The sequence below is a fragment of the Solea solea genome, chromosome 17 (assembly GCF_958295425.1).
Source record: "Solea solea chromosome 17, fSolSol10.1, whole genome shotgun sequence".
Lineage (NCBI taxonomy): Eukaryota > Metazoa > Chordata > Actinopteri > Pleuronectiformes > Soleidae > Solea > Solea solea.
The window spans coordinates 22,360,362-22,432,450 of NC_081150.1; the positions used below are offsets into that span (position 1 = coordinate 22,360,362).

The window sequence follows — 72,089 nt, forward strand, 5'->3', positions numbered from 1 at the left end:
TGGAACTCCCGGTGTCGAGCCTGTTGGTCATACCAGGTCTTCTGATGTTTCTGAGCTTCAGACAGGTTGACCTCTGCCTCCTCCTGGTATCTGGCCAACCGCTCCCTTATTTCCAGCACGTACTGCACTACCCCTCTGTCATGTAAGTTGGAAGATGGGGCCTCCCAGTGCTTTCGAAGCAGATCCAATGGCCCCTGGACGTCCCAACCGTACAGCAGTTCAAACGGGGAGAAACCAGTTGATGCCTGGGGAACTTCACGGTAGGCGAAGAGAAGGAAAGGCAACCAGCGGTCCCAATCTTTGCCTGTGTCATCAACAAACTTTTGTAGCATCCTCTTCAACGTCTGGTGAAAACGTTCCACCAGACCATCAGTTTGTGGGTGGTATGGCGTGGTTTTAATGGGTGATATGCCCAGCTGTTTGTAAAATAGCTGTGACAACTTGGAGGTGAAATTAGTCCCTTGATCGGTCAGAATTTCATCTGGGATCCCCACTCTTGAGAAGAGCTGCACTAGTGCTCGCAGTACAGCAGGTGCAGTGATTGTGCGTAGGGGAAAAGCTTCAGGGAACCGGGTAGCATAGTCACACACGACCAAAATGTATTGGTGACCCCCACTGCTTTTCAGCAAAGGCCCCACAATGTCCATGGCGATTCTACGGAATGGAATTGAAATGACAGGAAGTGGCCGCAGAAATGCTCTGTCAGATTTACGGGTAGTGCATGATTTCTGACAGGTGGGGCATGTAGCGCAGTATTTCTGAATATCAGTGTACATGGAGGGCCAGTAAAAACGTGAACTGACGCGCAGATATGTTTTGTGGCGACCAAGATGTCCAGCCCATGGTAGTGAATGTGCAAGGTGCATAATGATGTCTCTACATTGGACAGGCACTACTAGACGCTTGTGATCATTGTCAATTGTGTACAACACCCCCTCATCAACCATAAATTTTTCCCCCACACTGTTTCCATTTGTTACCTTAGCAAAAAGATTTTTTAGAGTGTCATCTCCACTTTGCAACATAGAAATATTGTCAGGTACATCCCACATTGTGCTAGACAACAGGTTTTTGCTATCAGGCACTGCTGATCTTAGCTGTTTTTCGAAGCGTCGTTGACGTCTGGATTTTCTTAGGCCCTTTGTACCACCCTCGAACAAACTATTGTCAAAGTCTGAGAGAGGTTGGGCTTCAGCGGCCTCAGCTTTTGGCTCTGGAGTGCCACCCTCACACAGACTATTGTCAGAGTCGGTGAGCAGTGGGACACCAGTCTTTGCCTGGGCTCGGGTAATTACTGGGCAAGTAACATTCCCCTCAACAACACCACCACCACCATTTTCCTCAGAGTCTGTTTCTACTGGTGTTTCTGTTTCCAGCAGTAAATCCAAAAGAACTGGTAGGTCCCAACCTAGCAGGGCATCCACTGGTAATTTCTCCACCACACCGGCATTTAACATGTAAGGCTGTTCATTAATACTAACAGTCAAATCTGCTGTGGGGTATTTATGTTCATCCCCATGTACACACATAATGTCCACAGTTCTGGTGTAATCACAGCTTGCTAATGGCACAAGATGTTGCCTTATACATGAGGTGAAGCTACCACTGTCCAACAGGGCTGTTACTTGTTGACCATTGATGACAACAGTTTTATACCGTTGGAGTCTTCCTTCCCCAGAAGTCTCCAGTGGAGCCTCCAACCGTGGTGCATAGCAAGCACCGGTGACCTTAGCTTTGCGTATGGGGCACACAGAAGCTTTGTGGCCTGGCTGCTGGCAGTAATAACAAACAAAGCTCTTACCAGCTGCCAGATGTGCTGTGAATTGGTTGGTGTTACCCAGTCCAGAAGGACTCTCCCTCCTGGCGTGTCTGGGTGGTAGTGGCAGGAGTGCTGGTCTGGTCGCTGCACTCTGTCGTGTAGGTGGTCCTCCTCTGCGGGCGTTGAGGTATTGTAGACCCAGCTTGGCCACTGTGAGACCGTCTGCTGGCTCATGCTCCTTCACTCAGGTCCTCACCTCCGATGGTAGCACGCAGAGTAGCTGCTCCAGGATGATAGCCTCGTCAACCTCCTCCTTGGTGCGCTGCTCCGGCCGGATCCAGCGTCGGTACAGACCCTTGAGGCGGTGGTAGGTCTCTGTTGGGTTCTCTCCCGGCGGTACCATCGTCGACCGGAACTGCTGCCGATAGGTCTCCGGGCGATGTCAAACTTGGCTAGCAGTGCAGCCTTCAAGTCATGGTAGTAGTGGGCCCTCTCCTCATCCATGGCTGTGTAGGCCTCCAATGCCTTCCCTGAGAGCAGTGGAACGAGTCTACAGTCCCACTCAGTCTCTGGCCATTGCCACGTTTTGGCTATGCGTTCAAAGTGTAACAAGTAATTTTCAATGTCTTCACCTCTCTGATATGGTGGTATCTTGGGTTCCCCATACAGTCTCCACTCTGGCCTTTGCAGCTCACCTCTGTCGTGTGCATCAGAGAACCGAAGGGAAGGTACCTCTGACGGTGTCTCCAGGTGGCCACGCCGGGGAGCTGGTGTTGGCAGTTGAAGCCTGGGGCTGCTTGCTGTGACTGTACTTGGTGTTGCTGGGACCGGTAGGGATGGAGCAGGTGGTGGTCGCGGTGGAAGAGACATTCTCAGGCCTCGGATCTCTGCCAATAGATCCTCCTCTCTTCTGTCCTGTGCTGCCAGGAAGTGTCTCATCATGGTCAGTAACTCTGGCTCTAGTCCACCTGTTGCTGCTGCTTCGGCTGCAGATGCCGCCCATGCTCCCGCCATTCCCTCATCATCCTCAACGGTATCCCAGGCCGGGTCAGCCTCATCTGCCGATACGTCCTCCTGCTGCTGTCGCCTCTGAGAACGCAGCCCTGTGCGCTGTTTTGGGAGATTACCAAATCTTTTCCGACTAGCCATCCCACTTCTGACACCAAATGTCACGGGGGTTCTGCTGCAACTCCTTAAGAGACCAAAGATGATGGCGTAGTCGACTGATATTGTTTTCTCTCCGTTTATTTGCCCAAAACAAGATGCATAGTGAAAAATATTTACAGGTGAAAATCGCAGAAAAACATGAAATGTCCCAAAGTGATATTTCCAAAAGTAATTCAAAATAGCAGTGAGCAAAAATAGGTGTTACCTCCTTCGTAACACAATATTCTCTACCTGAGTGGGAGGTAGACCACTCTTTAAACATGTCTTCTGCCCCTCCCATCCAAACATCAATTATCCCAAAAACACAATAAATTAACACAAGCATGATTATTATAATAAACAACCCAGATAAAAATAAAGCCAAAATATTTCCCCAAATTAACCGTGCCACAATAAACATTGCCCCCACCTTTAATAAACAAAATTAATAGATAATTAATAGAACTACAAACAATAGTGACGTCACTCTAAGCGTCCCGCCATCGTCATCATTTAAGTGCGCCACTGATGTGAACAATGTTTGGAATGCTGCAGACGCAAACTGAGGATGAGGGGTAAGTAAGTTTGAACCAAGTTAATTGTTAATAGAATGATGATGTAGGAGCGGCAAGTGTACACCCTTGACGGTCTACAAATGTTGCTGGAAACTGGCAAAGCAGTTGTGCAGAGCCGGATTAACGCAAAGGCAAACTAGGCAAGTGCCTAGGGCCCGATTGGCAGGGAGCCCAGACAGAGGGACAATCAAAACCTAAAAATGACATGGTCTGCGTTTCAAGACGATTTACGCTCCTCGTCCTGATGAAGCGACGCTGTCATGGCGTTCTGAGGACAGTCTGCTCCGAGCGACAGTCGCACTGGGGGCAGGCGGGCTGGAGAAGCCGCAGTGAGTGCACATGTCCGTGGTGAGGTCCGGGCGGGGGTTTGCTGTGAACCACCTTCGCCCCGAGCCCTTCCAAGCTGATCTAGAGTCGGTTGCGGCGCACCACCGGCGGAGGAAATTTCATGTCAAACTTATGTGTGACATGATGAAGTCGGCATCAATTCATGGAAAAAACTGTTGAAAAGTTGAAATATGGAGATTAAAGGTTTCTGCCCAACTGTAATCTCCAATACTTATTGACCTAAATGGATTTGTTAAAAGACTATACTTCTTTTTTTTTTAAACAACCTAAAACTGACTAAAACTTTTTTGAGTTTTCGTCGACTAAAATTGGACTAAAACTATAACATATAGAAATGACTGAAACGTGACTAAAACTAATAAACGTTTTAGTCCAAAAGACTAAAACTAAGACTAAATCTAGAATGGCTTCCAAAAACAACACTGCACAGTTCACTATCCAGAGAAACATCCAGACCAGTGGAGAAAACTGCTGAACAGTCCAGACCAGCAGCTGAGCTGCTGAGTGTTGAATACCAGAAAATGGAAGAGAGGTGATGCTTGTCCATGAAAATAAACCTCTTTACCACGACAGCACAGTTTCTCTTACTGCAAACTTTATTGGTCTTTGTATATTTGACTACTTATTAAACTATTCAATTTAATCAACACATTTAATTAAGATTTTCTGCAAAAATGCTTACAACATTTATCTTATTTGCTCTGTTTACATAGCAATGCTGACAATTGGTGATTTACTGGTACTACTGCCTTAACAATGACATTGCATTTAATAGAGCCTTGTAGTAACGTATAAATACGGTAATAAAAATCAAAAAATAGTCTGATAGACTGTTTAATATACGACACATGGCTTATGTTGGCATACAAAGAACCAACTCGTAACCAAAGACTACGCTATGTAAAATGTGAATTAACTTTTATTAGTAACTTTGGTAAGTTTCAGATTTCAATTCATAAATAACATCGATGGAGGGGGCCCCAAGAAATACAGTCTGCCTAGTATAGTCCATTTATTTAATCCGGCTCTGTTTGTATGCGTCTGTCTGTGCGCTCTATCAGCGTGTGTGTGGCGGCGTGTGTGTGTGTGTCCGTCTTTGCGCTCTATCAGCGTGTGTGTGGCGGCGTGTGTGTGTGTGCGTGTGTGTTGGAGTGTGTCCGTCTTTGCGCTCTACTAGCGAGTGTGTGTGCTCATTAGTTACGAGTCGCTCCGTCACAGATGTCAAGAATACATCTCATTTAACAGCCCAACATCAGAGACAGTAGTTGACCGTTGATTTTTATTGTGCCTTAAAATGGAGCAATAATCTGTGATGGAGCAAAAACCTCCTTTAACCACAAACACAAATGTTCTCCACATAACATGGAGTAGAACTAAACAGGTTCATTAAGGAGACAATCCTTTACTAGTCTCCCATAGAACACTACGTCACCATAGTATCACGCAGGCTTGCTGTGATGACTCCGCCCACTTTGAGGAGGCGCTATGAAGTCATTGAAGATTGAATGACTTTATTCCTCCCCCAGGGGGGAAACACACATTCACAACAGCTCAGTTAAGAAATGAGAATAGAATAAAAATAGAATAAAAAAAATAAATAAAAAAAATAAAATAAATAAAATAAAAAAAATAAATAAAAAAAAAAAAAAAAATACAATACAATAGGAAGAAAATTACAAAAATAAAAAGTAAAAAAGATAAAATTACACTCTAATATAGAATAAGTATCAGGGGTAAGTGAGTGGACATTTACGACGAGGAGTTAAATATCCGAACAGCAGTGGGGATGAAGGACTTTCGGTAGCGCTCCGTCCTACACTGAGGGTGCCTGCCGCTGAAGGAGCTGCCAAGCCCCTCCACAGTCAGGTGCAGTGGGTGGAGTGTGTTCTCCATGATGGAGGACAGTCTGTATAACATCCTCCTCTGTCCCACCTCCTCCACCGATTCCAGCGAGCGGCCCAGGACAGAGCCGGCCCTCCTGACCAGCCTGTTCAGTTTCTTTCTGTCCCGGTCCGTGCTGCCCGCTCCCCAGCAAACCACAGCATAGTGGATGGCATAGGCCACCACAGAGTCGTAAAAAGTCCGGAGTAGAGGTCTGCACACTCCGAAGGACCTCAGTCTCCTCAGGAGGTGGAGGCGACTTTGACCCTTGTTGTACAGGGCGTCGATGTGAGTGGTCCAGTTCAGTTTATTATTGAGGTGAACACCCAGGTACTTAAAGTTATCCACCAGCTCAATGTCCGAGCCCTGGATGCTCACCGGTGGGTGTGGTGGGGTCTTTTTCCGGTAGTCGATCACCATCTCCCTCGTCTTTCCGGTGTTCAAGCACAAGAAGTTGCTCTCACACCAGTCCACGAAGTCCTTGATGACCGACCTGTACTCCAGCTCGTCCCCCTCAGACACGCAGCCAACAATGGCTGAGTCATCGGAGAACTTCTGGAGGTGACAGCTGCTGGAGTTGTAGGTGTAGTCTGAGGTGTAGAGGGAGAAGAGGAAGGGTGAGAGAACCGTCCCCTGAGGCGCCCCGATACTGCAGATGGCCACCTCAGACCTGCAGTCCTGCAGCCTCACATACTGTGGCCTGTTGGTGAGGTAGTCGGTGGTCCATGCAGCCAGCTGCGTCCCCACTCCTACGTCCTCCATCTTCCTCCGCAGCAGCGCCGGTCAGATGGTGTTGAAAGCGCTGGAGAAGTCAAAGAACATGACTCTCACAGCACTCCCGGCGACCTCCAGGTGAGTCAGCGCCTGGTGCTGCAGGTAGATGACGGCGTCATCCACACCTCTCCACACATCCCTTGTCCTGCTCTGCCCCATCTGCTCCTCCAGTTTCCTTAGCCTTCCTGATAGCCTGCTTGAGCTCCCGCTGGACTTCTTTCAGCTCCTCTCTGCTGCCTGAAGCAGAGAGGAACACCCTCTTCTTCTTGTTCAGCAGGACTTGAAGTTGAGGGGTCACCCATGGCTTGGTGTTGGCAAAGCACCACACCCTGCGGGTTGGTGCGACGTTCTCCTCACAGAATTTTATGTAATCTGTGAAACAGTCATTGAAGCCGTCGATGTTATCACCATCAGAGAAAGTCTCCCACATTGTTGTCTCGAAGCAGTCTCTCAACCTCTCTTTGGCTTCTTCATTCCACATCATTACAGTTCTTTTCTGTGTGGGCTGCCTCCTCACCACGGGTGTGTATTCAGGTCGCAGACGTATCAGGTTGTGATCAGAGCGGCCGAGTGGGGGGGGGGTGGGGGGGGTGTACGCACCCTTTATATTTGCATATAAGAGGTCCAGCGTCTTGTTCTCCCGGGTGTGGCACTTCACGTACTATGTGAACGTGGGGAAAAAGGGGGAAAGCGAGGCATGGTTGAAATCACCATTTATGAGCAGGAGAGAGTTTGGGTGTTCCGTTTGCAGTGCCGACACTGAGCTGTGCAGTCTCTCACACGCTGCGGCTGCATCGGCTGAGGGAGGGATGTAGACTGTATACACAATCACATGCGAGAACTCCCTCGGGATGTAATACGGGCGGATGCCCACCGCAACAAACTCAATGTCCTTTGTGCAAACTTGTTCTTTGATGGAGACGTGCGCGGGGTTGCACCATCTCTCGTTAATAAACACCGCCACTCCTCCGCCTCTCCTCTTCCCAGCCACATTCCCGCACGTACCATTTTAAACCCCTCCAGGGAAACGACAGAGTCCAGTGTCATCTCCCTCAGCCAGGTCTCCGTGAAGCACAGCAGGCTGCTCTCCCTGAAGTCCCTCTGGTGCCGGGTCAGCGCCGCAAGCTCGTCCGTTTTGTTCACGAGGGAGTGGACGTTTCCCATGATGATGGATGGAATAAAAGGACGGAACCTACGTTTCCTCTCCTGTTTCCTCCGACCTGCTCTGCAGCCCTGTCTCTTCCTCTTTAAAACCGTTGGAATCGTCCACTGAGCGTGTCTGCCGACGGAGTTCCCAAAGGTGCCGAGAAGAGCATTAAACAAAATGCAAAAGTAATAAAAGTGGTCTCATTGTGCGCGTGGTGACAGCAGGATTCGACCATTTTAAGGAAAAAGCGTGAAACACGCCAGAAAAAAATGAGAAAAAATGAGAAAAAGTAAGAAAGAAGGGAGAGCCGTTGTAAGCAGCAGCTACTCGGGCAGCGCCATTTTTTAATGGAAAACAACATGGCTGATACTAAACTGAGTCGATTCGATTAGAGTAAAGTTCAGATCAGAGCAGTTATTGAGAGGGGTCTGGCTGCAGACCTGCACTGTCAGGACCGGAAGTTGATTCGTAGCCTTTCAAAATAAATATATTCTTCGTTCCCAGTTCAACTGGATAAGGTGAAAAAACGCAGGAAAATGTCAAGATAAAAAACAAACAAAATATTATATATGAAAAAAAAGAAAATACAAAACATTATTATTTCTAGGGTTATTCTACAGATAATCAGTGCAAACTAGATGTACAGCTATTATGATCCCCTTAAAACACTATTAGCCTACTCAAAACATGCATTGTTTTATGCCAGTATTTAAATTTAATTTAATTTTATTTGTAAAAAGGACAGCTGTTAGTTAATCTGCACTCCAAATTCATTTTGAAATAATAAATCTCTGTAAATACACCTTTATTTATTTATATGTTTATTTCGGTCATGTCATTCAGATCAATCATCATCACACATCATCTTAGTGTAGTTCACACAACACACATAACCGAAAGGGAAAGCAGGAGAAGCAAAAGCTTATCTAGTCCCGCCCCCATTACCCACAGAATACATATTTTCATCATACAATACATCATTTCATCATACTGGGTTTTTTTTCAGTTTGACAAAACATGTTTCAGCAGCAGGTACCTTAATGTGTGATGGCATAATGCATCTACACTCCAACCTATTGCTGACTGTTCTTTGCTTCTATACCATTATTTATCATTGAAAATGGAGCCCCCTACACTGTTGGAGACATTTACATATTTATTTACTCATTTTTTTTATATAGGCATATCTTATGTGTGTTTGCAATTGTAACACCTCATAATTCATTTAAGAATTGCTTAATATTGTTTGTGCTATGTTCTTACCTTGTGCTGTCGGACTACATGGATTTGCCAATGGAGGGTGTGAGGGTTGATGATTTTAAATGAACTTAGCTTTGTGTATTCAAAGGGAATTACTGAATACCTAGTTACATGAGCCAGATAACCAATAACCTCTGTTACAAGAGAAAACAGTAGACACAAAACACACTTTCAAATGTCTTTTTATTTTATTTTTGATTTTTTGATGATTTTAATGATTAGTGTTTTAAGTGTTATAGCTCACACAAAGAAAACATACCAATCAAATGGTCGATTTTCTTTGTTTTTTTCTTAAAATTCCTGCTCTTTGTATTCACAGTACACCAAGTACCCTCTTTTGTCCATCATCTCTTCACAGAAGAGCCACATATCTTCGATGTGGTAAAACAAAAACTTAAAAGGCTCCAGAATCAATTCTTTGTCCTCCTCATTTGGATCCATGAAACCATGCAAAAAAAACGTCTTAGTTAGGGACCAATGACAAGTAAGTAAGTACACACTATAAATACTGTTTATACTCTCTTTCTGACACACATCAGCAACGTTCTAAAGTGTTCAACTTTTCACTTAACTTTTCATTTTCTGCTATTGATTTGGCTCACATAACTCACATACATTTTGACTTGCAGAGCAGAGAATCTGATTCTAAACTTTTCATTTTTGAAAGTGACTAAAACTGTGAGGTGAGGTGTTCTTCACTGCAACTTACATTCCCCTCATTTTCCTTTTCCCCTTTTCCCAGCCAAACCACAACCTGTCAGACGTTAGTAGCGTTGGCTCATACTTATGAGTACAAACACACAGACAAATACATTATGCTTACCTTTAAATAAAATGCCACCTTTCCTATGTGCCTCTAAGCGGCTCTGCAGCTTGGACAATTTTGTTGGTTTCATTTTTAGGCACAGGGGGCAGTGAAATTGCTTGCAGCATGACGTGCAGCGTTCAACTTTGGGTGTAGTGCCGGTACTTAAGATTGAAATATGCATCTGTAAGAGACAAATAATGTCGTAATAAGTAAAACATAATTATATAAAAACTATATGATATAACTCAGTTTTCTTGGTCTTTGAGTAGGAAAATGGCACATTTAAGTGAGCACTATCGACACGATAACACAATAAAAACTACCCAAAGTCCAAAACCCAATTCTTTCAAATTAATATAACTTTATATAGTCAATATATAGTGTGCAACATAACGTTCTAGTGAATAAAGACTGTTTAGCTGTTTAGCCAACTGCAAAGTTGTTGTCACTTGACTTGAAAAATGCATGCTTTCGCTTTCATTTTGAATACGTGCTTCCGGTATGCTCGCTTTTATTTTGAAAGGCTTCGAATCAACTTCCGGTCCTGACAGCGCAGGAGATCTCACAGTGCAGGACTGCAACGAAGGGTCCTGACAGAGCAGGTCTGCAGCCAGACTGTCCTGGATTTGATCACATTCATCACATTTCCTTCAGATGAGACTTGAGAAAACTTTGGTCTGTGGTTTGTTTCCTGTTCAGCAGCAGAATCACTTCACAGACGTTCAGCAGCTTCATGACGATCATTTCCTGCTTTCACAAGGTAACGAAACTAAACTCATCTCATCACACGTGACTTTGAGTGGACGTGATGTTTTTACTGGGAAGCTCATGAATCTCACGTCACTGACTCTTGTTCAGTGACTGAGGTTTTTACACAGAATGAATTGACCCTGTAGTGACACTGAGAGGCTTAAATGTCTGGTGTAATACTGCAAACTTGTCTTATTATGGGATGTGAACATGTCCTGGTTCCTCTGAACGTGAAGAAGGCCCAACCCTTTTGAAGCAGCTCTGCTGACACAGTATAAATGCTGACATCTGCTGGTTGACATGCGATATTACACACTGGAATCACGTGGATGCTCAGAACCCAAGAGCTGAACTTCTGTATGGTCTTAATTCACTGAGTGATGGTTTGACATCAAACATATTTAAATGTAACATCTATAAACACAAACTCTTGTTAACGACCAGATGTTGTTTGGAGCTCAAACGTCACCTGGTTGTAACAAAAGACTTTTCTACAAGTTCACTGTGTTTGTTTTTGTAGAGAGAGTCGTGTTCCTTTGTCACAGCTAAAGAATCAATCATGGAGTAAAAGTGACAGCTACAGTGAAAAGTGGAATTTCCTGTTCAATAATTCCTAAGATATGAACTCGTTTTCTTTTACTTTGACCTTTGTCTGAAAAGTGGATCCTCTCTCAGCTAACTTGGCTAGTGCTGCTAACTGCAAAACAATCACTTCCCTGTTACAGATCCATCATGTTCTTATGACTTAACTCCGCCTCCTCTGACTCACTCTGTCTCCATCAGCTGTTTAGTTTATTTCACATAGAAACAATATAAAAAAACACATAGATGATAACACATAAAAGTACATGTGACGTGCAGCAGAAACACGGATTGAAAAAGAAATGCAGTGAAAATGAAAAAGTTGATGTTTTTACTGTGAAGCTCATGAATCTCACGTCACTGATTCTGTTGTTCAGTGACTTAAATGTTTGTAAATCACTGGTTTAGAGGACATTTGTGCTTTTGGTTAAATTAAACGTTTATTCTCAATCGTCACAATTAACGACATCTCTTCAAAGTCCAGATGTTTAACATACATATGTATGTATCTATCTATTGGGCAGCTTCTTACCTGACCACCAGAGGGCGGGCTCTTCTGTTTAAACCATGAAATGAACCAGTAACTGAGTGACTGACAGTCCATTATTAGCATAAACCAATGGGCTGTGCCGATTGTTCAGTCAGCCAATGAGGGTCATGTCGGCCAATTCTGTAGTTAAAAAAAGTCTTCTTGCTGACCGGCCCACATTAGGTCAATGTGGTCCACCCATGTTAGCAGAACTTGTAATGAGCGAGTTTTATTCTCCCAGCAGGTGGCGCTCTGCTATGAATCAGATCAAGGACAGTGAAGAGGAAGCTCCGCCCCCTAAAACCACTCTGTGTGAGGAACATGAGGGTCAGAGGTGAGATGAGGATCTCATGGATCATGTGACTCGTCTCCATGTCACAGCTCAGTGTTTTATTTACACATCATGTGTTTGTAGGAGGATCCATCAACAGAGACCAGACTCTGCCAGACCTGGACCTGGACCCAGCTGTGTCTCCATGTCGAGTGACTGGTCCATGGATGAACCTTTGCACTTCAAACAAGAACAGAGGTCAGATGATGGAGGGTGGAGGTCTTCACAGGTCAACAACTCAAATGATCCACCATGTAGCACCAGAGACACCTAATATTTGAGAATTCAGACCCAGACCCATGCAGACCTAAGACATTCTGGACCCAAGTCCCAAACAGACCCGTCCCCATTTAATCTCAGATCTGGACCCATGAAAAAAAGAAATGTTGAATAATTGTGGAACAGTCCTGGCTCACATGCTTGGGTTTGGGTAAAGTGATCTGACTGAAGATGTGGAAGTCTTAAATGTGTTAATCAGTGTAGTGTTTGACACCATCTGGGTCACACTCAACCATTTCTGACACAAACCTGTTTTCCTTGTGTCTCCTGATACTGTAGATCATTAATGAGATCACTCACAGCAGATGTTGTATTACATGTCATGTCCTGTGTTTGTAGGACGATCCATCAACAGGGACCAGACTCTGCCAGTCCTGGACCTGGACCCAGCTGTATGTCCATGAAGAGTGACCAGTCTATAGATTGTCTTATTACCTTCAAGGATGGACAAAAACATGGTGAACTGATGTAAGAATTTCACACATAGTAACACACACTTACATGATCCTCCACCAGGGGGAGCCTGTAAAGTCCAAAACATGTTGAATCCAGAAAAACACTCTTCTTCTCTTTGGTGGACCAGTCTTGTTTTTCTGTCTCCACTAAACGTCTTCAGCCTGTCCTCGTCTCTGAATACGTTTCCAGCAGTAAATCTAGTCAGAGTCCATGATTGGCCAGGGACTCATGGACAAGCCTCTCTGATTGTGTCTTTGAGACTTCACACATAACAAACACTAGAGACTGTCCTTCAGGGACTTTTGTCTTCAACCTGTCAAACTCATGTCATGTGAACTTGGCTGAAGAAGAATCGTAGGTGCAGCACATTGAAAACCTGGTAGAAACAAATGATTGTTTAGTAAATGACACTGAATCTTTTCTCCTCAGAGTTGATCAGCAGAGGACAGAGGTTCTCAGTGGTCAGTCTGTCCAGCAGCATGGAGCAGACCTGGACTCCATATTTAAGGTGTGCAAATGTACAAACATGACACTACTGTTAATACTGAAGCAGAGTCCTGGGGCCTCATGTATAAACCGTGCGTACGCACAAAAAGACGGCGTACGCTTGCTTTCACGCACAGACGGCATGTATAAAAATGTACTTGGCGTGGAAGTTTGCGCATCGCAGCGCAAACTCTCGAGCCGCCGTGAGAATTTGCCGAGAGCTCCGCAAACTCTTGTCAGGTGGAGACGTTGCAATATTAAGCTCTGAAACTTATCACAGTGTTTGAAAATAATATTATTAATGTGTCTACAGTGACAAACATGAATTTTCTGTGACAAACAATACTGATACACCACGTACGTTTGAACATATGTGGATAACATCAGAGAGGACACTGAAGACGAAACTGATCCTGTGAGCGACATGAACTGCTGACATGAACACATGAACACACGTCAGTCTATAATGTTTTAAACTCAAAATAAAGTTACAGACTCATTTGTTGTAAGAAAACGGGACTTGAACGTTGAGTAGAACATTTTCTTTATCCCATTTTAATCCACACGATAACGAAATAACCACCGCTGCGCCTTTCATCGCAAGAGAAAGGCGCAGCATCCACAACACAATCAGTGACAGTAATGAATGGTTACATGGAGTAACTCCGTGAACTCTGTCTGCTTTTTTTGTGCGTAATGTGTGTAGATGATGACGTGTGACACTTATAGATTGTTGAAATAATCTGTAAATTCAGCTCACATGGATCAGTCATGTCTAAACATACATGTTACACCAGAAAAAAACATGTACAGGATCAACTATCAATGCACAGCCAGTTTTTTAAGCATCAATATTAATATGAGAGCAGTCGCTGTGACCCTGACATTTAGTTCCTTTGTGTTTATCACTAATTCTAAAAAAAAACTACCAAAATAATCTATTTTTACAGATTTATACATCATAAATTGACAAGTTGATCGTGCACTTTCCTTCTTTTTCTTTTATTTCCCTCTTTCTTTGCTGCCGCAGTTGTCCTTTTTCTTCAGGACAAAGGCGTTTTAGAGTCATCTGTATATTCATTTGTGGGTGGGCGTGGTGTGTTCCTCATTCATCTCCGCTCAGTTTCACCTTTGATGGGATGTATAAAGAGAAGGTGCGCAGGACTTGGCGTACGCACAGTTTTATAAATCTGAGATTTTCTTTGCGTACGTACTTTATACATTTGTACGCCGTCTTTTAGTATGAAAGCTGCGCACTCTTTTATACATGAGGCTCCTGGTCCTGACAGTCTGGATGCTGCTCTGTGGACCTGCAGGACTTCACTCTGTCACTGATCATCTGAGGTTAAACTTCACATGTTCTGTTCCAGCTGCTGGAGGAGAACATCATCTGCTTTGTGAAGAACGAGCTGAAGAAGATCCACAAGGTTCTGGATACAGATCACACAGAAGTCTCAGAGAGTCAGAGGGAGGATGAGGAGCAGAGGAGCAGCAGAGAGGCCTTTCTGAAGATCACAGAGGACTTCTTAAGGAGGATGAAGCAGGAGAAGCTAGCTGACAGTAAGAGGACATTTAATGTGAAAGGAAGAACATCTTATTTTCTCAATGATCCACTCACTGATTTATTTTCTTGTGTTCTGTCAGAAATCAGAGCTTCAGCTTGTCGACGGGAACTCAAATCAAACCTGAAAAAGAAGTTCCAGTGTTTGTTTGAGGGCGTGGCTAAAGCAGGAAACCCCACCCTTCTGAATGAGATCTTCACAGAGCTTTACATCACAGAGGGAGGGACTGGAGAGGTCAATGAAGAACATGAGGTCAGACAGATTGAAAGAGCTTCCTGGAAACCAGACAGACCAGAAACATCCATCAGACAAGAAGACATCTTTAAAGCCTCAGTTGGAAGAGGCGGACCAATCAGAAGAGTGATGACAAAGGGCGTGGCTGGCATTGGGAAAACAGTGTTAACACAGAAGTTCACTCTGGACTGGGCTGAAGACAAAAGCAACCAGGACGTACAGTTCATGTTTCCCTTCACCTTCAGAGAGCTGAATGTGCTTAAAGAGAAGAAGTTCAGTTTGGTGGAACTCATCCATCACTTCTTCACTGAAACCAAAGAAGCAGGAATCTGCAGGTTTGAAGACTTTAAGGTGGTCTTCATCTTTGATGGTCTGGACGAGTGTCGACTTCGTCTGGACTTCCACAACACTGAGATCCTGACTGACGTCACAGCGTCCACCTCAGTGGACGTGCTGCTGACAAACCTCATCAGGGGGAAACTGCTTCCCTCTGCTCGCCTCTGGATAACCACACGACCTGCAGCAGCCAATCAGATCCCTCCTGACTGTGTGGACATGGTGACAGAGGTCAGAGGGTTCACGGACCCACAGAAGGAGGACTACTTCAGGAAGAGGTTCAGATATGAGGAGAAGGCCAGGAGGATCATCTCCCACATCCAGACATCACGAAGCCTCCACATCATGTGCCACATCCCAGTCTTCTGCTGGATCACTGCAACAGTTCTGGAGAACATGCTGAAAACCAGAGATGGAGGAGAACTGCCCAAGACCCTGACTGAGATGTACATCCACTTCCTGGTGGTTCAGTCCAAAGTGAAGAGGGTCAAATATGATGGAGGAGCTGAGACAGATCCACACTGGAGTCCAGAGAACAGGAAGATGATTCAGTCTCTGGGGAAACTGGCTTTTGAGCAGCTGCAGAAAGGAAACCTGATCTTCTATGAATCAGACCTGAGAGAGTGTGGCATCGATATCACAGCAGCTTCAGTTTACTCAGGAGTCTTCACTCAGATCTTTAAAGAGGAGAGAGGCCTGTACCAGGACAAGGTCTTCTGCTTTGTCCATCTGAGTGTTCACGAGTTTCTGGCTGCTCTTCATGTTCATCTGACCTTCATCACCTCTGGAACAAATCTGTTGTCAGAACCAACAACGAGCCAGTGGTCCATACAACCAAACAAACCTGAACTGAATCATCTGCACCAGAGTGCTGTGGACGAGGCCTTACTGAGTCCAAATGGACACCTGGACTTGTCCCTCCGCTTCATCCTGGGTCTTTCACTGGAGACCAATCAGAAGCTCTTAAGAGGTCTACTGACACAAACAGGAAGTGGTTCACAGACCAATCAGAAAACAGTTGAGTACATCAAGAAGAAGATCAGTAAGAAACTGTCACCAGAGAGAAGCATCAACCTGTTCCACTGTCTGAATGAACTGAACCATCGTTCTCTTGTGGAGGAGATCCAAGAGTCCCTCACATCAGGACGCCTGTCCACAAAGACACTGTCTCCTGCTCAGTGGTCAGCTCTGGTCTTCATCTTACTGTCACCAGGAAAAGATCTGGAAGAGTTTGACCTGAAGAAATACTCTGCTTCAGAGGAGGCTCTTCTGAAGCTGCTGCCGGTGGTCAAAGCCTCCAACAAAGCTCTGTACGTGGATCAGTATATAAATATTAATAAGACATATTCTAAAGAGCACAAGACTAACATGTTTAACCTTTTGTTCATCACTGTTTTCTATCTCAGACTGAGTGGCTGTAAACTCTCAGAGAGAAGCTGTGAAGCTCTGTCCTCAGTCCTCAGCTCTGTGTCCTCTAGTCTGAGACACGTGGACCTGAGTAACAACAACCTGCAGGATCCAGGAGTGAAGCTGCTGTGTGATGGACTGAAGAGTCCTCACTGTTCTCTGGAGACTCTCAGGTTGGTGCTCAGCTGATTTATATGGACAATTCTACTCTGATTATTATTATTATTTTTTTTATATAATTTATTTTTTATTGACATTCAGAAACAGACATTCACATCCGGCAAAACATACATGCATACATCTCACATCTGTTGTCTGCTCTAAATGCCTAGACAAAAAAAAACAAACAATGAAAAAAGGAAAAACACACATTAGCAAATATGTACAAGTTAGATATCCACAGTTCCTCCAGCAGACAGGGGAATTATCATCATAGTGAGACTTCTGAGAAGGTGTAATAAAGTACCTAATCAAGCTTTTCCATCCAAATTCCCTCCACTTCTGTGAGCTGGTACATCTCCATTGATACCTCCAAATTGTTGTCCATTCTTCCTCCGATATATTTATCCCTCCTTCCTTCTCCCATTTTATTTTAATATATGAAGTAGAGTGAGATTTCACATTAGACAGACCCTTATATAAGCATGACACAGTTTTAATAATAGCTTCCGAATCGTAGGCTTTTGTAAATAATTGAATTAGACATGTGTTTATCTTTGTTAGATTTTTCATCTTTGTATTGACGTAATGCCGTAACTGCAGGTATCTATAAAAGTCTTGTTTTTCTAAAACATGTGTCCTTTTAAGCGTTTCAAAACTGAGTAACTTTCCATCTTTAATTACTCTACATAAGGCTGTTATACCGTTAGCTATCCAGTCCTTAAATCTAGAATCCAATTTATTAGGTCTAAAATCCCAATCATAAGCACACCATTTAAGAGCCAAAATATCATTTTCAAGTTTATGTTCTTTTATAATAATTTTCCATACTTTAAGGGTCCACGCCACCCATGGATTATCAATGTTATTTATGTGGGTTTGCAAGTTATTATCAGCTAAAATTGCCTGTATGGGGATGGAGGGCATTTTTTCCTCAATGCTTTTCCATTTTGCCATGTCAAGGGGTAGCTACTTTTGATTTCTCTTGGCAGTAGTTATATGAGAGTATTTGGGTTTTACTCATGTTGATTTTGTACCCAGATAATTGGCCATATTGTTCAAATGCTTGCATCAATTTAGGCAGAGAGTGAGTTGGTTGCGCAAGGTATATCAAAATATCGTCTGCATAACAGGCCAATTTATATTCCGTCCCTTTAATAATGATTCCCCTAATATCTTCTCTTTGTCTGGAAGCTAGTGGTTTCAAATATAATGCGAAGAGTAGTGGTGACCATGCACAGCCCTGTCTGGTGCCCCTTTCTAGGGTAAAACTATTTGACAATATCCATTGACCTTGACCCTGGCGGTAGGTTTGTCATATAGTGCCGGTATGGTTTTAATAATTGTATCGTGGAAGCCAATTCTATGCAACACTCTGTAGAGAAAAATCCAGTTAACCGAATCAAAGGCCTTTTCAGCATCTACGCTCATCAAAATTGCTTCAGTTTGATTTCTTTGTATATGATCCATAATATGTAGTGTCTTTGGTATATTGTCTTGTGTTTGGCGTTGGTGTATGAAACCTGTCTGATCATTATGTATCAGTGTCGGCAGGAATTCTTCTAATCGTTTGGCCATAACAGAAGTAAATAATTTATAGCCCACATTAAGAACAGAGATTGGCCTAAAAGAGCCACACTCCACTTTATCCTTGCCTTCTTTTGGTATGGCTGAAATTATTGCCTCCTTCCAGCTGGGTGGCGTTTGCACATTTTTTAAAGCCCAATTCAGAGTAGGAAGTAAAACAGGTATTAGTTCTTTTTTAAATTCCTTGTACAACTCTGCCGTGTAGCCATCAGATCCTGGTGGCTTTTTGGCATCTTATTTATGTTTTCCTTCTAGTACCTTTAGCTTGTTTTTTAAATCCTCTAACTTTTTATTCCTATTTTTTTTCTTAAATGACGATATTGCTATAATTTTCCCTCTCAGAACAGCCTTCAGAGTATCCCATAACATGGGAGGTGAAACCTCTCCAGTATCATTGAATTCTAAGAAGAGACAAATTTCTGATTTAATTTGTGCCTTAAAAGACAGATCATTCAACAGACTGGAATTCAATTTCCATGTATTATTTTTTGATCGCAGGCCAAAATCAGCGGATAAGTATACTGGTGCATGGTCACTTAGATCTATTGTCCCGATTCCACAAGTATGTATTTTATCTTTATCCTTCCCAAATGTTATGAAATAATCTATTCTTGTATAGAGAGAGTGAGGAGCAGAGTAGTAAGTGTAATCCCTTCTGTTAGGGAAAAAATCTCGCCATATATCAATCAAGCCCACCTCCTCAAATAGTGTGTTTACTTTCTTAAAGAAGGACTTCCTATCCTGGGTTTTTCCACAAGATGAGTCCAACTTTGGCTGCAGATGTATATTTAGATCCCCTCCACAGATCAAGAGGCCTTCTGTTTCAGTTACCATGATATTGGTTATTTTTTGGAAGAAACTAATGTCACTCCCTGGGGGTGCATAGACATTCAGTAAGGTAATTGGATTCCCATCTATCTTACCCCTTACTTAACATAAACGTGCCCTCTTTATCACCCATTTGGAATACTTTTTCAAAATGTAGCTTGTTTGAAATGAGAATAGCAACTCCTCTTCTATGCCCTGATTTGTATGAAGAAAAAAACAGATTTGTAAAGCCCCTTTTCTTTAGCTTTATATGCTCCTTGTCTGTCAAATGGGTCTCTTGTAAATAAACCACATGGGCTTGTTCTGTTCTCACTTTAGATAGGATTTTACTACGTTTAACTGGATTCAACAGCCCATTGACATTAAAGGAAATGAATTTTAATTTGTCACTAGCCGTACTTATTTACTTGTAAGTGTACCAACAAACTTAACAAGATGAACATTGAAAGATCTGCTCCCTGAACAAATAACAACACCAAACATAAGCAAGAAATAGAAAAAAGGATAAACAAAAAGAGTGATCCCAAGGCTGGGGTCTCTAAGAAAAGACCCTGGCCTGAGCTAGATAAAATATCTAGCTGTGAGGGAAAGCCTCTCCCACCTGTGGGCTGAGGGCCCCCACCATGGCGCTCTAAAAAAGAAAAGAAAAGGTCTCTGTTCATTCCACAGAAAATGTGTCCTTATACAGCAACCCTCGCCTGTATATATATTCTCATCATGTGGTGAATATAGCACGTTCTGTTTAGCTTTCCAACTCTTCAAAAATCAGTCAAAGCTTATACTTCTTCTGGAGAGGATGGGGACTGCCTTCTGAAAGCTTGCAGTTTCTCCTTGATACCCTTCTCTCGCTCCTCACCTGTCCCTGATTATTTTTTTAATTACATATGTGAATAGATTTTCTTGAACTCCTCCTCAGAATGAGTGGCTGTAACCTCTCAGAGAGAAGCTGTGAAGCTCTGTCCTCAGTCCTCAGCTCTGTGTCCTCTAGTCTGAGACACGTGGACCTGAGTAACAACGACTTGCAGGATCCAGGAGTGAAGCTGCTGTGTGATGGACTGAAGAGTCCTCACTGTTCTCTGGAGACTCTCAGGTCAGAACTCTGACTCAGACTCTTTGCTTCTTTAGGTTCTTGTTGATGAAGATGTTTTTTCTGAATCACTGAGTTCATCATATCTTCTTAACTCCAGTCTGTCAGGTTGTCTGGTCTCAGAGGAAGGATGTTCTACTCTGACCTCAGCTCTGAACTCCAACCCCTTCCATCTGAGAGAACTGGACCTGAGCTACAATCATCCAGGAGACTCAGGAGAGAAGCTGCTGTCTGCTGGACTGAAGAGTCCTCACTGGAGACTGGACACTCTCAGGTATTCTCCTCTTCCTCCTCCTCCTTCCTCTTCATGTTCATCAGCAGTATTCAAACTTGTCAGCAGGTTCAGGTTGAAGATGTCCTGTTATTATGTTTTCCTCTGTTAGTGAGTATAACCAAACATTAGTGACCATTTTTAAACACCTGTTGTTCTTCTCCGTCTTCTGGCTCCTCCCTTTAGGGGGCGCCACAGCAGATCATCTGCCTGATAGATATTGTTCTTGTTTGACAATAAACTAGAAAACTAGAAACAAACACTAGACTCTGGTGAGAACGAGTGAGTACGAGTGAGTAGTTCAGCCTGAGAAACGACCAGAACCATGAACTTGACAGATCATCTGTACAGAGTAGCAGCATCATGTGAGAAGTCCTGGTACTGGGTACAGAACAGTCCTGGTCCACTTCAAACAGTCTACGGTCAAACTAAAGTAAAGATGTCTTTATTCTGTGGTGTTTGTAGTGAGTTGTGTACGAGATGTTCGTCATCTAACAGCTACAATCAAGTTGTTCTTCATTCTTCATTCAACGGTGAAAACACACCAGTTTTGGAAGCAGCAGTGACAGCGACGAGCCACGAAAGCACTAGAAACTAGGTATCGATTCAAGCAAGCGATCAAACAAGCGATCAAACAACCGTAATTCAAATACAAAGTTTATGGTTTTTAGACCCACAATACTGCGATTTGAAACACTGTAAAAAATACAAATGAAATCCCTCTATTTTATCTATTTTCTTTGTTTACTTGGTTTGTGCTGGGCCAACTTGTTGCTGGTTTACTCGTGGTGGGTTTCAAATGTATGAACAGAAGTTGTCTTCTGTGTTGTCCACGTGGTGGCGCTGTTGAATAAATGCGTAGCCTCCTGAAACTGTGGTCTCTGGTTCTGCAGACACCGGCCGTTTCTCAATATCCATACTTGTGCGTACTTGTGCGTACTTGCGTACTCCGGTACTGTTCAAGTGCTGTTCCAATTCTCAAGTAAGCGAACAGCGAGGACCCGGAAGTATTCTCGCTCCGCCCGTTTTTACCAGGTATGCATCAGAGGTGACTTGAGCGTACTTGGGATGGCCATGTATCCCAGAATACTGAAGTATATGAACTAAGAAGAACACATTAACACAGCTAAAGTTTAATACTTAAATGTATTGATGATTGACATTAATAAGTTAACATGAGACAAGAGGGTCTCTTGGACACATGACAAGTCAGACCATACGTTTTACAATAGGCATCCTGTATAGGACAGGAAACTTGAGGGTCTGTTTTGAATATGGTTAGTTAGGAAATATAGATGTCTCTTGTTTGACTAAATGGTGATATTGTCCAATTTAAAGATCATGGGACAGTATGGTATATCCGGACCCAACTTGTTTTTCAAGTTGTTGCATTATGGAAACAGGAGAAAGGTGGGGGTCGAAACATGTGATGCCTGCAAATAAGAACGCTAGAAAATCTATATAAGGTTAGTTTTGCTTTTCTGAGGCAGAATTGTTCTGAGATTCGGCAAGAACACATTCTCCCGAGCTGCTGCAGAGCTTGGTTCTGACGCCTGACTTGTGACTAAATAAAATCCCTTTGTTCGGTACAAGTCCTGTGTCAGTGGGGTCTTCTCCTGCATCATCAACTCATCACCTATCGTTCATAAGAAGAAGGAAGCCTGACAAAAACGACAAAAACGATAAGCTCCGCCTCTGCGGACGCTCGGCGCTCACTGTGCCCGGCACAGAGCAGCGTGACCTCGGCCTGTCCTGATGAAATGATCCGCTGGCTCAGACGTCGCTGCCTTAGATGCTCGGTGTGATCCATAGATTTGTTGTTGACGTGTTATTTTGTTTTTAATGGAAACGTTTTGACCTGACAGTTTAAAAGTTTGTATATTGTTAATGTTTTTTTTATTTTAACTTTGAATGTTAGATTTATATTAAAGTCGCACGGTCATTGTATCTGTATTTAAATATAATATGTAAATATTAGCTATGTAGAGTAGTATATATTTGTACAAGTCATATATATATATATATATATATACATATATATACTACTCTACAATGCTGTAATATATCTATTTTCCACATTGTATAATTTGTATTGTATATTTTAATAGAAATAAATTAATAAATGAAGTTAAATATTTAAAATGTAAAAATAATAACAACATATTTATGCATTTATTAAAAGTATTTCATATGTTCATTAATCAACACCGTAGGTGGCGCTAATGAGGGTGCAGCACTACAGCGGAACTACAGCAGAACAATACATACATACTTGCATACTTGAGTAATGAGAAACAACCACATACTTGTGTACTCCCGTACTTGGCAAGTATATACTCCCAGCGTACTTCTCAAGTATATACTTCCCAAGTAAGCAAGTACATACTTGCTTACTTGAGTATTGAGAAACAGCCACCGTCTTCTCTTTGAAACACACCTGTCCTTGTAGTTCATCATTGTGTCCACCAGAGTGCGTCATTAAGACAACAGTTTGGACTCATGTTGGACAGAAACTCATTCAGACTGTTTCTTCCTCCAGGATGGACCATGCTGGAGAGCAGAGGTTAAAACCTGGTGTCAGGAAGTGTAAGTATGGATTTACAGGAAATAACAACATATCAGCTGATCATCAATAAACTGCAGCTGTGTCTCGTTGTCTTCATCAGATTCATGTGAACTGGAACTGGACACAAACACAATGAACAGAAAACTCAAACTGTCTGATGACAACAGGAAAGTAAACCTTGTGAGAGAAGATCAGTCGTATCCTGATCATCCAGACAGATTTGAGTTCTGGTTTCAGCTGCTGTGTAGACCTGGTCTGACTGGTCACTGTTACTGGGAGGTCGAGTGGAGAGGAAGAGTTAATATATCACTGAGTTACAGAGGTATCAAGAGGGAAGGCATCGGTTCTGACTGTTGGTTTGGACGTAATGATCAGTCCTGGAGTCTGTTCTGCTCTGATGATCATGGTTACTTTGTCCTTCACTGTGGGACAAAAACACCCATCATGTCCTCTGTCTCTCACAGAGTATCAGTGTATGTGGACTGTCCTGCTGGGACTCTGTCCTTCTACAAGTGTCTCCTCTGACTCACTGATCCACCTCCACACCTTCAGGACCACATTCACTGAACCGGTTTATCCTGGGTTCTGGGTCTGTCGTGGTTCCTCAGTGTCTCTGTGTCCTCTGTAGGACATGAAGAGACAGCAGCTTCAGTGGTGGACGAGGTCAAAGCTCGTCTCAGTCATTCTTTGTTGAAAGCATCAATAAATAAAGACTTAAAAAATCAACATGTCTGTCATTAACTGAGCCGCCGTCCTGCGCTGTGAGCGCCCCCTGCTGCTGAGAACCAGCCTGAAACACACAGGTTCACACACACTGAGATAAAAATAACAAAAAGTCAATGTTTGAAAGTGAAATTAAAAGATACAGAAAGTAAAATCAATAAAAAAAAAAATATAAAATAAAAAGAGTCAAAATAATATAAAATAAAATTCAAGGTTTTCAATCCAATAGAAAACAAAGTAAATAAAGATGTTAAGAGTTTGACTCTTTGTCTGAAGAACATCATCTTCTCACGGACGAGCCTTTCTGTCCCAGCATGCACTGCTTCTCCTCCTCCTCCTCTTCATGCTGCCTGACAACAGCACCCCCTGCTGTGTGTGAGCAGAACAACACTCAGAGTTACACACACACACACACACACATGGAAAATGAAACACACATGAGCAGATTATGCCATGAATGAGGAAGTGTGGTTTCTGCTGTGATGCAGGTGAAACTGAGTGTGCGTGACCTCAGGATGACCTCTGTCCTCCTGCTGCTCTGTGAACGACAGCGAAGAACGTGTCCACAGTGACAGGAAACTCATGACACTCAGAGGGTTTTTGCACTTTCCAAACATCATCAGTGTCTGTGGTTTCTGTTTCTGTGGCTTAATGAAGAATGACATTTTCAACATCAATAAAAACCACATCATATCACTTGAATCTACTTTGTTGTGTTGATGACGAGGTACTGACACCTAATACAATCTATGTCAGATTAAGTCTACGCTCTTTTAGGTCATAGATTAACAGCTCCATCCACTCACTCTCCCACACCAAAGCCCATAGAGAAAACCAGTGATTTTAGCTGCGGGGACACAGGAGCTGCTGGTCCTCTGCTGCCTCGTGTGGTCACTTTGTGTCACTGACGTCAATCTGAACAAAGGATTTTAAACACTGAAGTGACAAAATAAGACATTTGAACTTAGTGATGGAGGCAGCAGTGTGTGTGTGTGTGTGTGTGTGTGTGCGTGTGTGTGTGTGAGTGTGTGTGTGTGTGTGTGTGTGTGTCTGTGTGTGTGTGTGCGTGTCTTGATTGTGTGTTGTTTGACGCGCGTCAGTATGTTAATTACACCTCAGACCCTGAGATCACACATTCCTGTCAGAAGTGTGTTGACATTATATCTGTTTATCTTATCATTACACGAGTTTGAGCTCAATTAAAGGTCTATTTAAATTTCTACTTTTTCTGACTGAAAACTGAAGTTTGTAAACCACTCACTCTCTGCACCAAACTCCAGAGAGAAATGATCGTTGATCCACTGCTGCCTCCTTCACTGAGTTCATATGTGGTATGATAGGACCTCGGTGTATGAAAACCACAGTGACACAAAGTGACCACACGAGGCAGCAGAGAAGCATTTAAAATGGTGGCTCCAGAAAGCAAATCTTTACTCAAGTTCAATTCAATTCAATTGTATTTGTACTGCGCCAAATCATAACATCCATTATCTCAAGGCTCTGTACAAAGACATCATGGAGAAATCTGTGACAGAACCAGACTCACAGACGTGCAGCAGCTGCCTCGACCGGTTGGGGTGAAAGAGGAGAGGAGGGGGAGAGACAAGGGGGGAGAGGTAGAGACCAGGAGCAGATACACAACAACTGTATCACGTTCTAAGTTTATACAGGACACTTAGAGTCAGAGATGTGTGATGATGACATGTTCATAGGACTATGATGTCATTTATAGAAGCAGCAGCAGAGACTGTTGATACAAGTTATACTGATAAGCACTTTTAATGATGGCATCATTATAATAATGCTGATGATCTATTCACACCATATTCATATATATTCATATTCACACCCTGAGTGTGAGAGAGTGCAGTCCAGGTCTACAGCAGCATAACCAAGAGCTGCTCCAGGTTTATCAAAAAGGAAATATTCCTCTATTTAAATATTCATATTTCATTGCTCTTATGACTTCTCATGTGTGACATGTCAGGTGTCAGCCTCGTTTCACAGCTGTTATATTTAGTGTTAGTCCAGTTTAGTTCTAGTTATTTTAATCACAGAACAGGAAGTGCTGCAGGAAACGGCTTGAATTAAAAAACTGAAGAAGAAACCTGTTCTAACGGAAGCATTTTTAATCTGGTCCAAGGATGAGGATGAGGATCTGACGTGAGTCATGGCGTCCGTGTGGGCGCCAGAGGAAATGAAAGACACTTATGGTGGAAGAAAGTATTTAAAAAAACAAAAAACGCAGCATCCAAGACAAGAATGTTTTTTTTTGCATGAAATAACTCAAAAAAAGTTACTTGAGAAAGTTTCTGTATGTTGTTATTAACCGTTTAGGTCGGTATAATACATGATGTATTTGTTTGTGTTTCCATAGCAACAGTACCAAAATGACCAGCCCCAAGTTTGTCCAACAGTGAGATAAAGACGTGAAAATGTTCTGGAGATATCGTAGACTAAAACTGACGTAGCTTTTATCAGGTTTTCACACAGTGTGGCATGTGACAAATGAGTACCATGACACAAACACTGTTATTTCATGTTGTGTCATTATATATGTATATATACATATGTCAGTGAATTGTGATCAACAACATTTTCAGGTTTTTGTGATTTATAAAGACCAAGTAGGGATAGAGTCAGAATTTGCAACTTAGCTTCTGTTATATACGTCTGAAATATCTACATAATAATCATACATGTATATGCTCACTAATCAGGTAACCTGGTAAGAAAAATCACATGTTCATACAACAAAAGTGAGCAAATGTGGTCAGTCTACTTATCATTGTGTTGGATTTATGAAGCAGTAAATGTTCAAGTGAAAAAAAATCATGGGAACACTTTCTGCCTTTCTTGCTTTTAATGAAAAGGCAAACAAGGCCCAGAATGGGCTATGAGCAACACAGATCTGTGCTGCAGGTCATGCAGTACACAAGACATGTTTGTTATGTTACAAACAAACAAACAAACAACATTTACATGACAAATTACACTGTACACCCATAACAGGGATTCCTTTACAATGATTTGAAAAAACAAGACTTTGTGGCCCAACTAGCACTTCCTTCAAGTGCTATCTCTCTAAAAACAGTATCCTCAAAGCGTCATTGTTTGCCACTTGCAGTTTCTGAAGGTTGGCTTTTTTATATTTCAACCACAGATGTGCAGTGTACATAGGTGAACAGTACGCTTTGAACACACCAACAGTGCACCAACCGAATTTACGTACCATTACATTTGCTCGCACATACAACATACGACACTGACGAAAAATGTCCTCGTCATCTTTCAGTTGGTCTGTGATCACATGACCAAGATATTTCACTTCACTGCAGATATTTAGAACCTTGCCTGAGAGTTTAAAGTCAGGAAAAGTCCTATGTCTATCTTCCACGGTTCTGCAAACCATTATCACACTTTTTGACTCGTACTTTATATCATGTTGTTCCCCATACACAGAGCACACATTAAGGAGCTGCTCTATACCAGCTGAGCTAGGACTAAAGATCACACAATCATCAGCATACATAAGATGGTTCATCACTGTACTGCCGACCATACAGCCTGTTTTACATGAGCTGAGATGATTTGATAAATCATTCATGTAGAAATTAAACAGAATAGGAGATAAGATGCTCCCTTGTCTTACTCCGTTACTGATATGAAAGGGAGCAGATAAGCAGTTGTCCCATTTAACTTGCATGGTCTGTTGGGCATACCAATAGGACAGGATTCTGACTATATACTTAGGGACACCTACTGCACCCAATTTTTTAAATAATTTCTCATGATTCACCCTATCAAATGCCTTTGAGGCATCTAAGAAACAAATAAAAACAGATTAGTTTTTTCTCTTATAGTTGCTCAGCAGTTCCTTTAGCACATATACACACATATCTGTACCATGTCTAGGTTTAAACCCAAATTGATTTGCTACTTGATGGCCATTAGTCTGAACCAGGGGTCGCGTTAACCAAATATTTTCCGTCATTGACCGTTTTTTTAAAATGTTGACGGAAAAATCTGAGCGCCATCCGTCTATGTTGATAAAAGAGGTGAAAAAAGAGGGATAGATGCAGATGAAGGACAAACTCAGCCCTTGGCCTCAGCGGAGCGAGGAAGCGGCAGTAAGGAGGTTAGGCAAGTTCAGTGGGAGCGGGAGTTCTCCTGGCTGAGGAGGGAGGATAGAAAAATGTTGTGCGACAAAATAAAGATTCCCATCGGAGAATCTGAGCATAATTTCTGACCTGGACACCGTACTCAATGCATCTCGCTATCCTTGTAGTGCTGACAGCGTGTTAAAGAGCTATGGACAGGAGGCTTTGGAGTGCGTCTGTGAGACTGTGCATTTAGGCCACAGGTTAACTGTTCATATAAGCTGCAGTGTACTTTCTGTAGAATTCTCGGTGCACACGGATGTCATGGCCAAGAAAGGTGGCAAGTTGATCCATTTCATTTCCTTTTAGGTTGAGCACTGTGGACAAAGTTGCGACTTGTTTCCGCAGTCTTGTTGACGTGAGTGCCTCTGGGTTTTTTGCACCACATTGGTTGGCGTAGGTGCGAAGGCAATCAGACCCTCTGTAATGGGAAAGAACACCTGGGCGTGCAAATAAGTACACATTCTCTGCGTGGACTTGACACTCAATTCTGTTTTTTTATAAGCAGATCCATTGCAGCGACCATATCAGATGTAAGAAGCACAGGCACCATTCTTGACCTTTTACCACGAATCTCAACTCTGTCAAAGTGCTTTGCAAGATTCTTTTCCAGCTCAGTAAGGCCCATCATAGTGTCAGGATTCAACCGTGTACGGTTTTGGGATGTGAAAGTCTGCAGCTCCATTTTTGAAACTTCCCCCTGCCTTTTTCTGTTAAAAAGTACTACCTGCGTCAAAGTCACTTTAGCAAGATTACCAAAGCTTGTGCTGTCAGGTTTTTCCTCTAGGTCCTTCATGCATTTTGCACACTCAGTAGCAAGAAACCTGTGCATCAACGTCACATCCTGAGTAAATAGTCAAACCAGTGGTTTATTCCATTTGGCTTGTTGAAGTGTACCCAATGCAGCAACTGAAATGGACTCTGTCCACTTTTTCTCATAGAGAGTGGCAAATTGCTTGGCCAACTCTGCAACTTCATGGCGATTTTCAATGATTGCATTGCACTGCACAATGCCAGCAACTTTGGCCAAACTGTGCCCCAGTTTTAAAGCCAAGGATGGGATTTTGTATGAGTTGCTATCCAACTCATAACCAGCAACAGCTCTGACTGCTTGTATCACATGACGAAAATTACTGGGCATTTCAAGGTCTTCTGTGCACTTCAAAGGTGTTGTAGCTCTAGCTGTTATCAATAACCTTGCCATCTCTCTCATTTTTTGGCGTATGTAGTCATTCCTTCTCTCATGTGGTTTCCTTGCATTGTACAATGACTCGCCAAGGCGAATAATTTCTCCTTCACTCCTTACTACCAAGGAAATCTCATCCTGGTTCATTTCACAGGCAATCTTCCAAACAGCTTCATGAATTTCATGAGGTTTTGGTAAGTCGGGTCGGATCCTCTTCTGCCCAGTGGGAAAGTCTTCAACTGACCTCTGAGGGCACCTTCTTACGTGTCTCCAAAGGCAATCTCCATGACAATATTTGCAATGACTGAAATGATCAAATTGTTTCGCTGATGAAGGTCTTCGACAAGGAACCCATTCTCCAGCACCATCACTTGCCCAGTAGCATTATGGTCAAAGTTTCCTCTCTTCTTAAGACACCTAAACAACTCTCTTCTTTTGTGAGATTTCTTATCAAAAACTGAGAGCCTTTGCAACATCAGGCTGATTACTGTGAACAGATTCAAGGTGTCTTGCCAATTTAGAAATGGGCTTTTTACAATAGAAACAATATTGCTTCTTGTTGTACTTGCTTTTTTGTCCGGATGTTTTAAATGGTGAGACTTTTATATCGCTGTCATTGTTCGGAAACTTCTCCGATGAATCGGCACTGCACCTTCTTACATAGTGAAGAACTATGACTGTTGCTTATCGGTGATGAACTAAAACATCTAGGCTTTTCTGAACCTGTAATCTCTCCACTGTGTGTGTATTAATAGCAAGGGTATCATTCTGAAACCATTACAGTGTGCATAACATGGCTTTTGATGAGCCATTAAAAACAAACAATTACAATAAATATTTTCAATCTAATTTTGTTTTAATGGGTAACTAATGTGTCAGATTACCTGGTCACCTACAGCTTGAGGAGTCTCCAACATGAAGTCTGTCATCATGGACTGAGGGATGTTCAACCTTGAAAACCATTATTAACAATATACAGTTATCAAAATTCATTGAATAGGACAGTAATCACTACTTGCACAACAGTTTTCAGTTTGCAATGTATGATATGAAAGAGACCAAGAAAAGAAGACTTTTGTAAATAAAATATTTTCAGCTAAATTATTTACCCACAGAATAATTCATTCTGCTTGCCAGACACAAAGTCCTAAGCCTCTCTCTCTCAAAGATCTTTATTTTGGCTTCATCATAACGTTTCTCACAATGAGAATGGTGTCGCTTCAGATTTTGCAGACAGAGGCTTCCTCTCAGATGTCCCAATTAAGAATCAGATGTAAAGTAATGAGATTATTAATGTTGTGGACATTTTTACATCAACTGATACAGTAATTATCGTTTTAATGCAGTACTTAATGGTGCAATGGACCAAACTGAGATATCTATTATATTCCAAATAGAAAAAAATACATGTGTAATCACCTGTTCATAGGATGCAGTGGATCTATCGCTGACTTCAGGGTCTGCTGAATTAGTCACAATCTCAACACTTGATGTCTGCAACAAAACACAACAGTACACAGTCAGATATGTTGTGTACTATAACATACATTAGAGCAGAACTTATTATAAAACATAACCACACATGTTTCATGAGGATCTGGACTTATTCTTCCAGACTCTATAGAAACTGTTATCATTGTAAATGATATACTTACCAACAATATGGGGACACTGTAACACACACACACTCTACAGTCAGTGGGTCAAACCATATGAGGACGTCAAACCAAACACACACTCAAGTCTTTCACAGCTAAACAATATGAGGACGTCAAACCAAACACACACTCAAGTCTTTCACAGCTAAACAATATGAGGACGTCAAACCAAACACACACTCAAGTCTTTCACAGCTAAACAATATGAGGACGTCAAACCAAACACACACTCAAGTCTTTCACAGCTAAACAATATGAGGACGTCAAACCAAACACACACTCAAGTCTTTCGCAGCTAAACAATATGAAGACGTCAAACCAAACACACACTCAAGTCTTTCACATCTAAACAATATGAGGACGTCAAACCAAACACACAGTCATGTCTTTCACAGCTTAACAATATGAGGACCTGACGACTGAACATATGTATGACTTATGTCAATAACTACCAGCATCTTCTATTGTAGGGTAACAACAAACTGTTGACAACATCTTAGACAACTGTATCTGTAGATAAAAATGAAGAAAAACGTTTGTTTGGTTAGTTTTACAGCGTGTCCATCACCTTAATTGTTAGCCAATTAGCTCAAATGGGGATTGTTAAAACTTACATCTTGTATATGCCAAGATGGATATCTCCACAGTACTGAAGTTCCTGGATGGGACGATCATCAAGAGTGCCAGTGCGGTCTACGTTTCAGAAGCTTTAAAATCAAGCCATGAACCGTTATGTACCATGGCAGACTTTATAAAATACATTCACAATGATAGATCCTACACTGTAGATTATTTAGCAACTATAGCAACTCAGCCATCTTTGTAAGCCTCAGCTCAGTCTATTGGCAAATCACAGGCTGCCTTGCTGACTTACTAACCAATCAGAGGCTGTGTTATTGACTGCTGAGTAACCAAACATGCAGTGTGTGGCAGCATTCATCTCAAATGTCTTTAATACATGAGTGAATTAAGTGGATTAAATATATATGTGTATATATATATATATATTTCTATATATATATATGTATATATATAAATATACATATACATATACATACTCTTTGGTCTTCCTCTAGACCTCCTGCCTGGCAGTTCCAACCCCAGCATCCTTCTACCAATATACTCACTATCCGTCCTCTGTACATGACCAAACATATCATTCTGGCCTCTCTGACCTTATCTCCAAAACATCTAACATGTGCTGTTCCTCTGATTGACTCATTCTTGATCCTATCCATCTTTGTCACTCCCATAGAGAACCTCAACATCTTCATCTCTGCTGCCTCCAGCTCTGCTTCCTGTCTTTTCCTCAGTGCCACTGTCTCTAGACCATACATCATCGCTGGTCTCACCACTGTCTTGTATATCTTTCCTTTCATTCTGGCTGATACTCTTTTATCACACATTACCCCTGACACTTTTCTCCACCCATTCCAACCAGCTTGAACACGTTTCTTCACCTCTTTTCCACAATCTCCACTGCTCTGGATTGTTGACCCTAAATACTTCAAATCCTCCACCTTCTTTATCTCCACTCCCTGTAGCCTCATGGTTCTACTTGGGTTCCTCTCATTCACACACATATACACACATATAATCTGTCTTGCTGCGACTAACCCTTCATTCCTCTCCTTTCTAGAGCATATCTCCACCTCTCAAGCTTTTCCTCCACCTGGTCTCTGCTCTCACCACAGATCACAATGTCATCTGCAAACATCATAGTCCATGGAGATTCCTGTCTAACCTCATCTGTCAGTCTATCCATCACCACCACAAACAAGAAGGGACTCAGAGCGGAACTCTGATGTAGTCCCACCTCCACCTTGAACTTCTCTGTCACACCTACAGCACACCTCACCGCTGTCTCACAGTTAGCATACATGTCCTGCACCAGTCTAACATACTTCTCTGCCACTCCAGACTTCCTCATACAGTACCATAGTTCCTCTCTTGGCACCCTGTCATAGGCTTTTTCCAGATCTACAAAGGCACAATGCAGCTCCCTCTGACCTTCTCTGTATTTCTCTACCAGCATTCTTAAAGCAATGAGCTCTTCAAAGTACTCTTTCCATCTTCCCACTACTTCTGTGGCACCTGTCAACACATGTCCCTCTGTATCCTTAATCAGCCGAACCTGCTGGACGTCTTTCCCATCTCTAGCTCTCTGTTTTGCCAACCTGTATAAATCATTCTCTCCCTCCTTACTTTCCAACCTAGCATACAAGTCATCATACGCCCTTTGTTTGGCCTTTGCCACCTCTACCATCACCTTGTGCTGCATCTCCCTGTACTCCTGTCTGCTCTCTTCAGTCTCCTCACTGTCCCACTTTTTCTTTGCTACCCTCTTTCTCTTTATATACTCCTGCACTTCCCTATTCCACCACCAAGTCTCCTTATCTACTTTCCTTCCAGACGACACACCAAGTAATCTCCTACCTGTCTCCCTGATTACATTAGCTGTAGTTGTCCAGTCATCTGCAAGCTCTCCCTGACCACCCAGATTCTTTCTCAACTCCTCCCTGAAAACCATAGAACAGTCCTCTCTTTTCAGCTTCCACCACTTTGTCCTTTGTTCTGCCTTTGTCCTCTTCGTCTTCCTTGTCACCAGATTCATCCTGCAAACCACCGTCCTATGCTGACTTGTTACACTCTCACCCACCTCTACTTTGCATATATATATATCTTAAAGATATATATATATATATATAAATATATATCTTTATAAACATTGTATATATAAATATATGTATGCATATATGTATGTATATATATATAGTATATATATATATATATATATACAAAAATTGTGACATTTTAGGACTTTGGAGATTTTTAGTCTGGGAGCATGTTTGGAGAGTCCAGAATACCATATAATGGTCAGAGAAATGAGGACCTCTAAAATGTCCTCATATTTCTTAACGTACTGATATTGTTGGTGTGTTATCATAAAAAATGTCCTGATTTGTCACAAATACAAGTGCACACACACACACAGCAGAAACCACACTTCCCCATTCATGGCATAATCTGCTCATGTGTGTTTCGTTTTCCATGTGTGTGTGTGTGTGTGTGTGTGTGCGTAACTCTGAGTGTTGTTCTGCTCACACGCAGCAGGGGGCGCTGTTGTCAGGCAGCATGAAGAGGAGGAGGAGAAGCAATGCATGCTGGGACAGAAAGGCTCGTCAGTGAGAAGATGATGTTCTTCAGACAAAGAGTAAACTCTTAACATCTTTATTTACTTTGTTTTCTATTGGATTGAAAACCTTGAATTTTATTTTATATTATTTTGACTGCTTTCTTTTTATTTTATATAAAGCATTTATTCATTTTTAACTGATTTTACTTTCTGTATCTTTTAATTTCACTTTCAAACATTCACTTTTTGTTATTTTTATCTCAGTGTGTGTGAACCTGTGTGTTTCAGGCTGGTTCTCAGCAGCAGGGGGCGCTCACAGCGCAGGACGGCGGCTCAGTTAATGACAGACATGTTGATTTTTTAAGTCTTTATTTATTGATGGTTTCAACAAAGAATGACTGAGACGAGCTTTGACCTCGTCCACCACTGAAGCTGCTGTCTCTTCATGTCCTACAGAGGACACAGAGACACTGAGGAACCACGACAGACCAGGAACCCAGGGTAAACCGGTTCAGTGAATGTGGTCCTGAAGGTGTGGAGGTGGATCAGTGAGTCAGAGGAGACGTTGTAGAAGGACAGATTCCCAGCAGGACAGTCCACATACACTGATACTCTGTGAGAGACAGAGGACATGATGGGTGTTTGTGTCCCACAGTGACGGACAGAGTAACCAAGACCATCAGAGCAGATCAGACTCCAGGACTGATCATTATCTCCAAACAAACAGTCAGAACTGTTGCCTTTCCTCTTGATTCCTCTGTAACTCAGTGATATATAAACATCTCCTCTCCACTCGACCTCCCAGTAACAGCGACCAGTCAGACCAGGTCTACACAGCAGCTGAAACCAGAACTCAAATCTGTCTGGATGATCAGGATACGACTGATCTTCTCTCACAAGGTTTACTTTCCTGTTGTCGTCAGACAGTTTGAGTTTTCTGTTCATTGTGTTTGTGTCCAGTTCCAGTTCAGTTTCAGGAGGCTGTTTGAAGTGGACCAGGACTGTTCTGTACCCAGTACCAGGACTTCTCACATGATACTGCTACTCTGTGCAGATGCATGGTTCTGGTCGTTTCTCAGGCTGAACTACGTGACATTCACTCGTTCTCACCAGAGTCTAGTGTTTGTTTCTAGTTTTCTAGTTTATTGTCAAACAAGAACAATATCTATCAGGCAGATGATCTGCTGTGGCGCCCCCTAAAGGGAGGAGCCAGAAGAAGAAGAACAACAGGTGTTTAAAAAGTGTCACTAATGTTTGGTTATACTCACTGACAGAGGAAAACATAACAGGACATCTTCAACCTAAACCTGCTGACAAGTTTTAATACTGCTGCTGATCATGAAGAGGAAGATGAGGAGAAGGAAGAGGAAGAGGAGGAGGAGGAGGAGGACAATACCTGAGAGTGTCCAGTCTCCAGTGAGGACTCCTCAGTCCAGCAGACAGCAGCTTCTCTCCTGAGTCTCCTGGATGATTGTAGCTCAGGTCCAGTTCTCTCAGATGGGAGGGGTTGGAGTTCAGAGCTGAGGTCAGAGAAGAACATCCTTCCTCTGAGACCAGACAACCTGACAGACTGGAGGTAAGAAGATATGATGAACTCAGTGATTCAGAAAAAACATCTTCATCAACAAGAACCTAAAGAAGCAAAGAGTCTGAGTCAGAGTTCTGACCTGAGAGTCTCCAGAGAACAGTGAGGACTCTTCAGTCCATCACACAGCAGCTTCACTCCTGGATCCTGCAGGTTGTTGTTACTCAGGTCCACGTGTCTCAGACGAGAGGACACAGAGCTGAGGACTGAGGACAGAGCTTCACAGCTTCTCTCTGAGAGTTAACAGCCACTTAGTCTGAGGAGGAGTTCAAGAAAATCTATTCACATATGCAATTAAAAAAACACTCAGAGTAGAATTGTCCATATAAATCAGCTGAGCACCAACCTGAGAGTCTCCAGAGAACAGTGAGGACTCTTCAGTCCATCACACAGCAGCTTCACTCCTGAATCCTGCAGGTCGTTGTTACTCAGGTCCACGTGTCTCAGACGAGAGGACACAGAGCTGAGGACTGAGGACAGAGCTTCACAGCTTCTCTCTGTGAGTTTACAGCCACTCAGTCTGAGGTAGAAAACAGTGATGAACAAAAGGTTAAACGTGTTTGTCTTGTGCTCTTTAGAATATGTCTTATTAATATTTATATACGGATCCACGTACAGAGCTTTGTTGGAGGCTTTGACCACTGGCAGCAGCTTCAGAAGAGCCTCCTCTGAAGCAGAGTATTTCTTCAGGTCAAACTCTTCCAGATCTTTTCCTGATGACAGTAAGATGAAGACCAGAGCTGACCACTGAGCAGGAGACAGTGTCTTTGTGGACAGGCTTCCTGATCTCAGGAACCATTGGATCTCCTCCACAAGAGAACGATGGTTCAGTTCATTCAGACAGTGGAACAGATTGATGCTTCTCTCTGCTGACAGATTCTCACTGATCTTCTTCTTGATGTACTCAACTGTTTCCTGATTGGTCTGTGAATCACTTCCTGTTTGTGTCAGTAGACTTCTTAAGAGCTTCTGATTGTTCTCCAGTGAAAGACCCAGGAGGAAGCGGAGGGACAAGTCCAGGTGTCCATTTGGACTAAGTAAGGCCTCGTCCACAGCACTCTGGTGCAGATGATTTAGTTCAGGTTTGTTTGTTTGTATGGACCACTGGCTCGTTGTTGGTTCGTCTGACACCAGATTTGTTCCAGAGGTGATGAAGGTCAGATGAACATGAAGAGCAGCCAGAAACTCCTGAACACTCAGATGGACAAAGCAGAAGACCTTGTCCTGGTACAGGCCTCTCTCCTCTTTAAAGATCTGAGTGAAGACACCTGAGTAAACTGAAGCTGCTGTGATATCGATGCCACACTCTGTCAGGTCTGATTCATAGAAGATCAGGTTTCCCTTCTGCAGCTGCTCAAAAGCCAGTTTCCCCAGAGACTCAATCATCTTCCTGTTCTCTGGAGTCCAGTGTGGATCAGTCTCAGCTCCTCCATCATATTTGACCTTCTTCACTTTGGACTGAACCACCAGGAAGTGGATGTACATCTCAGTCAGGGTCTTGGGCAGTTTTCCTCCATCTCTGGTTTTCAGCATGTTCTCCAGAACCTTTGCAGTGATCCAGCAGAAGACTGGGATGTGGCACATGATGTGGAGGCTTTGTGATGTCTGGATGTGGAAGATGATCCTCCTGGCCTGCTCCCCATCTCTGAACCTCTTCCTGAAGTAGTCCTCCTTCTGTGGGTCCGTGAACCCTCTGACCTCTGTCACCATGTCCACACAGTCAGGAGGGATCTGATTGGCTGCTGCAGGTCGTGTGGTTATCCAGAGGCGAGCAGAGGGAAGCAGTTTCCCCCTGATGAGGTTTGTCAGCAGCACGTCCACTGAGGTGGACGCTGTGACGTCAGTCAGGATCTCAGTGTTGTGGAAGTCCAGAGGAAGTCGACACTCGTCCAGACCATCAAAGATGAAGACCACCTTAAAGTCTTCAAACCTGCAGATTCCTACTTCTTTGGTTTCAGTGAAGAAGTGATGGATGAGTTCCACCAAACTGAACTTCTTCTCTTTCAGCACATTCAGCTCTCTGAAGGTGAAGGGAAACATGAACTGTATGTCCTGGTTGCTTTTGTCTTCAGCCCAGTCCAGAGTGAACTTCTGTGTTAACACTGTTTTCCCAATGCCAGCCACGCCCTTTGTCATCACTCTTCTGATTGGTCCGTCTCTTCCAGCTGAGGCTTTAAAGATGTCTTCTTGTCTGATGGATGTTTCTGGTCTGTCTGGTTTCCAGGAAGCTCTTTCAATCTGTCTGACCTCATGTTCTTCATTGACCTCTCCATTCCCTCCCTCTGTGATGTAGAGCTCTGTGAAGATCTCATTCAGAAGGGTGGGGTTTCCTGCTTTAGCCACACCCTCAAACAAACACTGGAACTTCTTCTTCAGGTTTGATTTGAGTTCACGTCGACAAGCTGGAGCTCTGATTTCTGACAGAACACAAGAAAATAAATCAGTGAGTGGATCATTGAGAAAATAAGATGTTCTTCCTTTCACATTAAAAGTCCTCTTACTGTCAGCTAGCTTCTCCTGCTTCAGCCTCCTTAAGAAGTCCTCTGTGATCTTCAGAAAGGCCTCTCTGCTGCTCTTCTCCTCCTCATCCTCCCTCTGACTCTCTAAGACTTCTATATGATCTGTATCCAGAACCTTGTGGATCTTCTTCAGCTCGTTCTTCACAAAGCAGATGATGTTCTCCTCCAGCAGCTGGAACAGAACATGTGAAGTTTAACTTCAGCTCATCAGTGACAGAGTGAAGTCCTGCAGGTCCACAGAGCAACATCCAGACTGTCAGGACCAGGACTCTGCTTCAGTATTAACAGTAGTGTCATGTTTGTACATTTACACACCTTAAAAATGGAGTCCAGGTCTTCAGTCAGATCACTTCACCAAAACCCAAGCATGTGAGCCAGGACTGTTCCACATTTATTCAACATTTCTTATTTTTTCATGGGTCCAGATCTGAGATTAAATGGGGACAGGTCTGTTTGGGACTTGGGTCCAGAATGTCTTGGGTCTGCATGGGTCTGGGTCTGAATTCTCAAATGTTAGGTGTCTCTGGTGCTACATGGTGGATCATTTGAGTTGTTGACCTGTGAAGACCTCCACCCTCCATCATCTGACCTCTGTTCTTGTTCGAACTTCAAAGGTTCATCCATGGACCAGTCACTCTTCATGGACACACAGCTGGGTCCAGGTCCAAGTCCAGGTCCAGCAGAGTCTGGTCCCTGTTGATGGATCCTCCTACTAACACAGGACATGACATGTAAATACAACATCTGCTGTGATTGATCTCATTAATGATCTACAGTATCAGGAGACACAAGGAAAACAGGTTTGTGTCAGAAATGGTTGAGTGTGACCCAGATGGTGTCAAACATTACACTGATTAACACATTTAAGACTTCCACATCTTCAGTCAGATCACTTTACCCAAACCCAAGCATGTGAGCCAGGACTGTTCCACATTTATTCAACATTTCTTATTTTTTCATGCGTCCAGATGTGAGATTAAATGGGGACGGGTCTGTTTGGGCCTTGGGTCCAGAATGTCTTTCGGTCTGCATGGGTCTGGGTCTGAATTCTCAAATTTTGGGTGTCTCTGGTGCTACATGGTGGATCATTTGAGTTGTTGACCTGTGAAGACCTCCACCATCCATCATCTGACCTCTGTTCTTGTTTGAACTTCAAAGGTTCATCCATGGACCAGTCACTCTTCATGGACACACAGCTGGGTCCAGGTCCAAGTCCAGGTCCAGCAGAGTCTGGTCCCTGTTGATGGATCCTCCTACTAACACAGGACATGACATGTAAATACAACATCTGCTGTGATTGATCTCATTAATGATCTACAGTATCAGGAGACACAAGGAAAACAGGTTTGTGTCAGAAATGGTTGAGTGTGACCCAGATGGTGTCAAACATTACACTGATTAACACATTTAAGACTTCCACATCTTCAGTCAGATCACTTTACCCAAACCCAAGCATGTGAGCCAGGACTGTTCCACATTTATTCAACATTTCTTATTTTTTCATGCGTCCAGATGTGAGATTAAATGGGGACGGGTCTGTTTGGGCCTTGGGTCCAGAATGTCTTTCGGTCTGCATGGGTCTGGGTCTGAATTCTCAAATTTTGGGTGTCTCTGGTGCTACATGGTGGATCATTTGAGTTGTTGACCTGTGAAGACCTCCACCATCCATCATCTGACCTCTGTTCTTGTTCGAACTTCAAAGGTTCATCCATGGACCAGTCACTCTTCATGGACACACAGCTGGGTCCAGGTCCAAGTCCAGGTCCAGCAGAGTCTGGTCCCTGTTGATGGATCCTCCTACTAACACAGGACATGACATGTACATACAACATCTGCTGTGATTGATCTCATTAATGATCTACAGTATCAGGAGACACAAGGAAAACAGGTTTGTGTCAGAAATGGTTGAGTGTGACCCAGATGGTGTCAAACATTACACTGATTAACACATTTAAGACTTCCACATCTTCAGTCAGATCACTTTACCCAAACCCAAGCATGTGAGCCAGGAATGTTCCACATTTATTCAACATTTCTTATTTTTTCATGGGTCCAGATCTGAGATTAAATGGCGACGGGTCCGTTTGGGACTTGGGTCCAGAATGTCTTGGGTCTGCATGGGTCTGGGTCTGAATTCTCAAATATTAGGTGTCTCTGGTGCTACATGGTGGATCATTTCAGTTGTTGTGAAGACCTCCACCCTCCATCATCTGACCTCTGTTCTTGTTCGAACTTCAATGGTTCATCCATGGACCAGTCACTCGACATGGAGACACAGCTGGGTCCAGGTCTGGCAGAGACTGATCTCTGTTGATGGATCCTCCTACAAACACATGATGTGTAAATAAAACACTGAGCTGTGACATGGAGACAAGTCACATGATCCATGAGATCCTCATCTCACCTCTGACCCTCATGTTCCTCACACAGAGTGGTTTTAGAGGGCGGAGCTTCCTCTTTACTGGCCTTGATCTGATTCATAGCAGAGTGCCACCTGCTGGGAGAATAAAACTCGCTCATTACAAGTTCTGCTAACATGGGTGGACCACATTGACCTAATGTTATACTGTGTCAGCAGAGCTGCTTCAAAAGGGTTGGGCCTTCTTTACATTCAGAGGAACCAGGACATGTTCACATCCCATAATAAGACAAGTTTGCAGTATTACACCAGACATTTAGGCCTCTCTAAGTCACTACAGGGTCAATTCATTCTGTGTAAAAACCTCAGTCACTGAGCAAGAGTCAGTGACGTGACATTCATGAGCTTCACAGTAAAAACATCACGTCCACTCAGTTACAGTGTTGTTTTCGTAAATGATGACGATGACGAAATTATTTTGTTGACGCCCCTTTTTTTTAGTAGAGTCGGTCGCGGCGCACCACTGGCAAGGAAATTTTATGTCAAACTTATGTGTGACACTGTTGTATGATGAAGCCGGCATCAATTCATGAAAAAAACTGTTGAAAAGTTGAATTATGGAGATTAAAGGTTTCTGCCCAACAGTAATCTCCAATACTTATTGACCTAAATGGATTTGTTAAAAGACTATACTTCTTTTTTTTTTTTTTTTAAACTAAAACTGACTAAAACTTTTTTGATTTTGACTAAAATTGGACTAAAACTATCACATGATGAAATGACTAAAACTAATCAGCGTTTTAGTCCAAAAGACTAAAACTAAGACTAAATCTAGAATGGCTGCCAAAAACAACACTGCTCAGTTACAAAGTTCTTTTTCACATGTGTGATGAGATGAGTTTAGTTCTGTTACCTTGTGAAGGCAGGAAATGATCGTCATGAAGCTGCTGAACGTCTGTGAAGTGATTCTGCTGCTGAACATCGAACAAAACACAGACCAAAGTTTTCTCAAGTGTTATCTGAAGGAAATGTGATGAATGTGATCAAATAACTGCTCTGATCTGAACTTTACACTCAACTCTATCAACTGCAGTCAAATATTAACAGAATCAGATCTTATCACTGAACAATGATCTCGCTCAGACACATAAACCTATACAGTTATAACTCTAATCGACTCGACTCAGTTTAGTATCAGCTATGTTGTTTTCCGTGACTTCGTAGCACCTCCTCAAAGTGGGCGGAGTCATCACAGCAAGCCTGCGTGATACTATGGTGACGTGGTTTTCTATGGGAGACTAGTAAAGGATTGTCTCCTTAATGAACCTGTTTTGCCAGTTTCCAGCAACATTTGTAGACCGTCAAGGGTGCACACTTGCTGCTCCTACATAATCATCCTGTTAACATTTCTCACTCGTTTCCATTACTTCCTTTAAATGAAATTCTTGATCACCTAATTTCCTTAGATTATTATTCATCACCTCTGTATTTGCCTCATATGCCCTACACCTCAAAAGTACATGTTCCACAGATTCCTCCTCTTCCTGACACCTCTCACACAGTCCTGTCTGATGTTTCCCTGCCAATTTAAGTGATTTATTCAGTGCACAGTGCCCTAGCCTCAACCTCATTATCACAACCTCCTCTCTCCTGTGTCCCATACCTACCCTATTGACCCTAACACTGTTCTGTATTTGATATAAATGCCTCCCTCTACCCTCTCTATCCAACACGTTCTCATTCCCAACGCGTCAAAATCGGCAGCTCGGTCACTGGCCGTACGCTTCAAGAAGTGACGCTGTCGGTACCCCTCTCGCTTCACATTTGGACGCTCAGGGATGTTTTATTGATATGGGCCCGTGGCACTGCCAAGTTAGCGACAACACATTTACCCACGTCCGGGTGGACGGAATTAGGAAAATAAATATGCAACGTACGGTTACACTTTCAAAATAAACCCAGAAGAGAAATGTTTCATATTGTGCGAGTAAGAGTAATGCTGCTACTAAAGACACTTTTTTCCCCCTATTTCATAAATACCAATCATGTAGCAGCATTATTAGGCCAAACATATGAAGTTAGTTAGATGCTTAAATATCACGTTTTATTTTGCCGCTGCGTGAAGGCGTCATCTTCTAGACGCGACAACAACGTTGGACACGGACGCACTTGGACAACACGGTAATCGACACATACGATGCATTTGGTTTAAAATTCAACCACAGGGTAAATACAACGCTGCTTAGTTTCTACATATGCTTATGATTTTTCTGTAAAAAAAACAAAAGCATGGCATGTTAGTTTAGTTAACGTAGACGTTTTTACTAATCAGCTAAAGTTAGCTCCTAGTAACTACCTATTACCTTGCGTTAGGAGAGGGACGCGGATGGAAACACGCTTTCCATGAGGCCAAGTGTCACACTGAAGCAACCCAGACATGGTTCGTATTTTATATTCTGGACATTTAAAAATGTTTCAGTCCTGAATGTCAGTGTAGGCCATTGCCAGGGATAGCATGCCACACTGTCAATGTACTACAGTATCATCAGTAGACTTTTTAGTTATTTATCAAAATTTTAAGCTGAATAACACCAGGTCAGATCAATGTGTCATCTCTGATGGAGCTCAAATCCTGAGAAATAAAGAAATGCTTTTTACTGCAAGCATGATTTGGCTGACATGAGTTACTTGACAATTTTCTTGTAGCCTCTTTTTCAAAAGAACACCCACGCCCCACCTAAAAAATTAAATAGGAATCCTATACTATATAGTATAAATGTAGATTGCATACAGTTATTTAAAAACAAATGACAGTGTTTGACAAATATATGTTGCTTTAATAGGTCAGTCAGTCATCATCTACCGCTTTATCCTCAACCAGAGGGTCGCGGGGGGTGCTGTGCCAATCTCAGCTACATCGGGCGATAGGCGGGGTACACCCTGGACAGTTCGCCAGTCCATCGCAGGGCCACACACAGATAGAGACAAACAACCATTCACTGTCACACTCACTCCTATGGTCAATTTGGAGTGTCCAATTTACCTAATCCCCACATTGCATGTTTTTGGACTGTGGGAGGAAGCCGGAGTACCCGGAGAGAACCCACGCACACACGGGGAGAACATGCAAACTCCATGCAGAAAGGCCCTTGTTCCAACCGGGGCTCGAACCCGGGTCTTCTCGCTGCAAGGCGAGAGTGCTAACCACTACACCACCGTGTGGCCCATTTTAATAGGTGTTTATGTTTTTTTCCTCCATTACAGCTAAACGCCGTTGTAAGACTGGTCTCCCCTCACACCCTAAAGTAGAGGTGGCCTTTCTCCAGAGACCGCTTTACACACAGTCTCTGCTGGTATGTATTTCATTAAATACGGTCTGTATAGGGCCACACGGTTGGCGTAGTGGTTAGTACTCTTGCCTTTGCAGCAAGAAGACCCGGGTTTGAGCCCTGGTTGGAACAAGGGCCTTTCTGCATGGAGTTTGCATGTTCTCCCCGTGTGTGTGTGGGTTCTCTCTGGGTCCTCCCACAGGCCAAAGACATGCAATATTGGGATCAGGTAAATTGGACATCCTTAATTGACCATAGATAGATAGGATAGGTGTGAGTGAGAGTGAATGGTTGTTTGTCTCTATGTGTGTGTGGCCCTGCAATGGACTGTCGAACTGTCCAGGGTGTACCCGCCTATTGCCCGATGTAGCTGAGATGGTGGAGGATAAAGCGGTAGATGATGGATGGTCTGTATATCATGTCTTTTTCCTAGAATCTGCGAAATTACCTATTGGACAAAACAAAGACTCCAAAACAAGCTTTATGACAATGTTTCTTCCTGTTAATATGCAATTGCCAAGCATATATATGTTATATCTGTCACATAACATTATTCTCTTCTTATCTGTCTAACAATGAAGTCCATGTTTTTTGCTAGTTGTATGTATATGATACAAAATCAAGCTTGAACCCCTTCTAACTACTCCATGTATTTCCTTTACAATTGTAATAGAATGTCTTCTGCAAGATCTGCAACACGCCCTGAGCTGCTCTGATGAAGAGCTTAGTGAAGCTTCAGCTGACCAAAGAGCTCCTCTGGCTTCTCTGGATTGGAGCATTGTTCTATTTTCTGAGAGATGGAGGGAACAGAGACCATATCTTCTTGATAGCATGCTTGCCAAGGAGAGTGTGGCAACAAATAGCTGCAGCCAATGTGGGAACAACTGTGCGGCTATAAGATGCAGAGATTGCCTTCCACGTCCCTTTCTCTGTGCTGAATGTGACATCAGCAGACACAGCAAAGCCTCAGTCCTCCATAACAGGGATGCCATGTGTGCTGGCTTCTTCCAGCCATTGCCTCCAACCACCTGTGTTTTTGAAAAGGCACTTACTAACTGTGGTAAGTTACACACATCTTTTTTCTGAGCTAGTTTGTGTCTGTCAGTAATTATGAATTAGTGTAACCTACTGTATGTTTAATGTCTTTCAGTGCGATTTTTGTCAGCATCTGTGGTCGTTCCCCAGAAGCACTCAGGGTGATCCAAGGGAAGGCAGTTGCTGTGGTCACAATAAATGGTCATTTTGCAATTTTTCAACAACTCCCACAAGAAAAAAATTAGCTCATTTTGGTTGTCATGGTAACCTTTTTGGGAGGAATGTCACTTATTTATTCATGCCATTTACAAATTACTAAATGTTTGATAGTGCCTATCAAGTCAGCAGGCTTTACTGGACCCCTTGGATTTACAGTATATAACATACCAACCTTGTTTGTAAATGTAAATATTATGTTGTAGGACGGTATGATCTCAACATGCCTGAGTTAACCTGCGAGGGATGCCAGGCAACTTGGACTGCAGGACTTGATGACTTGATAAAAAGTGGATACTGGCCTGCCACCCTTCATTTTGTAACAATTTATGAGACAGACCTGTTTTATACATTTGAAGACATGAAGATGGCATCACCCGGGATGTCTTTTCAGGCATATCTAGAGTGCTTGAGAAGTGGACTGCTCGCTTTGGCTGTGTAAATATTTCTGTCTTCATTCTGCAAGGTCATAAATATGCTTGTGTTTACAAATGGAAAGGTTTTTGTTTAAAAAATTGTTTTGTGCTTTTTTTGCACATAGACTGGGAAGATCTCATCAGACAGCTTCCAAAAAAGCTTTTTTGAATGGGCTGCTGTACAATATGAGGTTGATTCCACCTGCAAAGAGGAGAAATTTACCTGCCCTGCCTGTACCCCAGCAATGCTTGCTGTCTCAATGGATGGAAACCGCAAGCATTACCGCTTCAAAAGTACTGCAAGGTATACAATAATGTACACCCACACTGTTGGCAAAATTGATAATTGTGTTTTATATTGCAAATAACCTTTGATGTATGACATGTTAAAAATATAGTTCAGGTGTTTTGAAGTGGGGTTGTATGAGGTAGTTATCCATGGTCAGTTACCTACAGCAGACAATGGTCACCACTACCCACCCCCTGCCGGTATTGTGCAGAAGCAGAAAAATGTGGTTTTGCTACATGAAAGGCCCACCTAAAAAAGGAAAAAAAAACAATATCCACTATTGTAGTTTGGGTTAGGTGTAGAAATATGCAAGTTCTACAGTTGAGACAATGTAGTGCCAAGATAGTGTCTGTCTGAACACTGTGTACTGTAGGTAACACACTTTCTACAGATAAGTACCTTATACCACTTCACTTCAGAATACTCGACTATCCTTTTAAACCTTTAAGGTACGCATCAAGAAAAAAGAAATCATATTCACTTATGATAACATTGACAAATCAATATATATATATTTTAAATTAGACTGTACAATATTTCAGATACAGTCCTCTACCAAATGGTAGAGACATCTGTTCATAATAAAAGTACAACATTCAGGACAAGTCACATTAACTGCAATTTCTTGACCAATATTACTCACTCACAAATATTTTTGGTGGCCGTACGAAAACCAGGTTTTCTAAAAAGACGTACTGCTCACAGCTACAGTAGAGATGTGACTTAGAGTATTGTTCCACCAACTGGTTGAGAGTACCTTTTAAAGGGTTGAAGTCTTTTTATTTCTTGTTGTTTTTTAGATCTCAGGAGCGGGCCATCTTTGACGGTGTCTTCATTGCAAAAGATGAAGATGTGACCAGATTTGTGGATCACATCCACAGCAAAACTAAACATGTTACAGCAGACTTGCATTTCTATGTCAATATAATATTATAATCCATAGTCTGTCAGTACTCTCATGTATTGTGATATCTACCTGTATTCCTAATTGTTGTTAATCTGCTAACACTAATCTGTACTTTGTCCCCTGAAAGAAATGTGTAATTGTTCGTTCCCTATAATGACTGTTGATGAGATTATTTGTCAATTATGATTTTCTACAATGTAGGTTACTGGAAGGAGTAATTGTGGTGGGGAGTGGTCAGCTGCCAGAGAGACTTTTTTTGTATGGATGTTGTGTGCAAATATTGGCCATAACTGCAAAAGATAAGCACCAACTGTGCTGAGCTCCAGCACCTTCAGAATATGAGGCCCTTCCTGTCGGTTGTACATGCTAAAGCGCATGACTTCAAATGAGAGGTTGGTATAATGCAGTACATTATAATTATAATACATTATAACCCTTCTCAAATGACTTGCAATCCCATAAATGATTCATATCAATGTCTAATGTTTAACTATCACTTAACAGATTATTTTACAATTGTATTATTATAGTTATTGTTGTTAATTTGAACAGCCTTTATTGGATATAACTTCTTTTGTCGAGGATATTATTTGGCACCTGTCTGTGTATGTATGTTTGTAAGCAAGCTTACTCGTGAGGTTTAAATCTGGTGGAAGGTTGACAGATTTTTGATTAGGTTTTAATTAAATGAAAAGTGACTGGGCATTACTTTGGTGTACTAATTTCCCTTAAATTTTTCTGTTTGGGTCCCTCTCCCCAGGTGAGATGGAGTGGGACAAACCAAGAAGGTGCTGGTAAAACACTAGGGGAGGAAGTAGAGCAATGTAATGCTTTCCTTTCCAGGATCGCTGTCACAACAAAGCATATGTCAAAAGCAGGTGCTATATAATTGTAGATAGATAGATAGATAGATACTTTATTGATCTTTAAGGAAATTCAAGAATAATATGAATTATGTATATAGAATAAAATACATTTATATTATTACAAGTGAATTTTTACAGAACTCTGTCTGTGTCTGATCTCTGTACTTGCAGGACGCAATGACATGCTGACACTTCTTGCCTTAAAATGGAACCAGCACAAATGTCAAATGTCAATGTATTTATCACTGTACTTTAGACATCTAAAGCTCTGAATATCCAGATGGTGGACCTGGAAACCCTGAAAGCCCAGAATCCACTGGATGACCAAACTGTGGAAGACTTTGTGCTAGAAGTCAAACAATGGGCAGAGGGTAAGAATGTGAAACATTATCTGACATGGAGAAACATTTGTGATGCAAATATGTTATACAAATAAAATTGAATTGAGTTGAAGTTGAAGCAACCTGCAATCAATTTTGTCAGGAGAAACTGACCATCCAGGCTCACCACAAGCTTTGTGTAAGAAGATTGAGGCCCTCACAACCAGCATCAAGATGAGAGCTCAACTCCTATATCGGAAAAATGGTATGTTACCATTGTAGGCCTTTTCAGATCACAGTCTGAAATGTCTCCAAACTCACTTCACAATTACAATGTTCATCCAGTTCAAAAAACAAATGTTTAATGCATTGGACTTCTCCAAAATAAATTGAGTTAGAATATATAGTGTATATTCTATATATGCATTCAGTGCACTGGATTGAGTTGATACCAACGCTGGAGCGACTTACCGTGTTGCGTTTTGTTATTATAAGTACATCTATTATGATCAAATGTGTTTGGCAAATGAAATGTCCTTCTGTTGTGCAGCTGCAACTTAAACAAGATCATGGACTTAGTGTATTTAAAATATATAATGTGGGTTTATCTTTGTTCTTTGTTTGTCAGACAGCAACAAAGGTCGACATCGAATTCGCAGTAAAATAAGGCAACAGAAGACCACTTTAAAGGCAATGGTAGCATAGTACAACAGTCTCGTTCCATCCGAGCAAGCGGTGTGCATGGATAGCATTCTGGACACAGAACATCCCTGGCCATGGCAAATTAGTGGTATGCATGTATTCATGTACTGTGCATATTCTTTAGTGGTAAAAGAATGATCATATCCTTTACTTAAAAGCTATTAAAAGTCTATTTACAAAGTAAAAAATACTGATACTACACTGCAAAAATACTCTGATCACAAGTCAAATATTTTTTCAGTGAAATCAGTAAATTATACTTAAAGCATTAAAAGTTGAAGTTGTCCAATAATTGTAGTGAAGTAAAAGGTAAAATATTTTCCTCTGAGATGTAGTGCAGTAGAAGAAGAAAGTAGCATAAAAAGCAAAGTATCTCAAATTTATACTTAAGCACAGTACTTTAGTGAATACACATTACATCACTAGCATTCTTACTTTTAGGTGTTCCAATGGACATATTTTCATTTTGACAAAGTATGCATGCGTATGAAAGAAAAGATCTCTGTAGCTACATGCTATAAACAGCGGTCTGAATGTTTTATATTGATGTATTAAAGGTTCAGCTGATTTTAGCATGAAGAAAGAAGTCTTCGATGAGTGGGTGATGGGTGAGGAGAAGAAGATTCTTGTCAAAGAAATGAAACAGCACTGGGAGTCTCTCAAAGCCCATGCCAGGGTCTATTCTGAGTTGTCTCAGCATCAGAGCGAAGACACCATGCAAAGTTGTTTTTTTTGAATTTTGAATTTTTGCAAAGTTACGTTTAAACTGTGAAAGACTTGGATAGTGACATATTTTATCCGTTCTTAAGGACATCTTACAGAGAAAGCATGGAAGGGTCACACCTGCCTCATCCTCCGAAGGATGAGGTAGACGTTAGCTCTGAAGATTCAGAGTCTGATGCAGTGTAAAAGAGGATGATGGGGTGCTCATGATCACAGTGCACACACAGCATGTGGCTTTAAAAAGTGACTCACCTATGTGCTCATTGTCAGGATTAACAGTTGTATTTTTTTTGTGGTTGCTTGTGTGAAATGTTGAATCACTTATACAAGGTTTGATTTTTGTACTGGTTTGTGGAAAGTTCCTGGTTTACAACACAAACCACTGTCCTTTACTTTCTTAACGTTAATTCATGTTCGCCTTAGCATCTTTTCAGGGGATTGTGTTGATCTTTACTGTTTAATTAATAATTCTTCATTAATGTATAATTAAACAAAATGACAATAAAGCTACATTTCTGATTGAGTCCTTGGATGTTAGTGCTGTTTCCGGTTTGACTTATTTTATCTGTGCAATTCCCACATGTTTTCATTGTAGATGAATTCACTATATGGCAAGAGATTCAGAGGAAGGACCAGTGACATGAGATTATAAGCAACACGTTTTCAATTACAGGAACAGTGTTTTAATGCAATTATATAGTAAGTACATCCAACTTTACACAGGTTGAATGATTTAGCAGACCACATTTCATAGTGATTTAACAACATTAAAGACATTTTTGAAAAGGCCTTGTTCTGGTGAGTAACATATGTCAGTGTGAAGATCATAAGTGGATCCTGCTGTGAAATATTGACCTCTGAACCTTGACCTCAGTGCATATTGGAATGCTTGTCATTCAGCAACAGAAGAGGCTTCATACATGGGACCAACTGTTTGAGAAAGCTATTGAATTCAGCTATGTGACTATATTCATATACATTTAGTCACCAAGTGGGGGCACTGAATTTTCACCAATTTAACAATTGGATATTTAAAATCTGATCACATAAATGTGTTTCTAACCCCTTTAAATCTATCAGTATACTGTTAATTAAATATATACAACTTTATTTAATGTACCATTTAAAAAATACTACAATTTCCGTGTGACGTGCCATGCAGCTTGATAAAAACTAGCACCATATTTGTATTTCTTCAGGTTTGCAAAGTAATGTTGAGAATAGGGTTGCAAAAAGATATGTCTAATAAATATATTAAACATTTAGTGCAGTCGAATTAGTAATTACACTTCACTTTATGTTTTATTTTCTGATTTCTTTTTTAATTTAAATATATATACATGTTTTTAAATTATCTTCCCTTAAAAACTTTATGATTGAACGTGCAAGCGACAGGAAGTGACGTCATTCACTGCGTCTCGTTCGCGGTAAATGGTAACGCGGGTAATTATACTGTAGGTACTTCAGTAGAAGGCAGGTAAGAAACACAGTGAATTTTTGGAATATGTACCTAAAATGTAAACTGTAAAAGAATATACTTTGTATATGCAGAGTTGGGTCTCAGATTAACAGATTATTTTGGAACACAGACGAAATAAATTGTAAAAAGCAGTAAGTTAAATAGGGTGTCAGTAACAGTTTGCTTTACGAGTCACACATACCCTCAAACTCCAGTCCTCAGAGGAATCATGGGGAAATACTATGATCAGTGCAGTGCAAACACATTTGTATATCATTAATTACTAAACTATGTGACCATGTATGAGGTGGGATACATTAGAATTCCAAATAAAACTCTCCTCTTTATTTCAAATTCTATTATTATATTGAGTATTTAAGGGAAAATCATACTTTATTTGTCATTAGCTGCAGATTCATGGTGAGGTGTGTCGATGTTGTGACTCTCTGAACCATCCAGACATTTCCTGAGATGAAGATTTCTATTTGTTGAGCTGTTTCTATCTGGTTTAACTGATTATCTCAATTATTTCAGAGCTATGAGACCAGTGATGTGACAACCTGGGTGAATATTTATTAATTACCACACCCGCTGACCTATATTAATCTTCATTCCACTGAGCATCAAGATGCCCATTCAGTCATTAATAGAACATTTTCAAGAAACCCTTGAAAAAGATTATAGACATTAGCCAACACTGGTGCACACATGACTTTCTGAAATGAAGTGAAAAATTGTAACATGTCAGTGTGTAATATCAATGCAATGTTAACATTTTGTGTTATTTATTGTGTATCTTTCAGGTGAGCGAGCTTGCTGCCTTTGGCTACAACCCAATGTTGTTCATTGGGAAGAAAAAGAAGGGGGTCAACACGATAAATGCAGAAATGATCACCTACATGTGCCCTGGAGGGGACGGGCCTGTAAAACCCTTTTTAGAAAAGATGAGCAGGGCATATGAGTACATTGTTAAAAGTAAGGCAAACATCTGTTATTAGGATTTATGCTTTGGGATGTGCTGTCATTATGAGTAATATTTATATGTATATATGATTTCAGATTCTCAAAAGATGCAATTGCCAGAAGCTCCCAGCCCATCTCCAACTCCACAGTCTACCACCTCTCCCTCCCAACCCTCTTCTCCGCCTCATCCTCCAGATCCTTCCACCTTTCTCCCATCTACTTCTCATCCCCAAATGGACTAAGAGGAGGAGACTTACACCCTAACCCTCATCCCTGTTCAGCCTCAAAGCACCGCCTCAGCACCTTCTTCTCAAAATACCATGACTGAAGGTGAGTATTAGCAAGCATTAATAATAACAATATATATATATGTACAACCAGCACAGACAAATTACTTAAAATATGGCCTTAGCTGCATGGCATCCCCTCTCTCTGCCCCCCTTTGTCACAGGTGTGTCGGCACAGTGCTTCCCCTCTCAAACTCCTAATATCTCCCTGACCAGTGCAAAAGGTGAAGGGAAGAAAAAGAGGAAGACGGGTATTTTTTTTGTTTTTGTGGTACAGCCTTCTCATCAAATTAAATGTGTAATGCAATCCTTGATAGCAGCATGATAATATTGGTTTGTGTGCATGTTGACACAATGAACCAGACACATGTAAAGAGCGATGCAAACCCAATCCCTCTTATTATCAGTAAGGTTAAAAACATAATAGATTGTCTACATGTATAAGAGAAATTACTCATGAGATAAAACAAAAACTAATTTGGATACATATAGGACAAGATGGACACTTATCTCTTCCTCTCTGCATCAACATTGTACAGCTCAACTCTAATCTATTCACTTGTGGGTCCTCTACTTCCTTTTCCACTGTAGCTAGTACTTTGAATAGTATCCCCTTGATGTAGGCAGAGGTGATTGTCAGAGCAATGAAGTTGGGAAACAAGCTTTACTTTGGTCTTGAGAAGCTGCAGCCTTTATTTATTGACAAACTCTAAGCTACACTGTACATTTACTGCAACATTGACAACACACTACACACATAAAAAGCTTCGCTACGCATAACATATGAAGCTTTGTTCTTGACAAGTCTATTGTCAATTGACCACAGCGTGGTCAAGGCTTTATGCAGGACATCAACTGTTGTGTGACTAATCGCTGGTTTGCAGTAATGTCACACCACCTTTTAGTACCAGCTCAGCTTGGAACCTTGACCAAGGTGTGCCAGGTACTATCCACAATAAAAATCAAAGAACGGTGAACAGGTGAGATAAGGTGGTTAACACAGGGCGAAGCTCAGCCATTGCTTCGGTTGTGCTAACCCTTGTGAATATCCCAAAAGTGGGAATCTTGACAGTAAAAATGCAGCTGTATTCACCTGTGGGATGTCAAAGTCATTTTCTAAATTTCTTCTTCTTTCTTCTACTTTCCCTTTTTTTTTGCATAATTTCAGGCTGCCGAAAATGTTCGAAGCAAAAAGTATTTCACTACAATGAAATAAACGAGAAACGACTAAAGGAGGTAGGCTGCAATTGACTGAGTGAAATAACAGTTCATTTACCAGTGGTTGCTGGAATGGCTCACACTTCTTTTTGGCTGTGTGTGTGTGTGTGTGTGTGTGTGTGTGTGTGTGTGTGTGTGTGTGAGTGTGTGTGTGGTTTACAAACTTCAGTTTCCTGTGTGAAAACCTGATAAAAACTACGTCAGTTTTAGTCTACGATATCTCCAGAACATTTTCACGTCTTTATCTCACTGTTGGACAAACTTGGGGCTGGTCATTTTGGTACTGTTGCTATGGAAACACAAACAAATACATCATGTATTATACCGACCTAAACGGTTAATAACAACATACAGAAACTTCCTCAAGTAACTTTTTTTGAGTTATTGCATGCAAAAAAAAAAAAACATTCTTGTCTTGGATGCTGCGTTTTTTGTTTTTTTAAATACTTTCTTCCACCATAAGTGTCTTTCATTTCCTCTGGCGCCCACACGGACGCCATGACTCACGTCTAATCCTCATCCTCATCCTTGGACCAGATTAAAAATGCTTCCGTTAGAACAGGTCACTGCTGCCACTTTTCTTTTCTTCTTCTGTTTTTTAATTCAAGCCGTTTCCTGCAGCACTTCCTGTTCTGTGATTAAAATAACTAGAACTAAACTGGACTAACACTAAATATAACAGCTGTGAAACGAGGCTGACACCTGACATGTCACACATGAGAAGTCATAAGAGCAATGAAATATGAATATTTAAATAGAGGAATATTTCCTTTTTGATAAACCTGGAGCAGCTCTTGGTTCAGGGAAACCTGGAGCAGCTCTTGGTTATGCTGCTGTAGACCTGGACTGCACTCTCTCACACTCAGGGTGTGAATATGAATATATATGAATATGGTGTGAATAGATCATCAGCATTATTATAATGATGCCATCATTAAAAGTGCTTATCAGTATAACTTGTATCAACAGTCTCTGCTGCTGCTTCTATAAATGACATCATAGTCCTATGAACATGTCATCATCACACATCTCTGACTCTAAGTTTCCTGTATAAACTTAGAACGTGATACAGTTGTTGTGTATCTGCTCCTGGTCTCTACCTCTCCCCCCTTGTCTCTCCCCCTCCTCTCCTCTTTCACCCCAACCGGTCGAGGCAGCTGCTGCACGTCTGTGAGTCTGGTTCTGTCACAGATTTCTCCATGATGTCTTTGTACAGAGCCTTGAGATAATGGATGTTATGATTTGGCGCAGTACAAATAAAACTGAATTGAATTGAACTGGAGTAAAGATTTGCTTTCTGGAGCCACCATTTTAAATGCTTCTCTGCTGCCTCGTGTGGTCACTTTGTGTCACTGTGGTTTTCATACACCGAGGTCCTATCATACCACATATGAACTCAGTGAAGGAGGCAGCAGTGGATCAACGACTCCTGTGTGCTGTCATGTCAAATGACTCATTTCTCTCTGGAGTTTGGTGCAGAGAGTGAGTGGTTTACAAACTTCAGTTTTCAGTCAGAAAAAGTAGAAATTTAAATAGACCTTTAATTGAGCTCAAACTCGTGTAATGATAAGATAAACAGATATAATGTCAACACACTTCTGACAGGAATGTGTGATCTCAGGGTCTGAGGTGTAATTAACATACTGACGCGCGTCAAACAACACACAATCAAGTTGAAACGTTTCCCTGCAGCGAACACACACACACACACACACACTCTCTCACACACACACACACACGCACACACACACACACACACACACTCACACACACACAAACACACACACACACACACTCACGCACACACACACACACACTGCTGCCTCCATCACTAAGTTCAAATGTCTTATTTTGTCACTTCAGTGTTTGAAATCCTTTGTTCAGATTGACGTCAGTGACACAAAGTGACCACACGAGGCAGCAGAGGACCAGCAGCTCCTGTGTCCCTGCAGCTAAAATCACTGGTTTTCTCTATGGGCTTTGGTGTGGGAGAGTGAGTGGATGGAGCTGTTAATCTATGACCTAAAAGAGCGTAGACTTAATCTGACATAGATTGTATTAGGTGTCAGTACCTCGTCATCAACACAACAAAGTAGATTAAAGTGATATGATGTGGTTTTTATTGATGTTGAAAATGTCATTCTTCATTAAGCCACAGAAACAGAAACCACAGACACTGATGATGTTTGGAAAGTGCAAAAACCCTCTGAGTGTCATGAGTTTCCTGTCACTGTGGACACGTTCTTCGCTGTCGTTCACAGAGCAGCAGGAGGACAGAGGTCATCCTGAGGTCACGCACACTCAGTTTCACCTGCATCACAGCAGAAACCACACTTCCTCATTCATGGCATAATCTGCTCATGTGTGTTTCATTTTCCATGTGTGTGTGTGTGTGTGTGTAACTCTGAGTGTTGTTCTGCTCACACGCAGCAGGGGGCGCTGTTGTCAGGCAGCATGAAGAGGAGGAGGAGGAGAAGCAGTGCATGCTGGGACAGAAAGGCTCGTCAGTGAGAAGATGATGTTCTTCAGACAGAGTCAAACTCTTAACATCTTTATTTACTTTGTTTTCTATTGGATTGAAAACCTTGAATTTTATTTTATATTATTTTGACTTCTTTCTTTTTATTTTATACAAAGCATTTATTCATTTGTAATTGATTTTACTTTCTGTATCTTTTAATTTCACTTTCAAACATTCACTTTTTGTTATTTTTATCTCAGTGTGTGTGAACCTGTGTGTTTCAGGCTGGTTCTCAGCAGCAGGGGGCGCTCACAGCGCAGGACGGCGGCTCAGTTAATGACAGACATGTTGATTTTTTAAGTCTTTATTTATTGATGGTTTCAACAAAGAATGACTGAGACGAGCTTTGACCTCGTCCACCACTGAAGCTGCTGTCTCTTCATGTCCTACAGAGGACACAGAGACACTGAGGAACCAGGCCAGACCCAGAACCCAGGATAAACCGGTTCAGTGAATGTGGTCCTGAAGGTGTGGAGGTGGATCAGTGAGTCAGAGGAGACACTGTAGAAGGACAGAGTCCCAGCAGGACAGTCCACATACACTGATACTCTGTGAGAGACACAGGACATGATGGGTGTTCGTGTCCTACAGTGAAGGACAAAGTTACCATGAACATCAGAGCAGAACAGACTCCAGGACCGATCATTACGTCCAAACACACAGTCAGAACTGTTGCCTTTCCTCTTGATTCCTCTGTAACTCAGTGATATATGAACTCTTCCTCTCCACTCGACCTCCCAGTAACAGCGACCAGTCAGACCAGGTCTACACAGCAGCTGAGACCAGAACTTAAATCTGTCTGGATGATCAGGATACGACTGATCTTCTGTCACACGGGTCACTTTCCTGTTGTCGTCAGACAGTTTGAGTTTTCTGTTCATTGTGTTTGTGTCCAGTTCCAGTTCACATGAATCTGATGAAGACAACGAGACACAGCTGCAGTTTATTGATGATCAGCTGATATGTTGTTATTTCCTGTAAATCCATACTTACACTTCCTGACACCAGGTTTTAACCTCTGCTCTCCAGCATGGTCCATCCTGGAGGAAGAAACAGTCTGAATGAGTTTCTGTCCAACATGAGTCCAAACTGTTGTCTTAATGACGCACTCTGGTGGACACAATGATGAACTACAAGGACAGGTGTGTTTCAAAGAGAAGACGGTGGCTGTTTCTCAATACTCAAGTAAGCAAGTATGTACTTGCTTACTTGGGAATTATATACTTGAGAAGTACGCTGGGAGTATATACTTGCCAAGTACGGGAGTACACAAGTATGTGGTTGTTTCTCAATACTCAAGTATGCAAGTATGTATGTATTGTTCTGCTGTAGTTCTGCTGTAGTGCTGCAGTGCTGCAGCCTCATTAGCGCCACCTACGGTGTTGATAAATGAACATATGAAATACTTTTAATAAATGCATATATATGTTGTTATTATTTTTACATTTTAAATATTTAACTTCATTTATTAATTTATTTCTATTAAAATATACAATACAAATTATACAATGTGGAAAATAGATATATTACAGCATTGTAGAGTAGTATATATATATATATATATATATATATATGACTTGTACAAATATATACTACTCTACATATCTAACATTTACATATTATATTTAAATACAGATACAATGACCGTGCGACTTTGATATAAATCTAACATTCAAAGTTAAAATAAAAAAAACATTAACAATATACAAACTTTTAAACTGTCAGGTCAAAACGTTTCCATTAAAAACAAAATAACACGTCAACAACAAATCTATGGATCACACCGAGCATCTAATGTCAGCGACGTCTGAGCCAGCGGATCATTTCATCAGGACAGGCCGAGGTCACGCTGCTCTGTGCCGGGCACAGTGAGCGCCGAGCGTCCGCAGAGGCGGAGCTTATCACCTCCGACAAACGTCGCTGCCAAACTATAAATACGTCATATCTTCATACACAAACCACATGTTTGATTTCTAAATGACTCATTTCTCGCCTCAAATGATGTTAAAACTTTGTTCCGGGACAAAGAAAAATATTTATTTCAGATTTATATTTCTATTATCTGCTGCTATGCTCCGCCCAAATGTAATGTCGTTTTTGTCAGGCTTCCTTCTTCTTATGAACGATAGGTGATGAGTTGATGATGCAGGAAAAGACCCCACTGACACAGGACTTGTACCGAACAAAGGGATTTTATTTAGTCACAAGTCAGGCGTCAGAACCAAGCTCTGCAGCAGCTCGGGAGAATGTGTTCTTGCCGAATCTCAGAACAATTCTGCCTCAGAAAAGCAAAACTAACCTTATATAGATTTTCTAGCGTTCTTATTTGCAGGCATCACATGTTTCGACCCCCGCCTTTCTCCTGTTTCCATAATGCAACAACTTGAAAAACAAGTTGGGTCCGGATATACCATACTGTCCCATGATCTTTAAATTGGACAATATCAACAAGAGACATCTATATTTCCTAACTAACCATATTCAAAACAGACCCTCAAGTTTCCTGTCCTATACAGGATGCCTATTGTAAAACGTATGGTCTGACTTGTCATGTGTCCAAGAGACCCTCTTGTCTCATGTTAACTTATTAATGTCAATCATCAATACATTTAAGTATTAAACTTTAGCTGTGTTAATGTGTTCTTCTTAGTTCATATACTTCAGTATTCTGGGATACATGGCCATCCCAAGTACGCTCAAGTCACCTCTGATGCATACCTGGTAAAAACGGGCGGAGCGAGAATACTTCCGGGTCCTCGCTGTTCGCTTACTTGAGAATTGGAACAGCACTTGAACAGTACCGGAGTACGCAAGTACGCACAAGTACGCACAAGTATGGATATTGAGAAACGGCCGGTGTCTGCAGAACCAGAGACCACAGTTTCAGGAGGCTACGCATTTATTCAACAGCGCCACCACGTGGACAACACAGAAGACAACTTCTGTTCATACATTTGAAACCCACCACGAGTAAACCAGCAACAAGTTGGCCCAGCACAAACCAAGTAAACAAAGAAAATAGATAAAATAGAGGGATTTCATTTGTATTTTTTACAGTGTTTCAAATCGCAGTATTGTGGGTCTAAAAACCATAAACTTTGTATTTGAATTACGGTTGTTTGATCGCTTGTTTGATCGCTTGCTTGAATCGATACCTAGTTTCCAGTGCTTTTGTGGTTTTTTCAGCTGCGCGTCACAGTGGAAACACATGGCTACTTATGCAGCTGCGGAGGAGGAGGCTCGTCGCTGTTACCAAAACTTGCCTTCCAAAACTGGTGTGTTTTCACCGTTGAATGAAGAATGAAGAACAACTTGATTGTAGCTGTTAGATGACGAACATCTCGTACACAACTCACTACAAACACCACAGAATAAAGACATCTTTACTTTAGTTTGACCGTAGACTGTTTGAAGTGGACCAGGACTGTTCTGTACCCAGTACCAGGACTTCTCACATGATGCTGCTACTCTGTACAGATGATCTGTCAAGTTCATGGTTCTGGTCGTTTCTCAGGCTGAACTACGTGACATTCACTCGTTCTCACGAGGTGTTTAAAAAGTGTCACTAATGTTTGGTTATACTCACTGACAGAAGAAAACATAATAACAGGACATCTTCAACCTGAACCTGCTGACAAGTTTGAATACTGCTGATGAACATGAAGAGGAAGAGGAGGAGGAAGAGGAGAATACCTGAGAGTGTCCAGTCTCCAGTGAGGACTCTTCAGTCCAGCAGACAGCAGTTTCTCTCGTGAGTCTCCTGGATGATTGTAGCTCAGGTCCAGTTCTCTCAGATGGGGGGGTTTGGAGTTTAGAGCTGAGGTCAGAGAAGAACATCCTTCCTCTGAGACCAGACAACCTGACAGACTGGAGTTAAGAAGATATGATGAACTCAGTGATTCAGAAAAAACATCTTCATCAACAAGAACCTAAAGAAGCAAAGAGTCTGAGTCAGAGTTCTGACCTGAGAGTCTCCAGAGAACAGTGAGGACTCTTCAGTCCATCACACAGCAGCTTCACTCCTGGATCCTGCAAGTCGTTGTTACTCAGGTCCACGTGTCTCAGACTAGAGGACACAGAGCTGAGGAATGAGGACAGAGCTTCACAGCTTCTCTCTGAGAGGTTACAGCCACTCATTCTGAGGAGGAGTTCAAGAAAATCTATTCACATATGTAATTAAAAAAATAATCAGGGACAGGTGAGGAGCGAGAGAAGGGTATCAAGGAGAAACTGCAAGCTTTCAGAAGGCAGTCCCCATCCTCTCCAGAAGAAGTATAAGCTTTGACTGATTTTTGAAGAGTTGGAAAGCTAAACAGAACGTGCTATATTCACCACATGATGAGAATATATATACAGGCGAGGGTTGCTGTATAAGGACACATTTTCTGTGGAATGAACAGAGACCTTTTCTTTTCTTTTTTAGAGCGCCATGGTGGGGGCCCTCAGCCCACAGGTGGGAGAGGCTTTCCCTCACAGCTAGATATTTTATCTAGCTCAGGCCAGGGTCTTTTCTTAGAGACCCCAGCCTTGGGATCACTCTTTTTGTTTGTCCTTTTTTCTATTTCTTGCTTATGTTTGGTGTTGTTATTTGTTCAGGGAGCAGATCTTTCAATGTTCATCTTGTTAAGTTTGTTGGTACACTTACAAGTAAATAAGTACGGCTAGTGACAAATTAAAATTCATTTCCTTTAATGTCAATGGGCTGTTGAATCCAGTTAAACGTAGTAAAATCCTATCTAAAGTGAGAACAGAACAAGCCCATGTGGTTTATTTACAAGAGACCCATTTGACAGACAAGGAGCATATAAAGCTAAAGAAAAGGGCCTTTACAAATCTGTTTTTTTCTTCATACAAATCAGGGCATAGAAGAGGAGTTGCTATTCTCATTTCAAACAAGCTACATTTTGAAAAAGTATTCCAAATGGGTGATAAAGAGGGTACGTTTATGTTAAGTAAGGGGTAAGATAGATGGGAATCCAATTACCTTAGTGAATGTCTATGCACCCCCAGGGAGTGACATTAGTTTCTTCCAAAAAATAACCAATATCATGGTAAGTGAAACAGAAGGCCTCTTGATCTGTGGAGGGGATCTAAATATACATCTGCAGCCAAAGTTGGACTCATCTTGTGGAAAAACCCAGGATAGGAAGTCCTTCTATAAGAAAGTAAACACACTATTTGAGGAGGTGGGCTTGATTGATATATGGCGAGATTTTTTCCCTAACAGAAGGGATTACACTTACTACTCTGCTTCTCACTCTCTCTATACAAGAATAGATTATTTCATAACATTTGGGAAGGATAAAGATAAAATACATACTTGTGGAATCGGGACAATAGATCTAAGTGACCATGCACCAGTATACTTATAATAAAATAATAATAATAATAATAATACATCGTATTTTTATAGCGCTTTTTTTAACACACAAAGACACTGATCTGTCTTTTAAGGCACAAATTAAATCAGAAATTTGTCTCTTCTTAGAATTCAATGATACTGGAGAGGTTTCACCTCTCATGTTATGGGATACTCTGAAGGCTGTTCTGAGAGGGAAAATTATAGCAATATCGTCATTTAAGAAAAAAAATAGGAATAAAAAGTTAGAGGATTTAAAAAACAAGCTAAAGGTACTAGAAGGAAAACATAAATAAGATGCCAAAAAGCCACCAGGATCTGATGGCTACACGGCAGAGTTGTACAAGGAATTTAAAAAAGAACTAATACCTGTTTTACTTCCTACTCTGAATTGGGCTTTAAAAAATGTGCAAACGCCACCCAGCTGGAAGGAGGCAATAATTTCAGCCATACCAAAAGAAGGCAAGGATAAAGTGGAGTGTGGCTCTTTTAGGCCAATCTCTGTTCTTAATGTGGACTATAAATTATTTACTTCTGTTATGGCCAAACGATTAGAAGAATTCCTGCCGACACTGATACATAATGATCAGACAGGTTTCATACACCAACGCCAAACACAAGACAATATACCAAAGACACTACATATTATGGATCATATACAAAGAAATCAAACTGAAGCAATTTTGATGAGCGTAGATGCTGAAAAGGCCTTTGATTCGGTTAACTGGATTTTTCTCTACAGAGTGTTGCATAGAATTGGCTTCCACGATACAATTATTAAAACCATACAGGCACTATATGACAAACCTACTGCCAGGGTCAAGGTCAATGGATATTGTCAAATAGTTTTACCCTAGAAAGGGGCACCAGACAGGGCTGTGCATGGTCACCACTACTCTTCGCATTATATTTGAAACCACTAGCTTCCAGACAAAGAGAAGATATTAGGGGAATCATTATTAAAGGGACGGAATATAAATTGGCCTGTTATGCAGACGATATTTTGATATACCTTGCGCAACCAACTCACTCTCTGCCTAAATTGATGCAAGCATTTGAACAATATGGCCAATTATCTGGGTACAAAATCAACATGAGTAAAACCCAAATACTCTCATATAACTACTGCCCACCAAGAGAAATCAAAAGTAGCTACCCCTTGACATGGCAAAATGGAAAAGCATTGAGGAAAAAATGCCCTCCATCCCCATACAGGCAATTTTAGCTGATAATAACTTGCAAACCCACATAAATAACATTGATAATCCATGGGTGGCGTGGACCCTTAAAGTATGGAAAATTATTATAAAAGAACATAAACTTGAAAATGATATTTTGGCTCTTAAATGGTGTGCTTATGATTGGGATTTTAGACCTAATAAATTGGATTCTAGATTTAAGGACTGGATAGCTAACGGTATAACAGCCTTATGTAGAGTAATTAAAGATGGAAAGTTACTCAGTTTTGAAACGCTTAAAAGGACACATGTTTTAGAAAAACAAGACTTTTATAGATACCTGCAGTTACGGCATTACGTCAATACAAAGATGAAAAATCTAACAAAGATAAACACATGTCTAATTCAATTATTTACAAAAGCCTACGATTCGGAAGCTATTATTAAAACTGTGTCATGCTTATATAAGGGTCTGTCTAATGTGAAATCTCACTCTACTTCATATATTAAAATAAAATGGGAGAAGGAAGGAGGGATAAATATATCGGAGGAAGAATGGACAACAATTTGGAGGTATCAATGGAGATGTACCAGCTCACAGAAGTGGAGGGAATTTGGATGGAAACGCTTGATTAGGTACTTTATTACACCTTCTCAGAAGTCTCACTATGATGATAATTCCCCTGTCTGCTGGAGGAACTGTGGATATCTAACTTGTACATATTTGCTAATGTGTGTTTTTCCTTTTTTCATTGTTTGTTTTTTTTTGTCTAGGCATTTAGAGCAGACAACAGATGTGAGATGTATGCATGTATGTTTTGCCGGATGTGAATGTCTGTTTCTGAATGTCAATAAAAAATAAATTATATAAAAAAAAAAATAATAATAATCAGAGTAGAATTGTCCATATAAATCAGCTGAGCACCAACCTGAGAGTCTCCAGAGAACAGTGAGGACTCTTCAGTCCATCACACAGCAGCTTCACTCCTGGATCCTGCAGGTCGTTGTTACTCAGGTCCATGTGTCTCAGACTAGAGGACACAGAGCTGAGGACTGAGGACAGAGCTTCACAGCTTCTCTCTGAGAGTTTACAGCCACTCAGTCTGAGGTAGAAAACAGTGATGAACAAAAGGTTAAACATGTTAGTCTTGTGCTCTTTAGAATATGTCTTATTAATATTTATATACTGATCCACGTACAGAGCTTTGTTGGAGGCTTTGACCACCGGCAGCAGCTTCAGAAGAGCCTCCTCTGAAGCAGAGTATTTCTTCAGGTCAAACTCTTCCAGATCTTTTCCTGGTGACAGTAAGATGAAGACCAGAGCTGACCACTGAGCAGGAGACAGTGTCTTTGTGGACAGGCGTCCTGATGTGAGGGACTCTTGGATCTCCTCCACAAGAGAACGATGGTTCAGTTCATTCAGACAGTGGAACAGGTTGATGCTTCTCTCTGGTGACAGTTTCTTACTGATCTTCTTCTTGATGTACTCAACTGTTTTCTGATTGGTCTGTGAACCACTTCCTGTTTGTGTCAGTAGACCTCTTAAGAGCTTCTGATTGGTCTCCAGTGAAAGACCCAGGATGAAGCGGAGGGACAAGTCCAGGTGTCCATTTGGACTCAGTAAGGCCTCGTCCACAGCACTCTGGTGCAGATGATTCAGTTCAGGTTTGTTTGGTTGTATGGACCACTGGCTCGTTGTTGGTTCTGACAACAGATTTGTTCCAGAGGTGATGAAGGTCAGATGAACATGAAGAGCAGCCAGAAACTCGTGAACACTCAGATGGACAAAGCAGAAGACCTTGTCCTGGTACAGGCCTCTCTCCTCTTTAAAGATCTGAGTGAAGACTCCTGAGTAAACTGAAGCTGCTGTGATATCGATGCCACACTCTCTCAGGTCTGATTCATAGAAGATCAGGTTTCCTTTCTGCAGCTGCTCAAAAGCCAGTTTCCCCAGAGACTGAATCATCTTCCTGTTCTCTGGACTCCAGTGTGGATCTGTCTCAGCTCCTCCATCATATTTGACCCTCTTCACTTTGGACTGAACCACCAGGAAGTGGATGTACATCTCAGTCAGGGTCTTGGGCAGTTCTCCTCCATCTCTGGTTTTCAGCATGTTCTCCAGAACTGTTGCAGTGATCCAGCAGAAGACTGGGATGTGGCACATGATGTGGAGGCTTCGTGATGTCTGGATGTGGGAGATGATCCTCCTGGCCTTCTCCTCATATCTGAACCTCTTCCTGAAGTAGTCCTCCTTCTGTGGGTCCGTGAACCCTCTGACCTCTGTCACCATGTCCACACAGTCAGGAGGGATCTGATTGGCTGCTGCAGGTCGTGTGGTTATCCAGAGGCGAGCAGAGGGAAGCAGTTTCCCCCTGATGAGGTTTGTCAGCAGCACGTCCACTGAGGTGGACGCTGTGACGTCAGTCAGGATCTCAGTGTTGTGGAAGTCCAGACGAAGTCGACACTCGTCCAGACCATCAAAGATGAAGACCACCTTAAAGTCTTCAAACCTGCAGATTCCTGCTTCTTTGGTTTCAGTGAAGAAGTGATGGATGAGTTCCACCAAACTGAACTTCTTCTCTTTCAGCACATTCAGCTCTCTGAAGGTGAAGGGAAACATGAACTGTACGTCCTGGTTGCTTTTGTCTTCAGCCCAGTCCAGAGTGAACTTCTGTGTTAACACTGTTTTCCCAATGCCAGCCACGCCCTTTGTCATCACTCTTCTGATTGGTCCGCCTCTTCCAACTGAGGCTTTAAAGATGTCTTCTTGTCTGATGGATGTTTCTGGTCTGTCTGGTTTCCAGGAAGCTCTTTCAATCTGTCTGACCTCATGTTCTTCATTGACCTCTCCAGTCCCTCCCTCTGTGATGTAAAGCTCTGTGAAGATCTCATTCAGAAGGGTGGGGTTTCCTGCTTTAGCCACGCCCTCAAACAAACACTGGAACTTCTTTTTCAGGTTTGATTTGAGTTCCCGTCGACAAGCTGAAGCTCTGATTTCTGACAGAACACAAGAAAATAAATCAGTGAGTGGATCATTGAGAAAATAAGATGTTCTTCCTTTCACATTAAATGTCCTCTTACTGTCAGCTAGCTTCTCCTGCTTCATCCTCCTTAAGAAGTCCTCTGTGATCTTCAGAAAGGCCTCTCTGCTGCTCCTCTGCTCCTCATCCTCCCTCTGACTCTCTGAGACTTCTGTGTGATCTGTATCCAGAACCTTGTGGATCTTCTTCAGCTCGTTCTTCACAAAGCAGATGATGTTCTCCTCCAGCAGCTGGAACAGAACATGTGAAGTTTAACCTCAGATGATCAGTGACAGAGTGAAGTCCTGCAGGTCCACAGAGCAGCATCCAGACTGTCAGGACCAGGAGCCTCATGTATAAAAGAGTGCGCAGCTTTCATACTAAAAGACGGCGTACAAATGTATAAAGTACGTACGCAAAGAAAATCTCAGATTTATAAAACTGTGCGTACGCCAAGTCCTGCGCACCTTCTCTTTATACATCCCATCAAAGGTGAAACTGAGCGGAGATGAATGAGGAACACACCACGCCCACCCACAAATGAATATACAGATGACTCTAAAACGCCTTTGTCCTGAAGAAAAAGGACAACTGCGGCAGCAAAGAAAGAGGGAAATAAAAGAAAAAGAAGGAAAGTGCACGATCAACTTGTCAATTTATGATGTATAAATCTGTAAAAATAGATTATTTTGGTAGTTTTTTTTTAGAATTAGTGATAAACACAAAGGAACTAAATGTCAGGGTCACAGCGACTGCTCTCATATTAATATTGATGCTTAAAAAACTGGCTGTGCATTGATAGTTGATCCTGTACATGTTTTTTTCTGGTGTAACATGTATGTTTAGACATGACTGATCCATGTGAGCTGAATTTACAGATTATTTCAACAATCTATAAGTGTCACACGTCATCATCTACACACATTACGCACAAAAAAAGCAGACAGAGTTCACGGAGTTACTCCATGTAACCATTCATTACTGTCACTGATTGTGTTGTGGATGCTGCGCCTTTCTCTTGCGATGAAAGGCGCAGCGGTGGTTATTTCGTTATCGTGTGGATTAAAATGGGATAAAGAAAATGTTCTACTCAACGTTCAAGTCCCGTTTTCTTACAACAAATGAGTCTGTAACTTTATTTTGAGTTTAAAACATTATAGACTGACGTGTGTTCATGTGTTCATGTCAGCAGTTCATGTCGCTCACAGGATCAGTTTCGTCTTCAGTGTCCTCTCTGATGTTATCCACATATGTTCAAACGTACGTGGTGTATCAGTATTGTTTGTCACAGAAAATTCATGTTTGTCACTGTAGACACATTAATAATATTATTTTCAAACACTGTGATAAGTTTCAGAGCTTAATATTGCAACGTCTCCACCTGACAAGAGTTTGCGGAGCTCTCGGCAAATTCTCACGGCGGCTCGAGAGTTTGCGCTGCGATGCGCAAACTTCCACGCCAAGTACATTTTTATACATGCCGTCTGTGCGTGAAAGCAAGCGTACGCCGTCTTTTTGTGCGTACGCACGGTTTATACATGAGGCCCCAGGACTCTGCTTCAGTATTAACAGTAGTGTCATGTTTGTACATTTGCACACCTTAAATATGGAGTCCAGGTCTGCTCCATGCTGCTGGACAGACTGACCACTGAGAACCTCTGTCCTCTGCTGATCAACTCTGAGGAGAAAAGATTCAGTGTCATTTACTAAACAATCATTTGTTTCTACCAGGTTTTCAATGTGCTGCACCTACGATTCTTCTTCAGCCAAGTTCACATGACATGAGTTTGACAGGTTGAAGACAAAAGTCCCTGAAGGACAGTCTCTAGTGTTTGTTATGTGTGAAGTCTCAAAGACACAATCAGAGAGGCTTGTCCATGAGTCCCTGGCCAATCATGGACTCTGACTAGATTTACTGCTGGAAACGTATTCAGAGACGAGGACAGGCTGAAGACGTTTAGTGGAGACAGAAAAACAAGACTGGTCCACCAAAGAGAAGAAGAGTGTTTTTCTGGATTCAACATGTTTTGGACTTTACAGGCTCCCCCTGGTGGAGGATCATGTAAGTGTGTGTTACTATGTGTGAAATTCTTACATCAGTTCACCATGTTTTTGTCCATCCTTGAAGGTAATAAGACAATCTATAGACTGGTCACTCTTCATGGACATACAGCTGGGTCCAGGTCCAGGACTGGCAGAGTCTGGTCCCTGTTGATGGATCGTCCTACAAACACAGGACATGACATGTAATACAACATCTGCTGTGAGTGATCTCATTAATGATCTACAGTATCAGGAGACACAAGGAAAACAGGTTTGTGTCAGAAATGGTTGAGTGTGACCCAGATGGTGTCAAACACTACACTGATTAACACATTTAAGACTTCCACATCTTCAGTCAGATCACTTTACCCAAACCCAAGCATGTGAGCCAGGACTGTTCCACAATTATTCAACATTTCTTTTTTTCATGGGTCCAGATCTGAGATTAAATGGGGACGGGTCTGTTTGGGACTTGGGTCCAGAATGTCTTAGGTCTGCATGGGTCTGGGTCTGAATTCTCAAATATTAGGTGTCTCTGGTGCTACATGGTGGATCATTTGAGTTGTTGACCTGTGAAGACCTCCACCCTCCATCATCTGACCTCTGTTCTTGTTTGAAGTGCAAAGGTTCATCCATGGACCAGTCACTCGACATGGAGACACAGCTGGGTCCAGGTCCAGGTCTGGCAGAGTCTGGTCTCTGTTGATGGATCCTCCTACAAACACATGATGTGTAAATAAAACACTGAGCTGTGACATGGAGACGGGTCACATGATCCATGAGATCCTCATCTCACCTCTGACCCTCATGTTCCTCACACAGAGTGGTTTTAGGGGGCGGAGCTTCCTCTTCACTGTCCTTGATCTGATTCATAGCAGAGCGCCACCTGCTGGGAGAATAAAACTCGCTCATTACAAGTTCTGCTAACATGGGTGGACCACATTGACCTAATGTGGGCCGGTCAGCAAGAAGACTTTTTTTAACTACAGAATTGGCCGACATGACCCTCATTGGCTGACTGAACAATCGGCACAGCCCATTGGTTTATGCTAATAATGGACTGTCAGTCACTCAGTTACTGGTTCATTTCAAAGAGCCGTTAAAAAGATTTGACTCGTTCGTGAACGTCACAGCTCGACTCACAACTCACTCAAGACGCTGTTTGCATCATACTTTACAGCCCTTCACTGCAGGTGAGTCCACTGGTTTAACAGAAGAGCCCGCCCTCTGGTGGTCAGGTAAGAAGCTGCCCAATAGATAGATACATACATATGTATGTTAAACATCTGGACTTTGAAGAGATGTCGTTAATTGTGACGATTGAGAATAAACGTTTAATTTAACCAAAAGCACAAATGTCCTCTAAACCAGTGATTTACAAACATTTAAGTCACTGAACAACAGAATCAGTGACGTGAGATTCATGAGCTTCACAGTAAAAACATCAACTTTTTCATTTTCACTGCATTTCTTTTTCAATCCGTGTTTCTGCTGCACGTCACATGTACTTTTATGTGTTATCATCTATGTGTTTTTTTATATTGTTTCTATGTGAAATAAACTAAACAGCTGATGGAGACAGAGTGAGTCAGAGGAGGCGGAGTTAAGTCATAAGAACATGATGGATCTGTAACAGGGAAGTGATTGTTTTGCAGTTAGCAGCACTAGCCAAGTTAGCTGAGAGAGGATCCACTTTTCAGACAAAGGTCAAAGTAAAAGAAAACGAGTTCATATCTTAGGAATTATTGAACAGGAAATTCCACTTTTCACTGTAGCTGTCACTTTTACTCCATGATTGATTCTTTAGCTGTGACAAAGGAACACGACTCTCTCTACAAAAACAAACACAGTGAACTTGTAGAAAAGTCTTTTGTTACAACCAGGTGACGTTTGAGCTCCAAACAACATCTGGTCGTTAACAAGAGTTTGTGTTTATAGATGTTACATTTAAATATGTTTGATGTCAAACCATCACTCAGTGAATTAAGACCATACAGAAGTTCAGCTCGTGGGTTCTGAGCATCCACGTGATTCCAGTGTGTAATATCACATGTCAACCAGCAGATGTCAGCGTTTATACTGTGTCAGCAGAGCTGCTTCTAAAGGGTTGGGCCTTCTTCACGTTCAGAGGAACCAGGACATGTTCACATCCCATAATAAGACAAGTTTGCAGTATTACACCAGACATTTAAGCCTCTCAGTGTCACTACAGGGTCAATTCATTCTGTGTAAAAACCTCAGTCACTGAACAAGAGTCAGTGACGTGAGATTCATGAGCTTCACAGTAAAAACATCACGTCCACTCAAAGTCACGTGTGATGAGATGAGTTTAGTTTCGTTACCTTGTGAAAGCAGGAAATGATCGTCATGAAGCTGCTGAACGTCTGTGAAGTGATTCTGCTGCTGAACAGGAAACAAACCACAGACCAAAGTTTTCTCAAGTCTCATCTGAAGGAAATGTGATGAATGTGATCAAATCCAAGACAGTCTGGCTGCAGACCTGCACTGTCAGGACCCTTCGTTGCAGTCCTGCACTGTGAGGTCTCCTGCGCTGTCAGGACCGGAAGTTGATTCGAAGCCTTTCAAAATAAAAGCGAGCATACCGGAAGCACGTATTCAAAATGAAAGCGAAAGCATGCATTTTTCAAGTCAAGTGACAACAACTTTGCAGTTGGCTAAACAGCTAAACAGTCTTTATTCACTAGAACGTTATGTTGCACACTATATATTGACTATATAAAGTTATATTAATTTGAAAGAATTGGGTTTTGGACTTTGGGTAGTTTTTATTGTGTTATCGTGTCGATAGTGCTCACTTAAATGTGCCATTTTCCTACTCAAAGACCAAGAAAACTGAGTTATATCATATAGTTTTTATATAATTATGTTTTACTTATTACGACATTATTTGTCTCTTACAGATGCATATTTCAATCTTAAGTACCGGCACTACGCCCAAAGTTGAACGCTGCACGTCATGCTGCAAGCAATTTCACTGCCCCCTGTGCCTAAAAATGAAACCAACAAAATTGTCCAAGCTGCAGAGCCGCTTAGAGGCACATAGGAAAGGTGGCATGTTATTTAAAGGTAAGCATAATGTATTTGTCTGTGTGTTTGTACTCATAAGTATGAGCCAACGCTACTAACGTCTGACAGGTTGTGGTTTGGCTGGGAAAAGGGGAAAAGGAAAATGAGGGGAATGTAAGTTGCAGTGAAGAACACCTCACCTCACAGTTTTAGTCACTTTCAAAAATGAAAAGTTTAGAATCAGATTCTCTGCTCTGCAAGTCAAAATGTATGTGAGTTATGTGAGCCAAATCAATAGCAGAAAATGAAAAGTTAAGTGAAAAGTTGAACACTTTAGAACGTTGCTGATGTGTGTCAGAAAGAGAGTATAAACAGTATTTATAGTGTGTACTTACTTACTTGTCATTGGTCCCTAACTAAGACGTTTTTTTTGCATGGTTTCATGGATCCAAATGAGGAGGACAAAGAATTGATTCTGGAGCCTTTTAAGTTTTTGTTTTACCACATCGAAGATATGTGGCTCTTCTGTGAAGAGATGATGGACAAAAGAGGGTACTTGGTGTACTGTGAATACAAAGAGCAGGAATTTTAAGAAAAAAACAAAGAAAATCGACCATTTGATTGGTATGTTTTCTTTGTGTGAGCTATAACACTTAAAACACTAATCATTAAAATCATCAAAAAATCAAAAATAAAATAAAAAGACATTTGAAAGTGTGTTTTGTGTCTACTGTTTTCTCTTGTAACAGAGGTTATTGGTTATCTGGCTCATGTAACTAGGTATTCAGTAATTCCCTTTGAATACACAAAGCTAAGTTCATTTAAAATCATCCACCCTCACACCCTCCATTGGCAAATCCATGTAGTCCGACAGCACAAGGTAAGAACATAGCACAAACAATATTAAGCAATTCTTAAATGAATTATGAGGTGTTACAATTGCAAACACACATAAGATATGCCTATATAAAAAAAATGAGTAAATAAATATGTAAATGTCTCCAACAGTGTAGGGGGCTCCATTTTCAATGATAAATAATGGTATAGAAGCAAAGAACAGTCAGCAATAGGTTGGAGTGTAGATGCATTATGCCATCACCCATTAAGGTACCTGCTGCTGAAACATGTTTTGTCAAACTGAAAAAAAACCCAGTATGATGAAATGATGTATTGTATGATGAAAATATGTATTCTGTGGGTAATGGGGGCGGGACTAGATAAGCTTTTGCTTCTCCTGCTTTCCCTTTCGGTTATGTGTGTTGTGTGAACTACACTAAGATGATGTGTGATGATGATTGATCTGAATGACATGACCGAAATAAACATATAAATAAATAAAGGTGTATTTACAGAGATTTATTATTTCAAAATGAATTTGGAGTGCAGATTAACTAACAGCTGTCCTTTTTACAAATAAAATTAAATTAAATTTAAATACTGGCATAAAACAATGCATGTTTTGAGTAGGCTAATAGTGTTTTAAGGGGATCATAATAGCTGTACATCTAGTTTGCACTGATTATCTGTAGAATAACCCTAGAAATAATAATGTTTTGTATTTTCTTTTTTTTCATATATAATATTTTGTTTGTTTTTTATCTTGACATTTTCCTGCGTTTTTTCACCTTATCCAGTTGAACTGGGAACGAAGAATACGTGCTTCCGGTATGCTCGCTTTTATTTTGAAAGGCTACGAATCAACTTCCGGTCCTGACAGTGCAGGTCTGCAGCCAGACC

At 41.7% G+C, this 72,089-nt stretch overlaps 4 protein-coding genes across 5 annotated transcripts; 1 reads left to right on the forward strand and 3 right to left on the reverse strand.

The window, feature by feature from the left end:
* The first annotated feature begins 11,822 nt into the window (after positions 1-11,822).
* On the forward strand, positions 11,823-26,291 carry LOC131443303 (NACHT, LRR and PYD domains-containing protein 3-like). The gene is made up of 12 exons (XM_058612824.1): positions 11,823-11,893; positions 11,975-12,088; positions 12,509-12,637; positions 13,055-13,133; positions 14,482-14,671; positions 14,756-16,553; positions 16,650-16,823; positions 20,141-20,314; positions 20,412-20,585; positions 23,122-23,168; positions 23,249-23,432; positions 26,249-26,291. Exons 2-12 carry the CDS (start codon positions 12,036-12,038, stop codon positions 26,289-26,291), a joined length of 3,045 nt encoding a protein of 1,014 aa, XP_058468807.1. The 5' UTR covers positions 11,823-11,893; positions 11,975-12,035.
* An 8,072-nt stretch (positions 26,292-34,363) lies between these two features.
* LOC131443304 (NLR family CARD domain-containing protein 3-like) lies at positions 34,364-38,506 on the reverse strand. Its single transcript, XM_058612825.1, is given in 5 exon segments — positions 34,364-35,038; positions 35,679-35,852; positions 35,943-36,116; positions 36,213-38,007; positions 38,497-38,506. Coding segments are annotated over 5 exon segments (2,730 nt in total). The 3' UTR covers positions 34,364-34,461.
* LOC131443427 (uncharacterized) lies at positions 38,471-41,540 on the reverse strand. Of its 2 annotated transcripts, none has more exons than XM_058613052.1 (6): positions 41,388-41,540; positions 40,520-40,609; positions 40,331-40,438; positions 39,793-39,915; positions 39,249-39,371; positions 38,471-38,827 (listed from the first exon to the last, which is right to left on the reverse strand). In XM_058613052.1, exons 2-6 carry the CDS (start codon positions 40,594-40,596, stop codon positions 38,629-38,631), a joined length of 630 nt encoding a protein of 209 aa, XP_058469035.1. In that variant the 5' UTR covers positions 40,597-40,609; positions 41,388-41,540; the 3' UTR covers positions 38,471-38,628. The 2 variants fall into 2 exon arrangements, with proteins under 2 accessions (XP_058469035.1, XP_058469034.1); XM_058613051.1 differs by having other exon boundaries at positions 40,520-40,612.
* A 14,473-nt stretch (positions 41,541-56,013) lies between these two features.
* On the reverse strand, positions 56,014-68,035 carry LOC131443505 (NLR family CARD domain-containing protein 3-like). The gene is made up of 9 exons (XM_058613191.1): positions 67,927-68,035; positions 67,378-67,506; positions 66,882-66,960; positions 65,344-65,533; positions 63,462-65,259; positions 63,192-63,365; positions 59,419-59,592; positions 56,719-56,765; positions 56,014-56,638 (listed from the first exon to the last, which is right to left on the reverse strand). The coding sequence occupies exons 1-9, from the start codon at positions 67,977-67,979 to the stop codon at positions 56,112-56,114; spliced, it is 3,171 nt and encodes a 1,056-aa protein (XP_058469174.1). The 5' UTR covers positions 67,980-68,035; the 3' UTR covers positions 56,014-56,111.
* Positions 68,036-72,089: the final 4,054 nt, after the last annotated feature.

Coding starts and splice junctions, on each gene's coding strand:
- LOC131443303 (XM_058612824.1), top strand. CDS start 12,036: ATGTCGAGTGACTGGTCCATGGATGAACCTTTGCACTTCAAACAAGAA. Junction 16,824..20,140: donor TGTTCTCTGGAGACTCTCAG/GTTGGTGCTCAG, acceptor ACTCCTCCTCAG/AATGAGTGGCTGTAACCTCT. Junction 20,315..20,411: donor TGTTCTCTGGAGACTCTCAG/GTCAGAACTCTG, acceptor TCTTAACTCCAG/TCTGTCAGGTTGTCTGGTCT.
- LOC131443427 (XM_058613052.1), bottom strand. CDS start 40,596: ATGAATCAGATCAAGGCCAGTAAAGAGGAAGCTCCGCCCTCTAAAACC. Junction 40,439..40,519: donor GAGGAACATGAGGGTCAGAG/GTGAGATGAGGA, acceptor ATGTGTTTGTAG/GAGGATCCATCAACAGAGAT. Junction 38,828..39,248: donor AAGTTCAAACAAGAACAGAG/GTCAGATGATGG, acceptor GTCCTGTGTTAG/TAGGAGGATCCATCAACAGG.
- LOC131443505 (XM_058613191.1), bottom strand. CDS start 67,979: ATGTCGAGTGACTGGTCCATGGATGAACCTTTGCACTTCAAACAAGAA. Junction 67,507..67,926: donor CACTTCAAACAAGAACAGAG/GTCAGATGATGG, acceptor CTGTGTTTGTAG/GACGATCCATCAACAGGGAC. Junction 65,534..66,881: donor ACCTGGACTCCATATTTAAG/GTGTGCAAATGT, acceptor GTTCTGTTCCAG/CTGCTGGAGGAGAACATCAT.